At 33.1% G+C, this 61,751-nt stretch overlaps 4 protein-coding genes across 10 annotated transcripts; 1 reads left to right on the plus strand and 3 right to left on the minus strand.

The window, feature by feature from the left end:
* Positions 1–5,369: 5,369 nt before the first annotated feature.
* Positions 5,370–10,530, minus strand: LOC106617262 (zinc finger protein 800). 2 transcript variants are annotated; one of them, XM_014234347.3, is made up of 7 exons: positions 10,030–10,530; positions 9,719–9,929; positions 9,332–9,499; positions 9,105–9,243; positions 8,299–8,434; positions 7,761–8,227; positions 5,370–7,670 (listed from the first exon to the last, which is right to left on the minus strand). In XM_014234347.3, exons 2-7 carry the CDS (start codon positions 9,902–9,904, stop codon positions 5,776–5,778), a joined length of 2,991 nt encoding a protein of 996 aa, XP_014089822.3. In that variant the 5' UTR covers positions 9,905–9,929; positions 10,030–10,530; the 3' UTR covers positions 5,370–5,775. The 2 variants fall into 2 exon arrangements, with proteins under 2 accessions (XP_014089822.3, XP_036217267.2); XM_036361374.2 differs by having other exon boundaries at positions 9,719–10,530.
* Positions 10,531–11,305: 775 nt separating this feature from the next.
* Positions 11,306–54,644, minus strand: Fas1 (fasciclin 1). Of its 6 annotated transcripts, XM_070105891.1 has the most exons (17): positions 54,447–54,644; positions 49,663–49,836; positions 38,851–38,883; positions 32,268–32,397; positions 31,843–32,012; positions 31,006–31,139; positions 30,841–30,937; positions 29,702–29,870; positions 29,437–29,597; positions 20,880–21,031; positions 20,688–20,778; positions 20,181–20,401; positions 19,820–19,982; positions 19,601–19,751; positions 19,381–19,416; positions 18,101–18,226; positions 11,306–15,102 (listed from the first exon to the last, which is right to left on the minus strand). In XM_070105891.1, exons 2-17 carry the CDS (start codon positions 49,789–49,791, stop codon positions 15,098–15,100), a joined length of 1,968 nt encoding a protein of 655 aa, XP_069961992.1. In that variant the 5' UTR covers positions 49,792–49,836; positions 54,447–54,644; the 3' UTR covers positions 11,306–15,097. The 6 variants fall into 6 exon arrangements, with proteins under 6 accessions (XP_069961992.1, XP_069961991.1, XP_069961993.1 ...); XM_070105890.1 differs by having other exon boundaries at positions 11,306–18,226; positions 49,663–49,833; XM_070105892.1 differs by lacking the exon at positions 19,381–19,416.
* Positions 54,645–57,248: 2,604 nt separating this feature from the next.
* On the plus strand, positions 57,249–58,626 carry LSm-4 (Like Sm protein 4). Its single transcript, XM_014234361.3, has 3 exons — positions 57,249–57,677; positions 57,740–57,883; positions 57,949–58,626. The coding sequence occupies exons 1-3, from the start codon at positions 57,373–57,375 to the stop codon at positions 58,124–58,126; spliced, it is 627 nt and encodes a 208-aa protein (XP_014089836.2). The 5' UTR covers positions 57,249–57,372; the 3' UTR covers positions 58,127–58,626.
* Positions 58,489–60,270, minus strand: Galt (Galactose-1-phosphate uridylyltransferase). Its single transcript, XM_036361351.2, has 4 exons — positions 60,109–60,270; positions 59,852–60,021; positions 59,590–59,795; positions 58,489–59,519 (listed from the first exon to the last, which is right to left on the minus strand). Exons 1-4 carry the CDS (start codon positions 60,125–60,127, stop codon positions 58,865–58,867), a joined length of 1,050 nt encoding a protein of 349 aa, XP_036217244.2. The 5' UTR covers positions 60,128–60,270; the 3' UTR covers positions 58,489–58,864.
* Positions 60,271–61,751: the final 1,481 nt, after the last annotated feature.

Below are 61,751 nucleotides of genomic sequence, written 5' to 3' on the forward strand. Positions count from 1 at the left end.
CTCAAACGAGCTGCTTGGCGAGCATAAGCATCCTGCTTGTCGCAATGATCTACACTGTAAGAAATTATAATGTGTAAATTTCGATGAACTGAGCTGGAACTACAAGTAAATATACCTCAGCGCTTTTGACAGATACATTTTCTTATGTCTCATAATTTTCTCAACTTAAAACTCATCAAGATGATAGTTCAAGGAAATTCATTATTGCCTTACGTCCTTGTACACCAAAACATCAACGAGACTAGTGCGTCTCTTGCATCACTGAATAGTTCGACTAAAGATCAAAGGAGAAGAAATGCACGAAAGCATGTTTTCAGGCGTCATTTGGCACTTCGAATGGAAAGTCTTTTCACATAGGGTGCGCCTGAGAGAACTTTGGACAATGCTGTGGCGAGCACAAAATTTGTGCGTTGAAGAACATTTTGAATAACAATAACGAACAATCCGACCCCAAGGATGGTCTCCTAAGCTGTTATTGCTCAAGGGGGCCGTTTGTGGAGTTATACTCGAGCAGATCCACAGAATTGTCTAACCTTCCAAAATGAATTATTAGTCAATGTCTTGCGTATTTATTGAGAGTAAATATTTTCTTTTCTTCCCGTTCAGCATCATTTATTCATACCTTGAGCAATTAGTCGAACTGTAAACGATTATCACTAGATCTTTTTGCTTCTCCTTATATGCTGTCAACGTCCCGTTGAGGCCATTAATTCTCATAATTTACAATTATTTTGACCGAGACTAACAGGAAGACTATTTGCTTAAGCACTTTTGGCATGCTTATAAAACTTAAGCGAGATATTGCATACCTATTTAATTACGTGGGAAAATATTTATAAATTATTTTTAATCCAAAAGGGTCGTGAAATATTGGAAAATCATGTGGTGTACATTCAAAGTTCATACCATCTTATACAACTTAGCACTTCGGAGAGAGTCATCAACCCTGGGATCTAATGGAGATTAAAATGAATGTATAACTACTAAAACATGTGTGTTCGTAATCAAGTTGAGTCCCCAAAACACTTCTGCAAACATTTTCAACGATTCCGCAGTCTGCATTGGTCCAGTACGCGTCAATTTGTTCAGATGGTATTATGAGACTTTTCCTGTTTCCAGCACTCAAATAACCACTCCGATTGAAAGCGACTATATTGAGCTCGTAAAATGGGATGCGCTGAAGAAAACAAACGGCTTTAAGGTCCGGGGAACCACTGTCAACAGGAAATCTTTAGAAATTATATTTATTGAAATTATTTTTTCGTCAGTCTAAGCGTAATTTGATGAAGCGATATTAGTGAATAAAACAAACTAGTAAATTATAAGATTTAACTGCACATAAATAACCCCAAGCGATATACAAGTACATACATATGTAACTTAAAATAAGCTGAAATTTGTTAGAATATATATACAATATATATATATTTTTTTTTATATAACATACATATACTTATGTACTTGTATAAGCACATATGATAGTTATCATATTTTTACTTTATTTACTACCGAAGCTAACGCTATTGTGTTTCACCACCTCTTGAACCCCTTCCTTGAATGTTTATTTTTTTTACTTTTTCTTTGAATTCCTTTCTGCGCTTATTGCGAAACTTTTCATGTTCTATTAAACTATGGCAAAGTTTTCGATTTCGACAAAATCTTGTTGGTAAATTTATTTTGCAGCATTTGTTGTACTTGTAAACGCTCAATCATATTATATGCATCGTATGGGGGTATATACATATATACTATTATATGTGCATTTGTATGTGAAGTTGCATACATATGTGTACGCATATTATATACATAGTTCTGGATGTGTGCATTGCGGATCCTGAAGTAACGGCCGTGAACGACGGTATGTTCCAATTTAATTTTAAAAAGTGGTTTCCAATTACACACCAAATGCACAAGCTCTAGATTACAATTTATTGTAAAGCATTTATATAATATATATATATATTGTATATATATATGCATATGTGAGAAAAGGGTTCCTTTCACGAAATCGCCTTGCCTCCACACGTTTTACTACTCTTTGACACACACATATATCTATGTACATCCTCCCACACGTAGACACAAACTACTTTCGCTTTCATCATACACCAATCCACTAACACTTTATAAGTTGATTATAAAATATTCCGCGCGCTCTTCCACCTTCTGCTCCGCCTTTTATTATTTAATTTTTTTCCCCATTTTATTTTACATTTTCTATAGCATTAGCATGCATCCATGCACACATACAATTTTTGAAAATTATATATTTTTTGCGCATTGATTTTTGGTAGCCATACCTCAGTCGAAGCGTGAGCCTGCTGCCTGAGCAGCTGAGTGGCATTCACACATACACAATCACGCACACCCACACACTCACACACCTCGAACACTGCTGGTGAGCTTACTGGCGATGCTCTGTTTTGTGTTTGGTGCATATCGACCTATCCTGACCCTGACACAGTTTGCATTTTGCCACTGCTTCCTGCAAGAAACGATGGTCAATAAGACGACGTTGACAACAGCGAACGTTGGTGAGTACCAGCTCTACACCAGCGCGAACGGGAAGCAAAAACAAATACCGCAATTGGAACACTTAAATGGATATCAAGCACACACATATTTACACCAGTTGGCTGGCTGGCTTGGCTGTTAACCTGAAAAGTGTTGCATTGATGAGGCCTTGGCGAAGTGGCCTGAAGGCTGTAGGTGCGGCTTCTCACCAGCAGCCACGCAGCAACAGCAATTTCAGTTGCAGCAATGCAAGTTTGCTTCTGGCTGATTACATACTTGTATACAAAAAAACAACTAAATAGCGAAAGTGAAGACAACCAACAAATTTAAGAAAGTTCAATTTTAGTACAAGCTCACCTATTTAAAATATTTATTCCTTAAAGAACTTTCAATTCTTCGGCTTTTTTCAATTTTCAATACCGAGATAAGTGTCCAGTTCTGATTGTTAGAAGACTTCTTCATTTTCTTGTGCCTGCATAGACTTTCTTCAGCCCGAGCCAAGTATGCAGCGGTACTTGGATCCAAGTCGATCTAAATAAACACAGTATTTCTTAAAAATTAAAATTTTTTCTTTGATTTTTGTTTTTTTAATATTATTGTCAAATTGCACGAGTATTTATGGTATGAACAAGGTTTTCATATAAGGTCATCAATCTTTCAAAGGAATGTTAAGGATATCAACAGCTTCAACTTGATAGCAAGTTAAAACTCTACTGGTGTGAGCGTTTAGTGAAGATCCAGAATACGAACCGTTTCGACAGTTTTGTTATTTCTGTGATTTTGGCTAACTTACATCTTTTACTGTTCAAAGTTCAAAGTAGTATGAGAAGAGTGGCTTGTATGAGAATAATATCTTCGTTGCCACCATAAAATATCACAAAGTATATCTGTTGTATATGTGTTGATGATATCAAATCTGATCGCAAAGAATACAAATAATTTATCAATCGTTACAATAACACACAATAATATTGTTTATTGATTATTATACCATGTTCAAGAAAGTCGATGAAAATAATCCCATGTGCATTCCCAAAAAATCTGACTAAAACCTTGTCAACTAACTTTCACCACGCAAACATCAGTCAGAGGACTCAAGCGTGTAATGTACTATCTCCATGTTTTATGTCAGAAATCGGCGCAGAAACGAGTCCTTATTTTATTAGTGGCAGCGTGTCGATTGTGATAGTTGTTCAAAAAAAGTAACCAAACCCATCAGGATTTAAGCTTTTTTATTTGTAACAAGAAAAAACGTTAACTTTGTTTGCACCGAAGTCATAATACCTTTACAAATGCCAAAGATTCCAAAAGATTAAAAGAACTTTATTCCGATCGTTCAGTTGGTTTGGCAGCTATATGCTATAGCAATACTGGACAATTTTTCAGAGATTGCATTACGGGCATGGGTAAATCGACTCAGCTCGTCATGCTGCTATTTATATATGTATATATTTTATAGGATCTCCGACCTTTCCTTCTGTGTGTTACAAACATCGGGGCAAACCTAATATATCCCTGTTAAGAGTACAAAAATTGGGGAATTTTATATCTTACGAGTTCCTCAGAATAAAACAAACTATTTTTACGGTAATCTTTAATATCTTGGGACACATATGCTTCGCATCTGCATCCCATCAGAGAACTTGTATTTTATCAAAATAAATTGTTTTCCATTGTAAACAAAAAGGACTGAGGTAGCGTCGTTTTGGATGAAATATCATGAAACTTTTACAGTATTATAGTTGAGATTAGTCATCTAGACAATGAAAGAGATTTTTCTATAAAATGTTTTAAAATATTTTTATTTATTAAATTAGACCTAGAGCTGAATATCGTAACCAAACAAAGGTCAGACTTGCCGACCTCTTTATATTTAAGGAGATATACCTAGATCATTTGAGAAGGTTCATTACACCCTGAACAGGGTATATTAAGTTTGCCACGAAGTTTGTAATACCCAGAAAGAAACGTCGGAGACCCTATAAAATATATCCAAAGATAATTAGCATAATGAGCTGAGTTTAATTAGGCATGTGCGTCTGTCTGTCTGTATATATACGAACCTATCCTTTCCTCACTAAAAAGCTGCTCATTTGTCGGAAGAGCCGATATCTGACCACTATAGCATATAGCTGCCATATAAACTGAACGATCGGAATAAAATGCTTGCATGGAAAGCCTTTTCATTTGACGAGATATCTTCACGAAATTTGCCATGAGTTATTTCCTAAGACAACATGTAATCTCCGAAGAAATTGTTCAGAGCAAATCACTATAGCATATAGCTGCCATACAAACTGAACGATCAGAATCAAGTGCTTGTAAGGAACCTTTTGTATTTGTGAAGGGTATTATAGCTCAGGTGCAACTGAAGTTAAAGTTTTTCCTTGTTTTAAATTATAACGATTAAGGGAAAAATTATCTCTGAATTAGTGCTTGGACTACACAGAATAGATTGTGACAGCTAAACAGCTCTATAAACAAAGAAAGTCATATATCGAGCTAATTTCCTGATATCACCTTTGTTATTGTTGACACCTTATCCAATATTGAATACTTCTACTACATACATAAATACCTTTATGCTTTCCTACGTTCTTCGCGTATACATAACCGATATGGATCCGGACGTACACATGTATTTTCACTTACTGCAATAACAATAAACGGAGCGAGAATCAAATTATTTGGATACTTTTTTCACACTCACTTAATTCTGCAGGAAATTTAGTATTCTTAAAACCGCTGCTATTCATCTCTATTCTTGTCTCCTTAACCCTCTGTATCTCCTAGTTACTTTTCAAAACAAATAACTAATTACAAATATAACCTCAAATAAAACAACAATGAAAATGTGTGTTTTTACCATTATTTTATTTTATAAGGCTTCTCTCACACGAAATAATGAACAATAATTTCGTTTGAGTGTACAAGGTACATGTATTGTACATTTTTACATTACACTAATACTAATGTAAATGTGTATGTACGACTGCAAACAAAACATACGTAGATATTTGAGACCTCGTACATACATAAAACTGCAATGGAATTTACGAAACAAACCCACTGAAAGAAACTACAAGTAGTAGGCTATTAAGTTGTAAAGCATGAAAATTCATGCATATGTGGGTATATGTATGTGGATGTATAGGTAGGTGGCGGTAATATAGTTAGGTACTACTAAAATTTAATTGATTACACATAATCTAAAGTAGACTAATAAATATAATTATAAAAATTAATTATACATTTTCGTCCTTAGTTCTCCAAGGCTGAGCGCAGTAGACTGTCGCGGTACTTGAACGTGTCGTCTCGCAGGCGATCTAGCATTGATATGCGTTTGCGCGGCGTGGGTGGTGGAGCATTTGCTTTTGGAATAGACGGAGGCGGGGAAATATGCATGCTATTGATGACATTCTCATCACTACACGATGTCTCGCTGGGCGACGATTTGCCATTGGCGTGTTGATGCAGCGAGGAGTCGACTTTTTCCAGTAACCTATTCAATGTGCTGGTATGCAGTGATAATAATGGTTTGATTTTAAAGGATGTTGGCGATGCTTTTGCTACTTTTTCGAGGAATGCGTCATCCAATAGTGTGGACTGTAGACGCGCCGCATCCAATTCGCTGGTCTCGATCACCGGTACTGAATGATTGTCCGCCCTATGTATCGAAATCAAGCGCTGACGCATTTGTGGTCTTTCCGTTGGCAATTCTGGTTGAGTGTCAGATGTCGCCGCACCGCTACTTATCGTGGACGCAGCCAAACGTTGTGCAGCGCCACGTATTTGATCCCAACTGCTTGCGGGACCCAGTAGTGATTCTAAACAATGCGTGGCAGGTTCCATTGTACCGACATTCATTGTATTACGACGCCTAAGGCTACGCATAGTCTCGTTTTGTACATCATTGTTCTCCTTCTTTACTAAACTCGAGAGATCATAAACAAAGTCTTTATTCTCCGGCTTAATACGATTCCGTATGGGACGCCTTGCCGGAGTTTTAACCCCGCCACTCGTGGATGTTTCATGGTGTGATTGCGACCGTTTGACTTTCTGTCGTGTAAGCTTATTTAACGTAACGTTAAGCCCACTAGAGATCGAAAGAGTTTTGTTACGCTTTAAGCGTTTCAAATTTTGATTTGTTTCAATGCTATTTTCAACGACGTCTTCTGTTGACTCATTTATGGCACTGGCATCATCAATGTCTTCATCGAGCACAACAATATCACCCTCAACATCTTCGCGACTATAGTTAACTTCGTGTTCCGAAACGAATTCGATTGACATCGCTTCGGGATCCCCCTTCATTCCGTGAGTATTGCCCAAGTGGTTGACAATGTCGTAGCGCCGAAAGGCGCGATAATCGCACAAAGTACAACCGAAACGCTGAGCCCGATAGTGGAACATAGATATGTGACGACGCAAGTTACTCAGCGCATTGAATTGCTTGTAACATATCTTGCAACGACATAGTAAACGTTTTTCCAATGGTGCTGAACGCACACGCCTGCACGACTTTTTCTCCGCGTCCTCCTCCGCGTTTGCGTCAGGTGAGCTGTCAATGGTTGTGGTTGTGTTAACGGAAGGTTCAACACCAGTTACACTTTGATCTAACGGCAAAGTTTCATTTAGCTTAGTCGGTGTATTTATTTGTACATTATCTTCCAGGTCCACGTCCTCCTTAGCATCGTCAGTACCGGAAGCCGTCGTGTCATCGTGATCAATTGTAACCGTCTGCAAGCCAACACCAAAAGTCTGTCTGCCCAAATTCGCAAACATTTCATTTAAGAGTTCAGTATCAGGATCCTCAGTAACCATAGATGTGATGTTTTGTTGTCGTGTGTCTTTTAATGTTTTCGAACGTTTCGAACATGTATTCATGCCATAAATTGTGCTCTTTTCAATGACGCTATACTTCACCGGACAATGTTGCAGATGTGTCGATAAGGCAGCACGCCGTTCAAACGACTTGCCACAATAGGTGCAAGTGGAGAGCAATTTCTTTGGTTCTAAATCACTGCCGTCGCTGCCAATACTGCTTTCAGATTTAATTTTGGCATGTGTGCGAGATTCTTCATTGCAAGTTTCCTGTTTTATTGGTGAAATCTCTGCAACCTCTGTTGGTACATCGATATCCGCGTCAACTTTATCTGAAAAATGAGATTTAATTGTTAGTGCATTGCGAAATTATATTATTGTGATTAATTTTGTGCAAACTAGTTATTTAAATTTTGACGCACTTGTGAATACTCTTCGATTCTTCAATTTCCTTTTCTTTGCTGTAGCGCTTGTGTTTCCCGATGTACTGCGCTCTAAAGGAACATACTCCTGCTTCACAGTTACAGCATCTTGCATATTCGTTGCACTATTATCCGATAAATTCGCTACATCATGGCCCAGCTCATGCGCTTCCCTGCCATTACAAGCCTCCTCTGTTGTCGCTGCTTGCAATTTGATACGCTTTGTTGCAATGCTGTCAATATTTGCCGAGGCAAGAGTTTTGCTTAATATGTTATGTTTAACTGGACAATGTAATAGATGTGTGGACAGAGCTTCAATGCGTTCAAAAGTTTTTCCGCAGTGCTCACAAGTATGACAATTGTTTGTTGTCAGATGCTGCGCTCTAGTAAGAACTACAGCTTCAGAAAGTGCTGGATTTGGATTGTCCACTTTTTGCTCTGCAAATGAGGTAAACACCATTGATTTTCTGTTGAAAAAATTATTATTATTTTTATTAATATTCAACATAAAGGAGATGTGTAATTAGAAAATACGCACGTGTGATCTTGCGAGAAATGCAATTCAAGTTCTTTGGTGTTTGAAAAATTCAACATACAATGCTCTTGAGGACAGGATAGTATATTTTTTATTTTCTCATTTCCGTTTTTCTCCAGCGCTTGTTTCGAGCAAATTTCTAAAACAAAAAAAATTATTTATTATTCAATCCACGATAAAATCAAATAAAACACACCTATAATATATCATGAAAATAACGATAAGAGTAATTTTTTATAGTTTAATTTGCTGTTTATCACTTTTTTTACTCTATTTTTCGAATAGCAAATAACAAATAATAAATTTTTATCCAATGACTGTCAGACACTTTTTTTTTATTAAATTGAGGCATGAACTGGAGGAAATCGAATCAATTTTTTTAAACTATTATGTAATTTATTAATATATTCGTAATTAAATTTTGTTGACACATTTAAATATTTTTGTTACATTATATTTTTATAAAAAAAATTTATGTGTATATATTAACAAGATCCACACTTTGAAAAATCAAAATCTTGTCGAAGAGCAGAATAATTGCACCTCTTGTTAAAGCTGCTGACATTCTATATATACTTTGCACATTTGTATGCTTACATACTTACACCTGTATTACACACAAATAAAATCACTAATGATTGTACCAATACTACCCCCAGCTAACTTGGGCATACCAATACCATATCATATATACATTACATACATATTTACATATATATAGATTCATATATACATATATATTATATGTACATATATAGGTTATGTTCACAATGTGTATGTATAACTAAGAATATTTGATATAAAATTACCAGATATTTTTTCATCCATAAGTTCATTACTTTCACAATGTGTTCTGGTCTGTTGCACAGCCTCATCAGTTATTTGCAAAACAGATTCACATCTACTATTTATATTACTACAAATTTCTTTGGTCACCATTACATCGCTCTTTAAAAGAAAAGTATATAAAGAAAATAGATTATATGCACATCAACGCCATTTTATAAATAATTAGTACATTGAGCCAGTTACTTACGGCGAATCCATTGTATTTATCGACCTCAGATATGTCACCGTCACAGTGAACTGCGCTACGACAGAATTCTCTTTTATGACCGATGAACTGCGTCAGATTACGGAACATATTGCGACACAATTTGCACTCATATATGAGTCTACATTCCTTCAACAATAATTGTTGCACCTGAAATCCCAAAATCGTGAAATATATATATACATACATAAATATAACATCAATTAGTCGCCTTTCTTATAAAGCAAGATTAGAAAATCATACATGACCTACTTTTATGTAGACATATTTACCCATAAACACACAATATTACACCACCAACACATCTAGCCCTAGTTAATTTGCTCTTAACATAACTTGTCTACACCACAATACCAAATATGATCATACCTCTTCATCACCAGTATCATAGAAATGTTTGGCTTCCTTAAAACTACTTTCAAAGGTCAACTTCGTCTGCGGACGCATCAGATATATATCCTGATATTCGATTGAATGAACCTTAGCTCCAATATCCTCAGAGGCCGCCATTTGTTCCGTATCGGAGCTATAGTAGTCGGACGTGCGCTTTCTCATGTTTCTAGCCAGGTCACGTAGTCCCCTTTAATGATACACACTTTTTTTTACTGCTCTCTGCTACTAACTCTGTTACAGCGCTGCTAACGCTATCAATATTTATTTTTCTCTATTTTTTTCCTTACACAATCGCAACAAGCAAAAACTGAATTCTAAATCACCGCCTTGTATTAATAACACTATCACTATCGACTCCGTCAACAAGCGCCGTTGTAGTAACAAATGCAGTTATGGTACCGCTGCACTGCACCAAAGAATCCACTATGTTTTAGCACACTCCGTATCACTTTGCATTCGCCAATAAAGAGTTGGGAAAATGCATTTTATACCGCCTGCAGCTCACCGCAAAGCAAAATAAATGCACAAACACTCTATTTTCCTCTATCCAGTAGAATTTTCCGATAAATCTCTGACTTTTCTCTCTTTGCTTTACTCAAAGAATGCTAGAGGTGCCAGATCGTAATGGAGTTGTTAAGTTCCACTTTATGTTAGGACTTTCACACACATGATTTTGCTAACAATTATTAACCTTATATAATAAGATTTGCCACGAATCTCAAAACGTTAATACAATTTTTATCATCTAAAATTTTTAGCTAAAATGTGTAATTGTCTCGTATGTGTTTGTAAAGTATTAAAGCATAAATTGAAACGTGTGTACCAGCTGTAGTCAACCATCGGCAAACTTTGTCTTACTCTTTTTGTTTTTACATCTTCTTCGTAAATTTTGTTGTATGCTTCACACCAGGAATGGTGCAAAATCAAACAGTACAAAAATTTGATGTTGCCAGATGTGCTCTAATAAGTTTACACTCTATACATTTTTGTGCTATTATTGGGTATTTCTGATAGAATATTAGCGTTCATCTTTATTACCAAATGAACTAGTGTAATATTTTACATGGATGTGTTTTTAATATATTAGATATTAGTTTGTAAGATCATTTATAAAAGAGAGCTATTTCCGTCTATTTCGAATTTGAACAAATATTTGATAATTGTCATATAAAAATGTGGCTTTTCAAAAATTAAAATCAAATGCAATCCAGTTTTTACTGGACTACGAGGAAAGTGAGTTTCTTCCGAACCTAAATTTTTAAGGGGCATCTCATCTGACAGTCTATAAAAAGGAATTTTTTTAAGGAATAAAAAAAATCTGCATCAATCCTTTCAAAACTTTAAAGATATACACAGTAAAATTCTTAAATAAAAAATAAAGTTTTTTTGTTGTGTTACACGCTTGAAACTAAAACTTACCGATCCAAACAGAATTAAATAGCCTAAATAATAGCCCTTGGCCAGATATAATCTGTGTAACTCAAAAAATAGTATGAGCACCACTAACGAAGACAATTGCTTACCATTACACCAAAAAGGGCAGAAAGAAGAAGAAAACAAATATTGAAGAATTTATAAATTCTTTTATTTATATATATATATATTTGTTCATTTTTAGTCATTTCACAAGCGTGTACACAAATTAGTTGTTTTTGTTTTCATTTCGTCACTTTCGTACCCAGTTGCAATTGTAACATAAAGTTTAAAAAAGAAATACATTTTGCAGGTAATATGTATGTACTTATGTAATGGTAATTAAGCAGCATTCAGTGAAAGTTTCTATTTCTGTTTTTATTTTTTGATTTTTGAAAACTTTGCGTTAAACTTTCTTTGCACATACTAATTAATTTTCAATTTATATATTTTCTTTTAAATATGTTAATCCATAAATATATGCGTATATATTTGTATGTACTGATTCATTATTGTATGTTTCTGTGTATACACACGCATGTGTATTTGTTTATATATATTTATAAATTCCAAATTCATTTAATTTTTATTTACTATCTGCTTACTGAAGGAGGCGCGGGGTGCTACACTGACTGCATAAAGTATAACTACGTGGTACGTACGTATGTATATTCGCTTCAATTTCTTATCATGGATAAATATGTACGTATATGTATTTTTGCACATATTTAAATGTATTATGCATATAATTGAATGTTATTTTAGGCATTGCTCTCAGATAATAGAAATTAAAAATATTTTAATTTCCGGAAATTTTATTTCTAAAGAAATTTTTCTGTTGATTTAGCGAAAAAGTTACCACGCTGGAAAGAAAATCCTTTTTATTTGAAAAATTTAGAAAAGGAATTATATTCTTAATTATAATTTCTTAAATTATAATTTTTGCCGTTTCATTCGAATTAGCTGAATTTTAAAATCAATAATGAACACTGTAACTGTACATAGAATAAAGTCCACTTTGATCAATGAAATTCATAGTGATAAATTTATTCGAATTCTGAAGGGTCTCATGCACAAAACCTTATTTACAGAAGAACAAAAGCAATTATTGCGAAAATTAGTGAATATTTAAAACAATTATGTAAACATTAGACAACTGATTCCGCTGAACTCTCTGGGAACTACTTAACAGCGTACTTATAATGTTAATTTTAACTCTATCCTCTGCTGTTGCTAAGTTAAACTAACGTTTCTTCTTTTATTTAGCATGCTCTGTTAAGTTTAACTTTCTTTTCTTTAGCTATGTTAAACTAACATTTCTTAATTATATTTAACATATGCTCTGTTAAGTTAATATTCCCTGCTGTTGCTATGTTAAAATAATATTTCTTCCATTAGCATACACTCTTTTTAGTTTAATTTTCTCTGCTGTTGTTATGTTAAACTAGCGTTTTAATATTATATTTATTAATGTTAACTAACATTATCCGAACTGGCTGCTCTGTGAATAACATACATACGTTTTTGGTTCTTGATTTATATTTATACGCAAGCTTTATTTGCTTATCTAAATAAACTACTAAAAATATAATTAATTTAATCTTTTTAAATACGCTCTCTCTTAATGTATATGCATTTATTTTGTAAGTATGTATATATTTTCTATACATTTATACATTATGTTTTTTGTATGAAGTAGCACTTGACATGCCCAAGACTTTTTAAAGTTATCATTTTTTTATAGTTTAAATTTAACATTTTTCTGTAAGCTGGCAATACTACAAAGTGTTAGGCATAATTATTGTTTTTTAATTTATTTTTAATAAAATATATATGTATTTGTTATGTTTTAAAATAAAGTTATGTTTACACATGTATTTAAGGTTATGGTTTAGGTAATTAGTTAAATTTTAGTAAGGCACTAGTTACACGTTAATTTTGTTGTTAGATAATAGTTATATAATGAACCGATTTGCTAATGTGTAGAATTGTGCACGCTCGTCAATGCTACATGCATGCACCTTACACACGCTACACAACTACATATACATCCTACGCTTGCATGTGTGTATGTTACAGCTATGGGTCCGGGGAGTCTCAGGTGTGGAAAATGATACATATTTACTTGGTGTGCTTGATTTTTCGCCACATAACGGTATTTTAGGTGTTGTAATTTCTCTCAAACGATATTTTACTTAAATTAAGTAGCTTTTGGGCAATTTTTGTTGTGTATTTGTATACGTTGTGATTGTGTTTGTGTAAAAGAGGCGGGACGTTGTGATGTTTAATATATGTTTTTGAAGTAGATGTTTATGATCTTAACGTGTAACTACTGACTACAGCAATAAGTTTGCATATACATATGTATAATATATTATTGTTGTTATTAATATTTTTTCTTATTTTTTACATTTATCTAATATTTTCAATAAATACTGTAATTAAATTTTGTTAATTTTATATTTGCACCGTTTGAAGTGTGTGAATGCTTGAAGGTCACAAAAGCTTTTTTAAGCGTCAGTGTTATATTCCTCATTCAATTCTATCGGAATACTCGTTTTCATATCATTAGTTTCCGTTAATTTTTATTTAATTACATAAATGTTTTGAACTTCCAATCTAATTTAATATTATTTAAAATGAAAAGAAAAACATTTTAATTGTAAAACAATTTTTTTTTTACTCTTTAAAGTGTTACTTCTCGAGACAAGGCTTAAGTGTAAAGGCAAAAGATTTTAATGCATGCAACTTTAAATAACAATTTACTTGAAATTTTAATGTTTTCAGTAAGACGTTCAATTATAATCTTAAATGCAACTTTGAATACAGCCGACAGGTATTTAAGCTACGTTTCCCATATAAGGTTTCGCGAATTTACGCTATATACGTACATACAATGCTTCCGGTTACATACCATTACCTAAAATACTTGACTCCAAAACTTGAGCTTTTCTAGTTTTTAGAAACCAAACATTTGTTCTACTTAAAGTTGCGCTGTAATCTAAAACCTTAAGGCATATCCAGATAGAATACGCTCACTACCCTCAATAAATCCAATTAATTGCTACTCAGATAACTTTTTTGTCTTCTCTTTGCGCCAAATTGCATGTCCCTTTACTATGTGCTCAGCCTAAGCATCATGTGGCCACAACTGACAGTATTTCTTGCAGTTCGTTTTTGACTTTTGTGTTTGATAATATCTAACCGTCACTGTTTATAGTATATGCATATATTTCTCTCAATATCATACGCTTTCTCGAAGCATATCGAAAAATATGCTTGCTAGATTTATGCCTTACATTTAAATTTTTTTTTAAAATGAGTGCTTTAGAAAATGTGTTTATGCTTTTCTGGTATTAAAATTGTGTATTTCACCATAATCCATAAGCAAGCTCACCACACACTCTAAAAAATACTTTTTCTTTAGCTTACAATGTTTTGCGTCTACTGCGAGCACGAATTGCTTAAATGTTGATTACTCGTATTAACTACCAAAATTAATGAAGTTGATAATTGGTTTTTTATTGCAATTATATACTTTTATTATATAATTAATTTCGTCTTTTTTTAGCTTCATTGAATATATCTGTTTAGTTGTTGTTTTTTTAATTTTTTCAATTTTATGCTTAACTAATTACTTAGTAATTAATTTTTTTTTAATATATTCATCATTTTTTATTTTTTATTTCATTTTAATTTGAACAACGGTAATTTAAACTTCAATTAAATATTTAAATATCATTATTATACATACATACATATGTAGTTGAAGTAGAAGAGTAATTAAAAATCGTAATCACTAACGTAATCAATAAGAATGTTGAACAGTTTCGGAATGTGATCTGATAATTATGGTACACACACATCAAAGCAGATAGTTCTGCGCATTACCTACATAATGTGAGTATGTAGTGTAGTAGTTGAAGGTTGCTAGGTTAATGCCTAACCTATAAATATATAAGGTTTATAGCATATATATAGAAAGTCTTTGTTGTTGTTGTTGATTTTTTGTTTTTGGTTTCTTGTAATGGTTAACTATTAATATTATATTTGCTTTTTTAAATTATAATAATATTAATTTTTTTATTTGACTTTTCATTACAAGATGTGGTTGCAAGTGGAATAGTGGTAGTAATGTATGCTGTTTGATGTTGTTGTTTTAACACTACATACAAATATTTGAACAGACACTATTAGCAGGTGTGCTGCTGCCGTTGAGCTACTGCTAATATATTTTTTAAATAGTTTTATAATAGCTACTGTTTGCGTTTTTTATACTTGCATATGATTTGTTGTTGTTGTTACTGCGTCAATCAACATGTCTACAGGCAAGGCGAGTTTTTACAGTGAAGATTATTGCAGTATGTATGTATGTATGAGAAAATGGTACAATATATGTATGTACATATGTATCTTCGAATGAAATATGAAACATATGAAACACTGTTATAAATCGATGGAAAATATGAAATATTGCAGAAGGAAACAAGGTAAAATACACAATTGGACACAAATTAGTTATTATTCGATAGCATAATTTTCAAAGTTTTTTGTAATCATAAAATGTAATCAAGTAATGATTACAATGTAATCAAATAGTGGTAACAACAATGATTACAATTATCAAATAATGATTACGAGTAATCGAAGTAATGTTAATGAAAAAAAAAATAGAATAACAGTTCTCTACTCAAAGCGGCACGAAATCAGACAAGCATTTACTTAAGTTTGTATTCAATACTTAAGTAGTATTTAGAGATATACTAAATGTTTGTAGTTATTGGTATTATATGATCCTTGGAGCTGCTATTTTATGTACATTAGTATTTATTAAATTTAACGAATTGAAGCAACGGAAATGTTTACTCATTTATTTTTAATTCTTTGCTTATAATTTCATGTAAATGGCAATGACATGAGTCGTTATATAAATATGCGTATAATGAACTATGCATTCCTTTGGCTTAGGCGTTAACCTAAAAATTCGTGTGCCCATTTCTAGAAGCTAATAAAATGCAGACTTCCTTTTCAAATTTCTAGAATTTTGTTTAATGTAATTCGGCAGTTTGGTTTATATATGTATGTATATATTTGATGATTTTTTTTATATTAATTTTTGTGTTGTTACGTCAAATGTTTAGCAGGTTGTGATCGTGATTACTAATGCTTATGCGAAAGCACAATTTTGATTTATGAACAAAATGTTATTGGAAAAACTTTCAATGGATGTAGAAATTAATATTTCTTAATAGCACATGCAAATCTTAATGAAAACTTAATAATATGTTTTAAAAATATCGAAGATTATTTAAAAATATATTTTAATCTAACTTGAACCCGTGAATCAATATGGAATATTATATTTAATGGACGATTTTTTTTATGCAGGTGAAAAACTTTTTTTGTTTTGTCAGGAATATGTTTAAAATAGGCGTACATGTAATAATTGTTTTCAATAAATATTGCTTGTTACTCACTTTCAGATGCAATTTGATACATGTTAGTTTGAATTATCTTATAGTAAAATATTTATTTAAGAATGCTTTTAGTTAGTTGTTATATAATGATATTTACTTTTTTTCAATAAGAAAATTATTATTTTATTCAATAAGAAATTTGTTATATCTTTTAATAAGAAACTATAAAGAAATCTTAGGTGTTTTCGAATATACAAATTAAATTAACTTAAAAGTTACATAAATTCAATAATAGCAAAACTACAAATTTTTATTATTATGTTTTTTTTTTAAATTTTTTTTTATGTTTTATTTTTATTTTAAAGCAACCAATTGAAACTAAAGGCAACTTTTTTACATTTTAAATGTGCGCATACTATTACTTATGCACGCAAGTGACTAAAAATAATAAATACAAAATTTAAATTATTAAAAAATTATAAAATATAAAAATAAAAACAACTGTATGCTCTGTATGAATTACATGTTTAGTAAATATACATAATTACAATATTTAAACTTTAGCTAGCACATACAAGTCAGTTTCATTCAATGCTAATTTACAATGATTTCGCACAACACACAGAAGGTGTTACATACTTATATACGTTCTGTGTGTAAATAAGTAAGATCGGTTAATACTAGTCGGAAAGGAGCAGAAATAAAAAAAAACACTATTAAATACAAATTTAAAAAAAATATATATAAAATTGATGAAGACGGCTGAAAAACTTTTTAGCTGAAAAGCAATATGCACTTTTTTTTCGTTTTTTATTTTGCTTGTGCAAACTTAATGTGTACTTAAATATGTATGTATGTAGGATGTGCTGGTGACATGCCACACAACTATTAATGCAATTCTTTGGTCACAAGTTATTTACATACATGTGAGTTTCGTTTCGTTGTGTGAAGAGAGAAAACTGAAAAAATTTACTTTTAACTCTGCCTTAGCGGTTTTGGTGTTGCCGGACATTCAAAATACACGTATTTTGTATAAAATTGGGCTGCATTCAAAGTTGTAATGTACACGAATGGCTTTTGTTCCATTTTTGCTTGCTGGCAGCCGCAAATAGCGAACGCATTTGGTTTTCTTTTTTTTTTTTTGCTTTTGTTGTTTTCGCCAATATGTGTATGGTACATGCAGCGATGGCATGTGCAACGCGTGAGTCATGTGATCTGTATGTTACATAATGGGGCAGGCAAATATGGTGTTTGGATGTGTGATGCTCGGTTTGCTGGCTATGAACTTTGATTGTATGAGGGTATGTTCACTTTGTTGCATGTTTTGTTTTCTATTTTTTCGATTTGGTTTTTTTTTTGTTTTTGATTATTTTTCATTTAAAATGAGTTTTTGTTTGGTTTTTGTTGTTTTGTTGTTGTAAGTTAATTTATACATAAAATTAATTATTTAAGAAAAGAAATTTCGCTATTGCTATCATGAGGATATTTGAGAAGAGAATGCTCAAGTTAGTGCCTAACGGATAACTACCTCCGTTGACGACGACGTCTCGCTCCTCCAGCATGGGATAGTCGATGACATGTATTATACCGTTGGTGCACTCGACATCCGGTCGATAGACGTTGATCTTCTTGAAATTCCAAGTGATAACATAACCTATAAATAAGAGTGGATTTTGATAAATATAATTTTTTTTATAAAATCATGATGGAAATTAGACGAAATATACTCGTATATAAAAGCTACGTAATGCGTTTGAGTATGTGATATGGATGTTAAGAACAAAAATTATATTGAACGTATTTGTAAACACATTTGGTATAAATTTTTACAATTTCATTTTATAAAGAAATAAAAACAAATAGGAGAGCTAAGTACGCGTGGATATCTTGACTTTATCCGGCTAAGGAAAAGGAGTTATCAATGTTCTATAAATGAGCTGCTGGAATATATAATATCATTTTAAAAAGTATAATAGTAATTTATTAGAATTGTTTAAGAAGATTAAGAGATATATATAAATTTGTTGTGGTCCTCTATATTTGGAAAAGGTCGTATATATTAGGTCCATAACTACATTCGTTCTGTTATTTTTTTTTTCAAAATTTGAACGTTTATTAAAGAAAAACAACTTCTGTAGAATTATTATCCCATCTTCCAGGTGGAACGTGGATTTCACCCCAAAAGAACTCAGCCGGCTTGACCAATGTTTGATACCCTGTTCTGATGTATTCCAGTGGTGGCGTTCTGCATCGACAGGATGGTAGTCAGAAGGGGCAATGTCTGGGCTATACGATTTTTTGCGTTTAGGGTCGTCCTAATAGATCCATTTTTCATTACCAGTCACAACTCGATGCAAAAGCGACTTCTTTTTATAGCGTTCAAGTAGCATTTCTGACATGCAAAATCGTCTTTCAAATTTCTATTTGGAAAATATCGTATATATTACTTTGAAAGTTTTTCTCCTCTGTCAAAAGCGAGTCTGTCAACTTTTCCGAAATTTTTCTTCAAGAAAACAGGTTTTCTACAAGTCTTACCAAGTTCAGAAAAATATTGTTGTGGTTCACTCAGAGACTTTTCTTAAAAATATTAACGCCGAATTAAGTAATTAACGGTACAGAGTACTTAGTACACGAATAATCAACAAAATATAGCTACTTTCAATACTAACGACTATAACTGATGAGTTATGAAGGAAAATCGGTGATGATGTACAACAAAATGTTAAACAAAAAGAGCTATTACTAATTAATGATTGAATTAGATGAGTGAATTTGCAGCGGGTAATTTTTAACGGTCTCACCACTCACCAGTCCACTCATGTGAAGCATATTCATCGTGAAGATCTTCACGTAAGCAAATAAAGCGAAAATATTTTGATTTTGGGAAAATGAAATGAAATATTTTTTTTAATTAATAGTTGGCTGTAAGTTAATAAAACTAGATAAACCTTAAGCTAAAACAAATTTTTCCTCATATTCCTCCCTTGTGCTTTGTTAAAATATTCTTATAATTAATGATTATACTTACGTCCAGCTTCCTCTTCTACTTTAACTTTCAGTGAATCCCTGTAGGTAGGCAGCAAAATGGAGTCGCCAGACGCAGCTGTCATGGCTACCAAGTCGTTCATCGTATACACATTATCGGCAATTACCAAGTGGCGTTCCAATATTGACCTTGACTGTAAGTATTTAAAGGTTTTGATTAGTTTCAACTTATATATTCTATATTGAAAGTTATTGAACGTACATGGTAGGAGAAGTCTTCCATGAAGAGTTTCTTATGTGTTGAAGGGTAGTCCAATTTGGTCTTTTGCCAAGCCTTGTCACGTGGCACAAAGTAGGTGAAGCGACGTTGTGTGTTATTCAGTTGATTATTAAATGCGGAAAATTGACCCAATTTGAAGGTATCGCTGGAAGCAAACAATTTAAATAGGTATTTACAAGTATTTCACCAACACGGTATACTACATACAGTGAAACATTTAAAAAACGGCTTAAGATACACGCTAGACTTAAATTTTACTCGAAGAAAATTGATGTATTTTTAATAATAACAAAATATTTTTCTAAAAAAAATTGTATTTTTCTAAAGCAAATATTTTGTTTACCTCATCATAGGATCCGTTTCGAGTTTTTCGAGTACAGTTGTATATGGAACGCCCAAAACTTTGTCAATAATGTGTACATAACCGTTAGTTTGAGCAACATCCGCTTGTAGTACAGTTGCATTGACGCCACCACCTTCAACAGTTATGATTTCTTCGTCATTTTCTTCTTTAATGTTGAAATACAAAAATGTACGATTGTTAACAGTTGGCACCTGGGCAATCTGCAAAGAAAAGGGGTGTTTAATGAAATTCATAACAAATTTTAAATACTAATTTTTTTATATTATTAATTTAGGGTACCTTCACGAATTTTCAGATATGGTAACATACTTTGTGTTTTTTTTTTTTTTGTGAGGTTTTTATACTTAAACATTCTGCTGATTAGGATAGAGTTGATAATTCGTACTCCCTAAAATGGTCTCTTTGAGGATTTTTTCAATGCTTAGACGATTTTTTTTTATTTTTGCTATAGATTACATATGTACCTACATTATTATATTCACTTACAATGTTTTTGTTCTTTTGGCGTATTCGATCAACATTCAGCTTGTCCTTGATAATGTGCATATTCAGGATATCACGCAATTTCTCACGATTTCTGTAAAATTAAATAAAATTTTATTATATTTCTATTGCTCTTAATACAAATGTATATATATATATATATGTGTGTTTATAATTTAGCGTAGAATATCTCACCTTATTAAGTTTTGCACATCCTTGGCCTCCCAGGCATCATTGCTGGGTGCCAAAATTGTAATTTCTCCCAAGTTGCTAATGTCGGTTAGCACTTCGCCACCGTTATCCATAATAACGTCATAAAATTTGCGCAGAGCACCATTTTCATTATCCTAGACGGTGAAAATATGACATGTATTTGTTTTGTTTATGTAAAAGCAAACACTTTGTATTGAATAGAGTAACTATAAGCATAATAGTTGTATGTACATAATAATACCAATGTGTGCTTTGTCAAATTATGAAGGCTTTAACGCGCCTGCAAACTTTTAGATGAGTTTAACTTATATATATACAGACAAATACTATAAATTCAAAATGATTAATAAAATTGTAATTGTACATTTGTACATACCATAGATGTATATACATAGAACTTTTTTAACATAGAAATACTAATATTAATGGAACATTTAAAAATCCATTTTATAGCAATAATTATATTTAGTTGAAATTGTGAGTAAATACATATTAAGTGAAATTAATAAGAGCGGGAGACAAATACGAGTATGGGAAATTTAAAGCATATCCAATGTCATAGCATAGGAGTACGAGTATTTGGTAATATGAAGGAAGTGAAATGCTAAAATGAACCGCTATAAATATGATTATCTGATATTATAATTATATAAGTAGTATGCATGGGAATGTCTGCTAGTGCGCAGGTGATAGGTAATTAAAATCGCCATGCTGTAGGTCAAGAATAATGACTTAAATGCAGTGTGTTTCGTTCATTAAAAATGTTGCATTGCAGATTTGTTAATGTAAAAAATGCAGTTTTGTTATTTGGTTTTATATTTTCTATAATCATGAATTTTAAAGCGGAATTTCGAAAACCTGACGAAAAGGATTTAGATATGTAATTATTTTTGCAATTTTCTACACCATTGTTATTATAAATATTAAATATATTTGAATCACCAAACCTTGGATGACGGGTATCTGGACAGAAGACAGCGATGTAGCATCATTATGGCGTCAAACAAAAGTACCATCTACAGATGTGATCTTATAGATCTTTCATCTCAACTTATACAGTACTATAGTTTTGTAACTTAAAGGATCTTTCACTTTTATAAAAGAACTGAATAAGATCTGCAACTAGTAAATTATAGTATTTCTTCGCCAATCAGGCAGAACCATTTTACTCAAGAAATGACGGAGAAAACTCTTATATAAGCTCTAATTGAGAATTTTTATCCAAACTCGAGCTTAGGACACATTTTGAGTTAAAGATTTTTTTGTCGAGAAAGTCGAGCTTCCATAACTTCATTCTTTAAAATAGTCAAATGTAGTGCGTATCCTATACGAAACTCTTTAATATGCCACTTATGTATATATGTCCATATGCACCAAAACATTTTATAAACGAAGGATTTTAGACTCAAGTTCTCAAAGAATCTGTGTGTCAAATGAGAAAATTAGTATCATTACAAATCGAACAACGGTTGAATACGTTAGACTATTTACCTAAAAGACATTTTATCGGATTTTGTGACCTTCGTATTCAATCGTTAAGTACAGATATACATATGTACAACCTTTGTAACGCTTGGAACGATAAAGGCGAATGGTCTGTCTCAAATTCTTCAAAGAGAGCAGAATGAACTTTATATGGTATGGTGTAGAAAATAGTAGTAGAAAATTACTTTGATAAATCAAAAATGCACAAGTGTTGGGTTCAGATGTGTCTATGTTTGTTTTATATATGTATACCTTATAGATTAGTTGAGATTTATACAAATCACTTCATAATGCATTATCAGAACAATAAATTTGCACATTTACATATATTATTCAACACATTTTGCAATTTTAAATTTTAAATTTGTTTCCCTTTTTTCAAATAATTTAATACTATTTCAAGCATACAATTTATTTATAGATTTTTTTTGTTTTATTTTGCAAATTTCTTACATACTTACATTCATCAACTACGCGTTTTGCGAATTGTTGTTGTTGTGATAATGAGTTTTGATATTGGTTGTGTTTTTGATTTTTGTGTCAAACGACAGTTAGAACGCAGGCAGAGCAGCGACAGAAACATTTATGTTTTGGTTTAAGGTCGTTGCACACAAAGAGAGAGAGAGAGTTTGAGGATTGCCATCAGCGTACGAGTTGCCGACAACGTCAAGAAAATACACAATCAATTGAAATTCGATTAAAATACTTTGTGATTTGTTTTTTATTTTTCTTTAATATTATTTGTTTTGAGTTTGTTTCTAAGCGATTTGCAATAAATTTATGTATGTATGTATGTTTAAGGATAATAATATGTATTGTTTCGTGCAATGTTGTTGTATTTTGGCACTTGGTTCATGATTCTCTATATGTTTGGTATAATTATGCATAATTTGGAATAGTGTTTTTACTATTTTTTTCTGCAAACAAGGCAAAAGTGCACATTTCGCAAAAGAAAATTCCGATATATTGCAATACATATGTACATACATATGTATATATGTATGTTCGTACATGCAAACGGTTATATGAGAACTGCAGATTTGGAGCATGCTTGGCAATCATTTTCATATGTTCTAAGGCATATTCTTGTTTTGTCATATATAATTTAATTTTATCAATATATGGCATTATTAGGTCATATATAATTCAATTGTTTTTATACAAAAAATTCTTTTACTTAATTGATTGATTGTTTTAGTTGATTGAATTGTGATCTTACAATGGGGAGAAGCATTAAATAGCACTTTTGATCAACAAGTTCCTTTTCTAGATGCTATATTATTTTGGTCATTGTAAGTCTCGAAGCTTGTGTCAGAGTGAGATAACACTACGAATGTTTATTAAAACACTATTTTGGAATATATATATCTAAAATCTAATGTAATCAAATTAATCCGATATGTAAGTGTTTGATTGTTTTATGTTTGAAGCTCTCCGGTGAGTAAAACTAAGATTTTCTAATGATCTTTGAGTATTGAAATATGCAAGTTTTACTGTGAATAATTTCCACTATGGAAATGTTAAATGCGATAACGGACAATGCATACATATTAAAAAAAAGTGACTTCATGTTATACTAAACTATTTTGTATCACTTTATTATATTTTAATTTTCGATATAAGTAATTTTTAAAAACTCCGAGAATGACAATATTTGTTGAGCTGATTTTGGAATAAGGTGATAAAATATCATGCAATAAGTATATATGTTGATAGACACAGCGTTAATTTACGCTGTCGCATGCTGGTCACTCCACTCGCATACCTAGTAGTGCTTTGACCCAAATTTCTGTATGTAAATATGTATGTATGTATTTATTATAAATAAAATCTTAGCATTTGCGTGCAATTTTATTTTTTCTTTCTTTTTTTAATATGATAAGCTGAATCTAAAAACGTATTTTGTGTAGGCTTCGATTGAATGCACCTATTTGGAGGTTTGTAAATAATTATCTTGAACTGTGTCTCTCAAAAGCATGATCTTTCCATTTGTTAAAAAAGGCGACTAAATTTATTATATATTTCTTTTATAACAAATATCCATCTCTGAGACACAACTAACATTTTTTTTAAATGTGATGACTTCAAAACGTTTGTGGAAATCATGCATAATCTCGGCATGCCATTGTCAGTTTTGACATTACCAAACGATTAAGTGTTGACTTGAGACCCGTTCTTAAAAAATTACAAAAGAACTTTCTAAAGGTTATGTTTGAGAGAATCTTATTAAGCTTTACTCTATGTGCGAATCGGTATGCGATTGATTTTTGACATTTTTGTTTCACGTTTCCAAAAGATTTGCTAAAATCGTCCAAAATCTCGTCATCCAGCGTTATTTACTACCATTGTCAAATGGAGGTATTGTAATGGTTATATTATAATTGGAGGATAGTTATTAAATTCGATTGCATTAAACAAGTTTAATTTATGTTTGGGGTAGAAAACCCGTCGACATCAGATATGTATCTGATTATATTTCGTCAAATAAAACGCTTCGAGCAATGCTCGGCGAATCCCTTTAGGCCATAAGAGTTCAGTTTTTTTAGGTAGATAATATCTTTTGCTAATCTTATATAAATCTATAAAGAAGCTACGCCATGAACTTAAAAATTTCGATATTTCCAGTAAATGCGTAGTCTATTGTAATATATATAAAATTGAGTTTAATGATTATCTCGAATATTTATGTCTCATGCGTTGAATTACAACAATATTATTACTGTTTGCTCCCAATTTTTTTTTAAATATTTAATTTTTGCATGCTGTAAAAATTGGAAATGCAGTGTATGCATATATTAAAATCTTATTGCCATTATATGCATTTTACTGCTATGTACCATATGTATGCAAATAATTATATGTTTTATTTAGTATATTTATGTATAAGTTTGAGTATTGTATGTTTAATTTAGTTGTTTGCCTAAATGTTTTAAGATAATTTGCATTTACAAATACATACATGTGTATATATGTATACTGTATGAAGTATTTACCTTAAAGGACTAAAATGTTTGTTTGGTTGAGTGAGTTTCCGCAGCGTTGCACATAATAAAAACGAAAAAATTCACAAATAAAAATCGAAACAAAACAAAACAAAAAACATTCGCAGAGAAGAGTACAAAGAAAATACCAGAGTCAATATTGTTTTCGGCTTTATCACAGCAATTACATCAAACAAATAAGGAACGGAATTTTAATAAAATTTATATGCAAGTTGACTATATAACATTCGTATGAGACATGAAATGTCAATGCTTGATTTGTACTTGTACGGGATTGATATGGAGTCAATTGTTGCTGTTACAATTTACTTAAAAACGAAATGCTTGAATTATTTAATTTCAAGAAAAAATTACGAAAATATGCGTTTTATTGCAAAAATAAAATAATTTGAGTAGAGTGTGTGAAGGCTTCAAGCGTGTAGCCAATTGTAAAGCAAGTAAAAATTGCAGGTGCAAGAAACGGAACTGAAGGTCAAATTTAAATTATTTAAGAAACTAGCTTAAAATAGTATTTTATATTTACTTTATATAAATAATAAATAGTTATTTTTTAGTTGAACACAACGGAAATTCGAAAGTTGTTCCCTTAAAATATTAAGTTTTTTATTTTTATTATTATGAATATGGTAAACAAAGCTATTATCATAAACAGTTGCTAGTTAATTGCTTCATTTCATATTTTTTACATTTAATCATTTTTTTTATGTTAAAAAATATTTATTTGTAAATAATCTTTTAGAATAATTTTTAAGTGGTTTTCAGTCATTAAATTTAATTTTATATCACATTTAATAAATTTTAGAAATAAATAAGTTTTATCTGTTAAAGTTTTGTAATTTTAATTTATGTTAGAAATTTTAATATATATTTTCATGTATATATTATATTATATATTTTATTTTTTTAGTTTTTCGGTTTTACTTCCTAACTTTTATTTGTGTTCTAAAAGTTTGATAAACAACTGAAAATTATGAAATTATTTATAGGCGCATATGTTCTAATGTATAGTATGTAAATTTGTATTCCCCACCATAGTAAAATTAATATTTTTTTTTGAAATTCAAACAAGTTGGTATTATTACGACTCAACGTTGCCGTGATATTCCTTTTAATATTGTACTTAGATTTGATGCAGTAAATTGGTTCAAACAAGGGTCTGATTATGATAAAGAAAACAATATTTTTTGAAGTAAGAAGTATATTTAATTTTGAGTTGCATTGTTAAATATTCTTTAAGGATTAGTAGTAATTAGTATGAGTAATTTCTACGGAAATTGATGCCAACTGCGTTATTTCGGGACATACCATTTACCACATTTGCATATGTGAATATTTTAAAAATAATTCTTCAGTGACCAGTTTTTACAAAGCTAACTAATAATTTTTTAACAATCTATAGTCTATGCACTGAACTTGTGTACTGAAGATGCATATTTTTGGTAAACAGTGTAAGTTGCTGCTAATGTGTATGGATAGTGGGCGTGAATGATATATCAAAGAGCCAGAGAAATGAAATGGGGAGATGGGTAGTAATGGTACATACAGCTTCCATTTTGATAACAAATTAATTTTTATATAAATTTTTTGAATTTGGAATTTTTATTTTTTTTTATTTATATGCATATGTACACAGTTATGTATATGTTAGAATAATTTTATCAATAGGGATGCCAATTATATTGATTAGCATGATATTCTGATTAATTATGCAACTGACTGATATGACTATCCGATGAGGATTTTTGGGTGGTGTGAGTGAACGATGATCTAATTTGTTATTCATAACAAAATTACAACGTTTATTGGTTTTGTATACTTACATCGCACCCAAAATTTTTTTAAAATAAAATTTATATTTTAAAAATTATTTTAAAATAAAATTTTGCTTATGATTTTACATCAAACCGAAAATGAATTACAAAATCGCACATTTGCTAATTCAAGTTCGAGGTAAAATCAGTCTATAGGGTTTTTTGCTATTTAATTAAAAAATGTGTTTTTGTTTGCATTTTGTAATGTTTTTGTTTAAATATTTGAAATGTTTGCTGTTTCGTTATGTTTTTGTTATGCATTTCTCAATGATTAAAAACAAAAAATTAAAACGTACGCTCATTGCAAAATATACATAAAATTACAAATTTTTATAGCGTGTAATTTTTCAATATTAGAAATTTATATGCATTCCCTTTGTTCGTACGAGAAACCTGTTTGAGTTGTAAAAAACGTTTTTCAAATGACTGTAGCAGGTTCAAGTCAGATCAAAGCTGCAAACCGTGCGCCGAGCGGTTAATGTAAAACAATTAGTGCTTGAAGACGAATTGCACTTTTCTAAAAAGCAATTAAAAATAAACAATATTCAAATATTTGGACATTTAAACATTTATATTGATTAAACCAGTCGAGTCGCAATTAATCATTTATTGTATACTACGTTTTTATAAATTAGATACTTATCGGCATTCTTTTCACGTACTGGCAGTATATTTTTAAACGTAAGGTGTAGCTAGAAGAGCTCAAAAAGTAATATTAACGCAATTATGTTTATATAATTCAATTGATTTGTTTTTCATTTTACGCGTTTTATTTACAAATAAGCTATATATATTAGCATATTGAGGTATGTGTCTTTGCTAAAATAATAAATTTAAAAATGCGCCTAATTGTGGGCAACATTTTGTTTATTTATTTTTTCTAATGGAGGAGTATCAATTTTTTTGGAAATTTAATAAACTAGTTCTAATATTTTTTAGGTAAGTAGCATTTTTAGTTTAAGTAACTGTGATTCAATTGTAGTTAAACCATTATACAACAATTCCAAAATTAATTTTTATGTCTTTACTTATCTTGCCCACATTCAATGTAACTAATTACGTAATTTACTTTCTTAATAACACAAAAAAAAATTTCTTTTTCTCATATATGTAAATCTAGCAGTATATTTGTAATAATGCAGGAAGTTTACTCTAACAATAAGAAACTGGGGGACGTCGTGCCGTATGAGCGACATTTACATATTATTTAAATTACTATTTTTAAAACAAATAGGACTCAAAAACTTCCCCAAAAACTCGAGTTTACAGTGTTATTTTTTATCAAAACCAGGGAACAATTTTCATAAATGCTAAAAAGTTATGCTAAGGATAGCTAATTTGTTTAGCTAAGGTCTGAGTTTCTGAGTAGTCTTTAAAGCTTAACACCACCTAATGGCAAATAAACTCGAGTTAGTGACGCATGTACTTTTTCCAAAATAATTGAGAAGTTCCCGTATTTATAAAAATATCTAGCAATTAGTTGGGCATTATTAATGAATTGCTATACTGGTTATATGAAATTATTTGGCTGTAGTTATGCTATATGCATATATTAATTTCAATTTCCTTGATATTCATCAGAATCAGAAAAAGGCATGGGCAGCATCTTATTAAACCATAATTTGTATAATATTTACACATTTCTAAAATTCTGTCGATAAAAAGTTGATTATTTCTACAATTTAGGAAGCATAATTTTTATAAGCAAAGCAAATGTGCAGCAAATTATAAGAATGCAGACAAAGCTTGATAACTTCAATGTTTCGTTTGGAATGTGAGTAGTATTTCAAAAATGTATATATCACTCTTATAAATTTTTTCTGTGTTCACAAGTTATCGAGTTTTGACAGTTTGTAAGTGTTTTTTGTGCTAAGCCACGGGCAGTAAGCAGCGAACGGTTAATTATATCGAGTAAGTTCTTTTGGAAGACATTTTAATCTAATCTGTATCAATTGTAAAAACTTAAACCGTTAAACACCGCTTACTACGCGCACTTGTGCTCTGTTGTTGTAAGTTAAAATACCAACACAAATATAATTGCTAATGTTAGGGGGCGTGTCAAATACTAGTTAAAATGTACATAAACACACACACACACACATACACACTGGTGTACTACAGGAAAATTGTTATTGTATTTCGTCCAGTTTAGTGTCACGGGTCACCTGACAAGCAAACACAAACACACGCAACTGCACGCTCTTACTCATTGAGTGTGTTTATTTGTAATCGAACACCTACCTGTAGAAATTGCGTCACCGTCGAGTCGATTATCATTAGCGGCCGATGTATCAGATGCACCACACCATTTCGCACCGGAATGTTGCCTTTGACAATTTCCGCCAGTACCACACCGGTGGGGTGCTTGGCGTCACCTAAAATAGTATTCGATTTAACGTACACTGGAAGAGAGAGAGGAAGATAAGAAAACGCATTAGTATAACACATACATATACTTGTAGATATGTATGCATGTGTAGTATGTAGTTGCCGTAAATCGACTTACTTTTGCCATCTTTTTGTTTGAAGAAACTAACGGTTACTTTGAGATTGTCCTCGAATGCGGCTGTGGTTTGTGGCACTTCCATTTGTGCGGCTGCCGTAAAAATCACATTGTTAGGTATGACGTGTCCGTCGATGACTTTGTTGTCCACCAGGCTGCTGCGTGTGGTTTGCTATGACAATTAATTGACATTTAATTGATTAGTGGTTGCAATAAGTGCCGCTATTAAATGTCGTCGAGGTATGCTTAGATGTGTTCGTAAACATAAATATAAATATTTTGTATGTATCAAGTTGTAGGGCCCTATAGAAAATGTAGTTTATAGACGTAGTAAAATTTGAGCTTTTTTTCAAAATAACTGTAGTTGTAGTAGTTGCACTAGGATTTTGGAACGGCAGAAGTTGGATTGTGGGGTCTTCAAAGGAGGTATTGCTTAGTTGAACATAACAGATCGAAATTATACTAGTTCTAAAGTACGAAACAAGTTTAAAATGAGGAACAACTATATAATTTTTATTAAGAAATTTCACATTATATCGTTGGAATAAATTAAAAGGTTATATCCCCTTGCAAGTCAGAATTGTTAATGAATTCGTTTATTTTTTTATAGTGTTTTGTTTTGGAATAGGAATTTTATTTAGTTAATAAATAAAGTAACGTATATTTACAGAAATAAATGTACTTTTATAATCGGTTATTCATTTTGCAAAATTTTGGATTCGTTTGATTACGTATTCGAAAAAACTCCAAAAAAGGTGTCTGATTTTCTGCTTAAAATTATAGCAATTCCAAAAATCAAAAACTTTATTACTGGTAATGACCGAAGGACTAGTCAAAATTTGACAAAAAAAAATTTTTTTTAAGAAAAAATTGAAAGAGTAAAGTTTTGGTAGCCGATTAATTCTAACCCTTGTTTCTTAAATATTCTACTAATTTTTCCAACTAGTACATTTCTAAATACTTCTTAAAGTGCACCAAACCTCTTACCAAAGTAACTAGTTGCTCTTACAACATAAGTGTACATATACGGTTTTGTACGTTTATTAAATTTTTGTCGAACGAATGTATTAATATATGTATAATCGCATTTCTCTACACAAATAATTATAAAACACTTATTACATTTCAATTTAGGTGCTTACCTTGAAACCTTCATCGACGGGTATTAAAAATGTGTGTCCACCTGGCGATTGATAGAGATTATCCTTACGCATTAATGTCACTTGCGAGCGATACGATCTGCAGTCATAAGGAAAAGAAAGAATAAATAATATTTGTCACTCTTTCATTTAACGACGTGTTTATACCTCAAGCGATTCTCGCCGATATCTAAAATGTCGGCCTGTTTCATGAATTGATAGGCATCCAAATTGGTGAACTCCATTTTGGCAGTGGGCAGAGCAGTAAGTGGCACCAAGACTTCATCGATAATGTGCATCACCTACAGGAAGAAAGATAGTTTAAATAAATATAGCGCAACGAAAGTCGGTATATAGAACTACCTGATAAAACAAGGAAGGGGTTTGATGCATAAGCCTAGACCTAGTTCTTTAGATCTACGACTTGAGGCACAAATATATCTGCCAATTCGTAAGAGCGTCATTTAGGATTGTACACCACTTTTTTATATTTGCAGAATCGGTTACGAAATGACAAAATCAAAGTTAGTTAACAAATATCTTTATTTGCTATTATACCAGCTCATATCCTTGAATTTTTTTCAAAATACTTTAGTTTAAGGAAGCTGCTTGTTCATTTTTGGGTGATGGATGTCTATCCATTACGACAAATAATTTGGTTACTATTCTAAGGCTATAATCTATAAGGTTCTAAAGCTATGTTGCTACAGGAATTCAAATTATAGAAATTGTTGTCTTACAATATTAATTTTACAACGATAATTTATTTCATTTTGACATCTATTAAGTATAATGGACCGTAACCTCTACTAATAATTTCTTTAAAATTTTATTATATATCGTATGAAAATTTAATTAATAACAAAAAACCATTTTACTTATTTGTTTTTTTTTTTGTGGCATACAAGATTACCAAATAGTGGCAACTTTTGAAAACCGACGAATACAAGTATATATAAAATCTCTGTTTTTTAATAGCATTTTTCCTTGTAAATCATATCTCACCTGACGCATTCCCAGACTATTGGTCATTTCGACCGTCAGCGATGGTATTATTCTAGCGTTATTCACATAAATATCGCCATTGCGATTTTTCGTTATGTACAATGATGGATTGCCACCCATATCCGACGGTATAACCTTTATGAGTTCGTCCTTCGTCATTGGTGTCGTTGCTGTAATTATGAGAAATTATTATGTTAGACATACATATATATTTAAAACAACAATATATAAAGCGATGTATTTATTCGTTAGTTTAAGTAATTTATTTGTCTGGTGTGAAATTTTTTCAACAGCATGGACAACAACAACAAACAATAACAATAGCAACAACAATAGTATAATATAATATGAAAATTGACAATAAAAAGTTGTATTTTTTTATCTTTTTTATCAATTAATTTTGCTGAATACGCATTGTTACTCACTTATGTGATAGAGCACATGTGTGGGTCCATGATGGCGCTGGAATGCAGCATTTGTAGGCACAAACACTGTGCATGGTCGCAGTGTTAAAGTGGAATTCGCAATGATATTTTGCTCTAGTAAACTATAAAACTGCAAAGAATAAAGAGAAGATGAAGAAAATTAACAATTAGTTGTATACACATCAGTACGAATGAGTTATTTACAATTATGTGTGTGTGTATAGTGGATAAATAAATTAACATGTTCTACTAAATGTTATAGATAACTAGGTAGCATATATGTAGTGTGTAGTATAAATTGAAAAGAATAAGGTGAAAATTACGTAATTACTTAGAAATTAATAAATCAAAGTCATATTAGGTACCATAATATAAAAAGAAATATTTAAAATGTTTTCCTCACATTATAAACAGTTTGGTGAAATCAAAAAGTTGTAGAAAAACCCAAATCTAGAACCATCTTAACCATAGGAGCCTATAACAAAAATAGTATGCAATGAACTCTACTTTTTGTGCAAGTGACAAACTAAGCACCATAATTTTGTTCAAAATAAAAAAAGCGAACAGCCTCGGTACATGAAAACCAACTAATGAAAAAGTTGGCCTTATGAAAGCCTATTGAAAACTTACTAAATGCCGTGCTAAATTATGCAAAATCATATATCATCAGACTAGAAAACGATCTTTATAAAATATATTGTTTTGAGACCGCTTGTCAAGGATTTATATAATATTTCCCTTTCTTAAAAATCCTTCATTCCTACATTTACATATTTGTTCACTTTATCCTAACAGCATCTCGTGAAAAACCAAACAGATGAAGATTAATTAATATCTCGACATGTGGCGCTCATCTACCATCTAACGGTATTTTTCAGGAATGCAAGAGAACGATAATAATTTCGTTATAGATGAGTAAATCATAGTTATCACTGAATTTTTCCAAAAATATATCTAATAATTTGATATATGTATATATGTAGGTGTGTCAGGCACAACTATTCTTCTCAAAACTCTGGATTTATAAGAAATTTCAAATAAAAAATACACAAACTAGACTGATAAATTAAACTTAAAAGTTGGAAAATTAAAAGAAGGGTTAACAAAATTTTGGGAAAATATATATGTATAATCTAAATGAGATATCATCGCACATACGGTTACTATAATGATTTCACATGGCATCTAGTTTTAAGAAAACTATTTATTTTGTGTTACCTTTTACCGCTACAGAATATTTAAAAAAAAGATATCCCTTTGCAAATACATGTCAAACTTAGAATTAAACCGTTAGTTCCGCCATTCACATATCTCTGTAGTCAAATAAGAACCACCCGAACTAATATATTTGATTATATAGATATTTCTAACGGCACTCGTGGACTCCCTATGTCATAGCATTAAAAGCTGTTAAAAAAGCCTAAAAACTTTATTCCCATTATTTTTTACAAATTTTTATTTCTTCTGCATATTTCTCCTTTCATTTACCCACAAATACTTTGAATCTCTTCTTGATGTATAAAGTAGAGGGAGAGAGCAGTAAAGTGCATTGTACAAATAAATGTATGGTTATAAAATCACAGCCATCGTGCTATAAACTGCAGCAGATAACTCAAATTGCACTCAATCGAAGCTTTCACATAAAAAAGTATTTGATGGCCTAATTTTATTACAACAACTCGTAAATACAGTGTTACTGACTTAATGGAGCTCTCAAAGTAGTTCACCAGAATGAGTTTCATTGATTATCATTTCTATGCCTTCGCATACATGTATGTGTGTGCATTAGGGTAGTACACCATTGTAGATTAATTTTTAATGGATTGAGGAAGGATACTTTTTGCAATAGAGTGATGGCTCTAAGAATTTTGCTAGGGCTCACTCAGACTCTTTTCTGCCTAAATTGATGAATTGGAGGAGTGCTGGAGGTTGTAGAATCTACACACATATACATATTTATATCTTGAGAATCGCCGGAAATCGTATAAAATATATATATAAATAATATATATTTGTATATACGCGAACTAGTCCCGCAGACACCCTTTTTTTCTACCCCCAAAGTTGCTTATTTGTGAGAACTACAGATATCGGACCACTATTTGATATACCTGCCATACAAACTGATAGATCAAAACAAGTCCTTGCATGGAAAACTTTTTTATTTCACAATATATCTTCACAAAATTTACCACAGATTATTATCAAAGTCAGTGCTACAATCTCCGAACCAATATGCTCAGATCACACCACTCTGAAGGGTATTATAGCTTCATTGCAGTATTTTTTCTTGCTCTAGGTAATCAGCATATACAAATTATAAGACATTATGATAGCAGTAAAGCCACTAGGTGTTTTTAGTCTGGCTTTAGTTGGCGTGCTGTGGTTATGTAGATATGTACTTGTATGTGTATAATATAATATATTTTATATATATATTTATATAACAACTATTAGTATATATTCATACATGTATTCTAACTGGTATCGAAAAAACAAAAAGCGCCGCCACCCTTATATCCTTTGTGTGTGCCTCACTCCAACACTTTGCTTGTACGGTCGCTATGACTACAAAGTGCAAAAAACCAAAAGCGCAAAACAGACACATAACAGTATATGCATGTGTAGATACATTTGCTTGCATAAACCAAAAAGGCGCCCCGTTGTTGCCAAAGTTTATTGAACCAGCCATTACATCACGCTTGCAACAACAACAAATTCAAAAGGAAAAACAAAAACAACACGACAAGCTACAAGCTAAAAGCATTTGCAGAGTTTTCAGCTATAACAACAACTAGATATATGAATTTAGGTAGATAGATGTACATATAATATGTATGTACAATCATAGCGTTATCTTATGTAAGCACCTACATAGCTAAAAATGTGTATATCTATGTACATATATACTATATGTACGTTTGCATTTCACTTGGAGATTTTCAGATTCCGACTTGTTGTTGTAGGTAGCTTATGAAAATGCACTTACATTAAATTTAATATTGTTTGCAAACTGCTATTAGCCAAACAGCGTATTTTATCTGTGTCATTTTACTCATTCAATTACAACTTGTTTGTTTGGAGCGCCTTGTCTGGCGGTCAACGCTGCAAATGCACGAGCATTTCGTGCAACGTGCGGCAGCAAAAACGGCAGACGCCTGGCTTTAGTTGTGCGAGTTGCTGCGTCCAGTTGGCGGTACCATCGGCTGGGCCATCGACCACCGTGACTAATCATTTGCAAACTCGCTGCCACCAGCAGCTTTGTTTTGTTGCCACCTCTGTTCGCCAACTCTCAGCTGCACTCACTACATATTCGTATACATGTTCAGTTGGTTGGTTGGGCCTTGCAAATTTGGCGCCGTTACACAAACTATTTGCGGCCAACACACCTTCGCGCAACCCTCAATAAACCAAATATACGAGACATCCCCTGGCCACGAAGTGTCGTGTCCTTCCGTTTGTCGTGCATTGCACATCCGCTTTATGTTTATGTTTTTGTTGTTTTTGGTTTTAGTATACTACCTCCCTTATTCGCTGCATTTTGCAAAGGAGCTGGAATGCGCGCGTATGTGTGCAGCGACAACACGCACATGGCAACTGTTATTTATTTTAGTTTTTTTTGTTGCGTTTTTTTTTATTGACGTTACAGTTTGGTAGTAGTGCTGCCAATTGGCGCAGAATGTCAAAGCTAAAGTTTGAGTAGAAGAAAACTGAAATTATAACTGCCACCACTAACACAGCCAACGACAAAATGAAAAGTGCAAAGCCTGGAGTAGCAAAATTAATGAATTGTATTTGGTGTCATGGTCCTTGTTGGCAGTTCTTCGACGCTCGTCATTCGCTGTTCGTTGCCTCGCTTAATGTTGTTGTTTTATAATTTGTAGTTGGTGTTATTACTATTGGTTGTCTTCGTGTTGGTTGCTCTTACCTTTACAGTTGAATGCTCTATTTTTTGTGAGGGTAGGTTCAAACTCAATTTTGTGAAAGTCTTTATTTGTTTTAGTACACGAGTTTAAGAACTTGTTTCCGTCTGATTGTGCGCTTGCTCCATCTGTATTATGACTCACTGCTATTTTCTACTCATAAATTCCTGATATATTATTACTAAGTTTGATAGCTTTCTACCATCAACAGGACAATCTTGTGATTTGCATGAAATTTGCACACACAAAATTGGGTTTGATACTAAATTATGGAAAGCCGGTAAAACAGGACTTTGTCTACAAAATGTAATAATATTAATATTTTTAACCATCATTTAAGGTTAAAAAAATTAAGTTAAAAAAAAGAAAAAAAATTTCTGACTGATAGTATGAAAGTAGCCCTGAATAAACACAATTCACAGCTGACTTATGTAGCTTCTTCGAGCTTATGACTAATAACATTTTGTAGAATTATCGAGAGACTCCTGATAATCGAAATTTTCTCCAAATGGGTATTATTTTGCCCAGCGTATATTTCAAAACAGAAATTGAGATAAATCTGTATCTTATTGGATCAAAAGTGCTATTAATAATACTGTAAAAATAATTCAATACTATAATTAGCATGACATTAGAACTAACGGTTGGCTCAAGTGGTTTCATCGTTCTAGTCACTCCTAGTCGAATGACTTAAGGTAGAACACAGCATTTCCAGAGAATATTACAGAAACCTCATGTCACTGTAATTTCGCACATTGACACACGCTACTGAAACAATACAAGTCTTGATATGAAATAGACAATTAATTTCTTCTTCAAGTGTCAATGATACCGAACCACCACTCAAGACCCTCATAGTGTTTATGTTTTTATGTAAAGGTTGAACCGTGATGAACTGATTGCAAAGCGCAACCGAAAGACAACAGTCAGCTGACAAATGGAAGAATTCGACTAACTTATGGTAAAAACTCAATAGCATTTGAGGTAGGTAATTGCGGAAAAACTGCGCTATTTGAAGAATATTTCTTGCAAATTCACCGTTGTGACACGGTCTGTGAATTGTTCCTGCATTTTACACCATATTCTCAGTAAGTTCTTCATGTTCTCAAACCTCAATAAATTAGTTGTTAATATGTATTCGATCAGACAGAGGCTCTTTTTTAAGCAAAAAATAAAAGTCGTGCTACGGATACTGAATTAAAAAGTTAGAAGATCGCTTACTATGACGAAAAGAACGTTTCAACCGACATTATATGGAGAATATATGTACTTTGCTCTGTAAAAAAATAATAGTTAAAGAAATGGTGAAAATTATATTTAACTTTTTTGCATTCCAAGGTTAGAAGAAGAAGTTTGAATCGAACGAGAGGGAGACTTTGAATTACATTTTTATGAAATAAAAACTTATTTAAGAGAAACACATACAATGATTTAATACATATTATTAGGTGTGAAGGTTTTATTTTCCAGTTTTTTTAACTATTTTAGATCTTCTGACTAAAAATACGTAATATAACTTAAAAATTGCTTGGCTCAGTGCAAAAAGCGTGCAGAATAATGATTTAGTTTAACTACTTACATAACAGAATGAGTTCACAAATGAAATACAAGTATATAAAACATGCATAATTCGAGAACGCAATTCAGGTGGCTTTATGTATGTGCATAGGCATATATATGTATTTATGTACGTTTGTATATATACTTTTTTTCAAAGCCAACAAGCAAATGAATTCATGTTCCTACTATGTGTGTATTTGTGTGAAATGAATTAGCGCCCTACATGCTTGAAATTTGCCCAGACACTACCCATGGAAGCCACGCGTGCAGCTACATAACTGTCATTTTCTGAACACTGAACACCTTAGCAATTATAAAATCAATACATCACAACAAAGGAGAGCCGGCACGTTTACTACACACATTATGGTAATGTTTGAAATGATTACGCACACGCATACATACACACATGCACACATCCTTTTGCATATGTTTTTCGGTAGAGGAGGTAATGACAGACGTTCAATCAACATCCTGAGTTGGCGTGTTCGAATACAGTTTAAAACGTGAAATGCTAACAATGACTCGAGATAAGAGCAACCCCCGAAAGAATATTGAAATGCACCCGAATACAGAAAAAAATTGCAGCTGGTATGGAATAAAAAAAAAGGAATAGGAAAACCAATTTTCTAATCATATCTGGAGTGGTTGTATCTCTGGTGTTCATTAAAAAACCAATTTCCGCGCCCTCAGTAGCCACTGGTCATATAGCTCGGACGCTCATATGTGCACATTAGCGCACGATCAACCCTCGGTCAGGACACCGACCATAATGGGCGACTCCTAACGGCGCCATAAAAGCACCGGGCTAATACAAACAGTCGACCGCAAAGCAAAATACGAATAATTCAACCGCAACATAAGTTTACTTAACTTATTATGCACTTATGATTGCATGTGTGTGTGAGTGTGTCTGCATGTGTGCGCACTTAAATGCATGGAACTTACAAAATGCTGCGCGCTACGTAACGCAACCAACCGACTAATTTAACTTAATTCAACTCAACTCAACTAGAAGAACATAACTAAAGGAAAAGGAAATAAAGCGCTACTCAACGCAACGCAACGCAACGAAATGCAACTCTTCAAGGATATCTTACCCTAACAGGTATAAGGCGCCTCAGCGTTGTCGCCTGAAAGAAAAGAGGCGATAAAACAACATTTATATCTCATACACACACACCATACCCAGCATATGTTGTATGTAAGTGTGTGTGTGTAAGTATGCATAAGTGGCTAAATGGGTCTTTGCTGTTTAGGTGAGTGTATGATTGGTTGGAGCTTTACTAAAGGACTAACTAGTGTTATATATTATATATAAGTATGTATACGTTTTGAATTATTAAAGGGAAAATTTATATAAGATTGTTTATCTATGTATTGTAGTATAATGTAAACCAAAATTAAATATTTTCAGGAAAAATAAAGGAATATACAAAGTACATCTATTTTATATATTTTTTAGTTGTTTTCGGGTTCGGGAGCAGAATTGTTACTCTAAAGAGCTTTAGTATAGCTGTATTCAATTTGGCAAATATAAGAGCTAACGAATCGAACAAACAACAGTTAGAGGTGAATAACAAGGGGTTACACAACTACAATGAGAAATTCGTATTCCCCTGCCCGATAGAAGACGTCTAATAGTAGGAAATGTCTGAAGTTGTGATAATTTGAAATAGTAGCGATATTTAACTTGACAAAAATAACCGAACTTTATATTTAAATCATAAACATGCAGCTTTTTCTATTGAAAATTTGCAGATTAAAAAGATCTTTCAAACGCACCTAACTTTATCTAAATCGGATGACAGATGTTAAAGTTGATGATGATTGTATGAGCCGTACTTCAGTTTATATGTGGTTTCCACAATTTAAAAATGAAAAATTTAAATGACGACCAAAAGCCAGATTGTCCAAAAGTTAGTGGTCGCGCTGAATTTGTCGAAAAAGACCGTAAAATTATTGGTATCGATACAAATTTTACTACGAGAAGTGCTTGGCTGAAAGAGTTAATACGAGTCAAAACAAAATTTGGAAAATTTGAGCTGAAGATATTGCTAATAAAAAGATCTGTGCGCGTTTTACTTCACATGAATTAAATGAAAACCAAAAAACAAGTTTTGGATAAAAAACAAAACAGATTTCTCGCAACAACCACTCTCCGTATTCACTTGATCTATCATCATGTGACTATTTTCTATTCCCAAAACTAAAAACTTTTTTGCAGCATTTTAAGATGATATTCCAGCCATTCAAGTAGCCGTAAGTGAGATGCTGAGTAACACTCCTATAAATGACATAAAAAATCTATGCATGCGCTGGTTGTTCGTTCCAAATTTTGTATTGCGTTTAATGGAGCTTGTTTTGAATAAATAATAACTATTAAAGACAATATAATGAGCAATTTATTCTATATCCAAAAAGGTTAGCTATTCACAATCGTACAGGTTTTTTTTTTTTGCCTTGCCGATGTTTATATCGTTTCATTGCGATGATTTGTCGATTATGTTCGAAAAGGTACACGCAGTTAAACGATTCACCTGTCACTGAAAATATCTGTCAAACTTACACCGATTCATGTCAGCACAACGTTCGCTGAGCTAAATGCCCAGAAATCCAGAATGAGGAAGCGTATTGTTTTGGTAACTCTTTTCTAAGCTTGGAATAAAAATTACACATAATTTCCACCAAATACTATTACAGTGAAGTAGCCAGGTCCTTATCGCATTTAAGTATTGCCTCCTATAGACATAGGTGCATCGTCAGACAGCCATTCTAAGTATTTTCTAAATCCATATTATTTCAAATGATTTAAGGCTAGAATGAAATATTATGTATATTAGGAAAACCTAATTCCATTATTCTGACTCAGATTTCTCATACTTATTGATACCTAATATCTGTCCACCTTTTTCTAGATCGATTTCAGTTTCAACTTGAAGTGTTCTGACCCAGGAATAAAATTCCTCAATGTTAATTGCATAAAAAAATTTGAAAAATGGATTACTTCTCTGGTTCTCTTTTGTCGCTTGAAGTGACCCAAGGTACCACAAATTTTAGAGACGATATCTTAAGGACTTGATAAATTCCCAGCAACTTTTTTTGTCCACAAAAGTAAAAATATGATTTTAAATCAAAGAAAGCTGTAAAACCATTTTTTCGAATTAATACTTACTACGTTCACATTATTAATTCCGCCCAAAAAACGGCTTACCAAATGAGTTACTTAAGCCAATGAGCGATAAAAGTACAATCCCCTGTCAAATATATTTACTCGATCCATCATAGTGACTCTTGAATTAGTAGAACAACTTATGTTCATTTCTTGATGGCATTAAAAAATTGTGCAGTAAGGCTAATTTAATTTCTTGATTGTTATTATTTTCATTTCCAAAAATAACAACAACAAAATTTTGTAATAATAAAAATTCTTCATGCGTTAATTTTCGATCAATTAAAAACGCTTTCGATTCATTATAATTAAACATAAGAAAGTATTCCCAACTAAAAAAATTACAACAACAACTACAACAGCAAATACTTGTAACATGCACTTAGCAGAAATATTAGAAATGCAGAAGCTTTGCCTGTCTGATGAAAGTAGTTCTCAATTAGCACTTCCCCAAAAGACGCACAAACACAGACACACATTTATGTATGTTTACATATGATATTCATCATAACTGTGAAAAGTAAAACGGGAACGGACATGGCCTCACACATAAGCGCACAATTACTCACACACATCAACTTATCTACGAAAGTCTCTGCTGTAAGCGGCGAAAAGCGTTTGTGAAGTTCGCTTTTCTTTGCACGTCATGCACATAGACGCTTTGACTCTTGCTTTGATACTCGCATAAATGTAATAAACACCCCCTCATAATAGCCGACACAATCGATGTGGCTACATTAAGGTCATCGTCACGTTGTTGAGCAGTTTAAATCTTAATTAAATTTAATTGAAGTAGTCGCTGGAGCACTTTGCCGCTCCCGAACCACACATATGTACATACATATATACATACGTGCGTGCATACATATTACATGTGCATTTAATCATAGTCATAGATCCTGCATTCATCATTCAGCACGTTCCATAAATGCAGAGTTGGAGGCCAAAAGCGACTGCCCGGTAAACAAAGGCAACAAATGGGATCTAAGTGCCATTAATGTCAATCGCAGCGAAGCGTCCCACATGCGCCACCACTTGTATGCGCACACACATACACATACATACATATATACATGCATGCATATGTATATGTGATTACCAAAACAAACGCACGCCCACACAAGCGCAGAGGCGGCGCATTTATATGCAACATGCATGCTTTCTCACATACATACAAACAAACATACGCATGCATGGAAACATATGCATTTTGATGTAAATGCATAATTTGCTGCTGGAAGAATACATCAACGGCGTCTGAGAATGCAAAATGCCAATACTGACAAGTGGCCGCCGCAGAAAGCCGGCGCTGGCGGAGCATTTCTTTCAACACACTTTTTAGAGACTGCGGCCGGTGGGCTGAGCTTGACTGCATGTGCATGGTTACACACCCATTTAGTGGACATAGTTAGTTATATAAGTATACCTATATATATGTATGCGAAGCCAATGTACAATTATATCCAGGGTGTATACATATAATCATACCGACTTGTAAGATTCTGACAGGAAGACGGGTCAGCGCTTTAAATTCAGAGGTCAATTACTATGCAGAAATTATGACATTAAATTAAGCAATTTGTTAAAAATAAAATGGAAGTGCAGAAAGCGAGACCTCATATTCAATTAAAGAAATTGCAGTGCATTCGCCAATATATTGTATGGTATATATACACTAGTAGATCCGGCCACGCGTTGCTGCGTCTATGGTATACATTAAATACTTTTATACTAAATACAGTGTGAAAATATTACTTATGAATAAGGTCGTAAGTGTTATAGCCAGTATAAGAATTTAAGGGATTGTACTTGAGATTTAATTTTGAAAATGATTGATGATTTGTCAAGTGAAGAAATAATGATAATGATTAATTTTACAAAAAATCATAAATAATTATTATTTTTGAGCAAAAAAAAAAGTATTACTTTTGTATCATTATCGGTGAAGAAAATTATAAAAATTAGAATTTATGAGATATCAACAATCCTATCTTTTAAAATGGATCAAACTGGATACAGTGTGCTAAATATTGCTAGAATCGGTTCAGTTTACATATATGTAGATATCTGAGTTGCATTGAAAACTATGCATCGAATTTAAATTTTAAAGCTCTAGAGCTTAGAGTGTGGACCACAAAGTTAGTTTTCAACGTGGGCAGCTTTATTTCGATAGTGTCGTGTATGGCGATCGTATCTTCGAAAAAAGTTAATGAGTACTAGCTATTATTGTTTTACTGAAGCTTTAAGAACTGTCGAATCAAAGATTCGATGAAAGCTGCCAGTGTTCTAATCTAATGGAAGCTCTGAGTAAAGCTTAACTTATAGATTTTCTTATAACAATGAAATGTTCAACAGAAGTCAAAACAATTTCTAATTTTAATAGATATAGTAGCAAAATATTCTAGAACATCACCGTTGAAGTGAAAGTACTTTGCTAGGCTTAGGAACTTTTTTTTTAAACAAATAAAGGTCAAATAAGGGTACTGGGGCACAAATACAAATAGAAAGTAGGATAGGTAGAGAGATAATAAATTATATTTCATAAAATATTATAATATTTGGGGCTCACAGAGCGCAACAACTTTACCCAGTTTTCCAAGACCTCATATTACTTAATGTTACTTTACTAAGAAGACGTTCTTAGTTAGTCTATTATTTATAGAACAGGTGTTTTCCGGAAGTCCATAAATATTTACACGTCAAATCCGAGATGGTCAAATGAATTCGTCGAGAGGGATCATTATCGAATATGATGACTAAAGACAGAATATCTAGTGCTACAAATTCATTATTTGAACTGTAATGGCTTGTTTGGTTAATAACTCGACTCGACGATTTCCATTTTAACATAAAAAATTTTAACAATTTGTCTGTTAGAGTTTCGGTTTACCAAATGTTATCTTTCTAACACCATATAGCAAATCTAACTGATACAATGCGTGATATAAATTCAAGTAATATATTGGCAAAATATTTGATATAATTTGACGAGAACTTATAGATAGCAGAAATCGTGAAAATATTTTAATTCAGAATAAATGAGTTATATATTTATAACATTAATTATGAATGTAAGCTCTCAAAATCTATTAAGCGTAACGGGACTCATTTCTTGTATATATGTACATAATTTTGAATAAAACAATCCAATATAAACTACCCCTAATATATTCAAATAGTACAAATAATGAAATTTTTATTTTTATACCCTGAACAGAGTAATTTAAGTTTGCACGAAGTTTATAACACCCAGAAGGAAACGTCGGAGACGATATAAAATATGTATATGTTATAAATGATCAGCGTGACGAATAGAGTAGATATAGCCATGTCCGTCTGAAATTTTGCACACGATTTTTGCATTTAAAGAAACTGTTCATTTGTAGGAACCGCCGATATCGGACTACCATAGCATATAGTCACCATAGAAATTCTTCACGAAATTCAGCATGCATTATTATCTAAAACAATTTCAGAAGCAGCACATAGCTGCCATACAAACGGAACGACAAAACTCAAGTCCCCGTATGAAAAACTATTTTTTATATCTAAACATATCTTTACGAAATTTTACATGGACTATATTTCAAAGTAACGATACAATCTCTGAAGAAATTGTTCAGATCGGACCACTAAAGCATATAGCTGCCCTACCAATCGTTTGATCAAAATCAAATTTTGTAAGGAAAACTTGAACTGTGAGCTTCGGTGCAGGCGAATTGTTGTTTTTACTATTATAGCGGCATAAAACAGTCCTAAAATAAATTTAGAGAAATTTTACTCAGGGGACAGCCCGTTTCGCACGATATAATACAATATAAAACCGGACGTGTGATTAGTAAAATCAGAATCAGAAAATGCTTTATAAGAAACTTGTTAGAGGAAAGTTAAAACAAGTCGGTACCGAAAAAAACAGATTTACTCAAAAAACATCAATTACGGTAATTATTATGCCTTCTGAACTTGGTTGTCAACATACTTTCTACGTATGCACATACATATGTACATACATAAAATACATACTTTACATACAAGTTTTTTTTTTGTATTGTATGTTGTCTATTGCTAACAAACTGCATATTTTGGTTTCTTGCATCTAGATATGTATGTATGTATTTTATGTTGGTGTGTGTGTTGATACGAGCATAAGCATTTAAATGTTCGAGCGCATTGCAAACATTAACGATGACTTTCAACTACAAAATTTCTTTTATTTCACGTTGTTTATTTACCTTGTGTGCCCATTTCCCAGTTAAGCTTTTTTCACTTGACACACACACACTTGCACATATGTGTAAATAGTTTACGTAAGTTGTGTTGTTTTTTCGCAAGCTCATTTATACATACAATGTATGTACATATGTAGCTGCATTTATATAAGCATATGCAGACATATGTATATATGTACTAATGTTGACTTGCTGTTTTCTTTTGTTTCGCTGTAACCTAAAATAACAAAAACAACAAGACGAACACGTTTGCAATTGGAAAAGTCTGCTGTTAGCCACCTGGTTACCCTTTGTCACTTATTTTAATGAACAATAAAAAAAAAGAGTCGAGTCGAGTCGAGTCGCTTTGTACGCGTTGTTGTTGGCAGTTGTTTTACGTGGAGCAGCGAGTTTTGGTTACTGGAAATTTTGGCATTACTTGCCTAACAGAGCGCGACGCTTTTCGGCGCGTTACAATGACTGAAGTTCAAAGCAAGCCTGAGGTAATACTAATCATACCAAATACAATAAGTATGTAAATGAGTTGAACTATTGTATGGTTTATATGTATGTGTGTAAATGTGTTTATATGTGTGTGACGATGGGTATTAATATGTGAAATGTTATGGTAGCATGAACAGCTGGTGTGCAGCTCGCAGAGGTCTGCTGGAAAGCGCTAACACTATGACCAACCACAACAACAATAACAAATGTACGCAAGCTGGCCAAGAGAATGCCAAGAATGCTGTCGACAAATACACACACAGGCATACTTATATGCTTAATAACTATCTGCCATCCATACAATGTGGAACTATGGCCGAGCCAACAATGAACGAGGCGCAAATGAGTTCATTGCGCCTACTCTACCACGCTTGTAAACTATTTACACACACACGCATACATACATTTATATACAATGTCTACATGTTATTTTGTACTATTTTTACAGCTCTTGGCTAAAAGAAAGTGTGATATGTGTGCAAACTCTAATCACACACACACATTTGTAGATGTGTGCTGAAAAACGACATTCAAAATCGCTGCCATCATTGCTGCAGAATGGTTTTCTTACACTCCAATTGGTTAAACGCATTTGCCTAGGCGCACAGCGTTTACATGCATAATTATGCATGTGTGTTAATGCGCCTTGCCGCATCCAAGTCTTCGACACAGTCTTTAGTGCGCAAGTACCCGCACACTGCCATGAATAATTAGTTGAAGATACGAGTACACGCGCAGTCGTGCATGCGTAGAAACGTCTGCTGAATAATGATTGCTGGATCATTGGGGAAACCGAAAACTCCTGCTTTGAATATTTACACATAATATGTATGTTTTTTATTTAAGTTTTCATTTATAATAAATGAATAAGTCAATCACTGTGTGACTCACCATACGTCATACACACCAATTGGTGTCGATATCAAAACTTTTGGAAAGGTTTTTCAACGGGCAGTCCGATAATAGTAATGCATTTATAAGAAGTGAAGCCTCCGGGTATTTATGTCGAAATAGAACGATAGATGAATGTTATCAGGACATTAGTTGATGATAGTAATCGATTCTTTTTTGATATTAAAAATGCTCTAATATCAATATTTTATAAAAATCTGAGAGAAATATTAGCTGTATTCGATTCGAGAAGCGTTGGAGAGTGGCAAATCGATCGAATAGACTATAATAGATGTTCAAACAAGCTGACTAGTTATACTACTTCAATGAGGTATACACATACTCGATAACTTTATTGTTCCTTTTCCATCTACATTTTTTGAAAAAAAAAAACAGCACGCAAGGATAAGGTGCAGAGAAATGGTCTGAAAGACAGCCTATATTTCCTTAGACTCACTTCACAAACAACTAGACTATGTGGGGCTTCAAAATAAAGAACAGAAGGACCGCTTACAAAGCCACTAGATCATATAAAAAAACACGTGTCTACAGTGGTTTTGTTGTTCTAGATATAGGATAGATTTTGGAAATATAAGTGTCGAGAACATATATTTTATTTCAAAAAATGTCTTTTAAGATGTTTTCTTTTACAATGTTTTAGTTAACAACACCCATCAACCTTGATACCTTTCATCCATCACTTTTACTTTTACATCACTATACGTTCTTAAATTATCCAAACATGTATCCAGGTTCTTGCAGATATAGTCGAACTTGATACTCATATTTGCTCCTAGAGACTGAAAGTTTTGTCAGCATACCATATTTTGCACAATTTCATCACAATCTTTATGATTACCTAGGAAATTTTTTACTATCAATACAAAACTTTCCTATACCTAACATTCCGGAACATGCATAACATTGATAATATCTGTATCTTTCATTAATTGTTGTATTAAATATTCCACTCCATCTAAACTTTGGAAATTTTCTGCAAATTTAATTAAAACAATATCCTGCCAGGAACAACACTTTGCTAAATTGCTTATTATTATCATTCCTAACTTGATCACGTATTAAATCACTGAGTTCATTTAGAAAAAAATATTTTGTCGTATTTTTCTTCTACCTCTATAATAATTTAGCCTGCTTTTAGCAGATTGTTATAAATTGCATTTTAAGAAAATAAAATAATAAATACAACAAATTTAAAAAGATATATGTATATATAGGCGGTAAATCAAAAAGAGTTTCATTTGTCGAAATCCCTTATATGATATTATTTTCCAATTAATGGAGTTAACCTGTTCGTTCCTTTATCTGGTCAGATTTTCTAAAAAATTCTTGGAAATATTACGTAATTTTTAAAATATTTTGTGCTTTCTATAGTACGATGAAAGCACTAATAACCATTAAATGCTGAACTTTTCTAACAATGTAATTAATATCATCTTTTTATTATAAGCTAATCAAGTTTTACTACATATGTATGTACGATAATAGACTACTACAACTACTTGTATTTCACAGCACGTTCCGATTACTTGAGAAGCAACAGGTTAACAGCATCCATATCATTTTGCCGCCAATTGCTCTGAGGAATTTTCGAGTTTCTAATAGGTTAATCTAGTAACGGTGTGTATAGAAAATATATATGCAGCTATAAATATATTATATATACATAGGTATAAAGCACATATAGGGAAGCACACATATGGCATATAAAACGGATTATACAAAAACCCCAAAGCACGCACAGGTGACGTAAACTTTAATCTGCACCGCATGTCGCACGGATATCGCCAAACGTCAAAACGGCTAAGAAGGAAAAGCTAAAAAAATTCACACGACCAAAGGGTGAAGCGAAAAGCGAAGGAAAGTGAAATTGTAAAAAATATCGATTACTCACACAGGATGCAAATACATACTTACTTATGTACATATATACGCGCAGAAATATATGTACATATTTTCAGTTTTTTTAAGGTGAGTTGAGGGGCGCCAGCTTTGCCTGCGCTAAAACGGAAGCAGTCGGACACAAGCACAACAACAAAACAAGGCCAACCGACAGCAGCGCAATAAATTAAGGCGACTGTTTTGTGTAACTATCGATTTTTTATGCATGTAAAGCTGACAAACCAGCACACACACACAAGTATATGGGAAATTTGTACCTCTAGCGATGTAAAGTAAAACCACACTTTGACGCAAGGCTAATTCCCAACGGCGCGTTTTGCATTTCTAGCGTTTTTTCGCGCCACAAAACCTTTTCCGCGCAACACAAAACGGGAGAGGTCAAGGACGCTCTGCTCGCAGTTGCACAATTCGTTAACGAACAAAAAATTAAACACGATGTGTTCATCTAGTCGTGCGTCGCGCTGCCTGAATGCTGCAGTGACTTGTGAATGAGCAGCTGTTGCCGTACTTTTCCGAATTCCAACAGTACATGTACATGTATACAGCGTCCCGAGCAGGTAGGCGGCATTTCAAGGGCAACAACAACGACATTGGAGCGCTATGACGCGATGTCAACTTGGAAAGTGTGTATGTGTGTGTGTGTGTGTATATGTCTGCACACAAAAATGACATAGGAATTAGGTCAGGGAATTGACGCCAATTGCAACAAAACGGCTGGAGGACACTTTTCTATATGTGGATGTATGCACTTTTTTGTACAACACTAGCAACTAAGAACAATTATATATGTATAAGGGCTAATAAATGCTAAGAAAATAAAAGAATGTTTGAAGCAGCAGGTCTATGATGCCTATGCCTCAAATAAAAGTTTTTAAGTACATACATGTATGAGTAAATAGAGCTAAGGATGTATGTACAAGTATGTATATATATATATGTATGCTGCTTTAAGCACACCGTCGAAAAGTCAAAGGTGGAGGACAACGACAACAAGCTAATGGGGAAGAGCAACAGCAAGGACAACCTAAGAGGGTTAAAACAGAAATTCTCTGTAACAACAACAACAACAATAGCATTAATGCTAGCACTAACAACAATAAAAACGTAGAAATAAAAGAAACGATACAAGTAAATACAATTTATAAATATAAATGGATAAAAAAAATTGTTGAAAACTGATACATTAAGAAAATATCTGTGTTGAGTTGTTGACTTACCTGCGACAGATCGGAATCATCGCGGAGTTTTTCCACGATGCTAGCGCTGGCGCGCAACGGCGACATGGCCACGCAGAGCCAAGCGAGCAGCGCGGCCTGCAGCGTGCACCTGCGGAACGCTAATGGCATTTTCACACTTGTTTTTTGTTTGTTTTGTTTTCTAGACTTAGACTACTGCACACACACATACATAAATATAAAATAGATGTATATGTACGTATAATGTGGGCAGTAATTTCAGCGGCGTTGACAGCGTTTTCGTGTTTTGATTGATGTTGGCGTTTGTCAGCAATTTGGCATTTGTCAGCAAGTTGACGAGTTTGAAATACAACGAAAAGAAGCTCTTTATTAGATTAATATATGCATATTGACACGGACAGTTATACAGTTATATGTATGCACATGAGCCAGTAGCAACAAAATTTTACAAATTTATGTTATTGAGCATGTCGCCGATATTCACGTTTATGCTTTTCATATGCAATTTATATAACTTTTTTCGTTGTATAATCGTAGACAGAAACATACATTCACACACTTGTACAGATACACAGAAAAGTTTTACGTCTTCGGGGGAGGCAAAGCGAAATTATCGCATTCATTGAAACATGTTTACTACAAATGCAGTCACGATAAAATTCGACAATTGCCAATAAAGGCACTCGATTCGTCTGCCAGTTTGTGCAATCAGTTTACCAATCACTTACATAAGCATCCGAGGGTGCATGAGGCAGAGCATACAGTGTGGCATGAACGAGTGAAAAGTAGTTAAACGTTTTTTTGAGAATTGTGCTGTAATTTTGCTGCTCAATAGAACTTTTTATTACAATTACATATGTAGGGCTTTCGGGAGAAGAACAAAAATGAAATTTTTCGCTTATTTAAGAAGTTCGATGAGAATTGAGTATTGGATGAGTCACAAGCCATCTCTTGTTTTTATTTCTCAAATTCTGAAGTTATTTACAACTTTGCAGTTCTTCGCAGTTTAAATTAAAATATTTGTATTTTCGGATTATATTATATTTTATTAGGTTCAACTAGTACATGATGTGCCATGATGTGTGTAACTAAATATATGAAAAAATCACGCTAAACTTCTTTTTTGAATAAATTCAGGATCCTTAATTTATAGCATAACCGCTATTTATAGAGATCGCTTGTTTGATCCAATCCGATAACGATTAAATTTCTAATTTTTTGCTTATATTATTATTATTACAAAAAGTAGAAAACTTAACTTTAGGTAGAACAGACCTTCACGGCTACATAAATTTACAAGAAGCTGAAAGTTAGGGAATGTATTCAAAACATATTAAAAATAATATACTAAAAATACTCATGGTTCCGATATGTGGAAAAAATACTCGAGGGCAAAGGTTAGATTTTTTTTGCGATTTTCAATGAAATGGTGAGTTGTATCAAAACATTACTTTGGACAAAAATTGTAGAGCATAAAATTATCTACAAAAATGAGATATATAATATATCGAAGTTTTCAGATTGTTGTAAATTTATGTAAATTTTGTAACTTCACTTTTATTTTCTGTTTAATTTGGAATTTAAATGTTAATATTTTATTATGAAATCAAAATATCAATATCAAATTTTACGTGACCCTTAATGCAATATACGAGTAATTAAATGTCACGTTCTGCGTGTTTTTGAAAAAGAATGCCGTTAGACAATTAAAAAATTACAAAGCGAATATATAGAACAAGTTTCGTGGAAATATTTCAACTATCTCTCCATACAAATCGTATGTAAACATCTTTAAAGAATTTGTATATTTTGTATTTCGCACACTTAGGTTATGTGTCTGCTATGATTTCGTTAGCTAAACAGGGTATAATATCATCATATTATATATAAAAACGTGACTTATGGTCGAAATTTTGGTGGAAGGAAGTGCAATTAATAATTTCACTGGATATAATCTAGCTCTTATTGCGTAATAACTTAATTTCCATACAAAATATATTTGACCGATTCGTTATTGAGCACGCTTGTAAGAATCTCGAAAATATGAATTGAAATAATGAATGTTCTATAATTACGAAAATTATATATAATTCCTCAAAAAACCGTATTATTCAATATGTGTTCCGACAAAAATGATAGTTATATAATAATATATTTATGGCTAACCGCAATACTGAATCACAAATTATAAACAGTAAGCTCATTTTAAAAAATATAGCTTCTTGTTAATTGTAAGCTTCTAAAAACAGTTGTTTATCAGGCGGTTGACTCATACTACTGTTTCTCACAGTTATTATGTCAGCTTTTTAGAACGAATTTGTTTTTAAGAATAAAAATTTAGCAATAACATTGAAATAAGTTAGTAATCATTTTTTAACTCGCAAGTGCCAAAACTGATTTTTTAAAATCGCTTAATTTTGCGAAGAGCTCTGGCATAACGTCATTTCTCTCGGAGCTGCCAATTTTCCCACTGTTGTTATATAATATTATACCTATTCAACGGCCATGAGGTAATGAGAACAATTTTTATACCAGAAACGGGATATATAAGTTTGCCACAAAGTTTGTAATACCCAAAAAGAAACTTCGGAGACCTTATAATACATATATACATAAATGATCAGCGTGACCAGAACAGACGTGAACGACTCCCTTAATTTTTGATGTATCGATATGAAATGTTGCTCACGTCCTTGTCTCCCTAAAGAAGTTGGTCATTTGTTGGAATCGCCGATATCAGACCACTATAGCACTTTTACTGTATTATTTTGTTTGAAAAATTACCTTCATAAAATTTGGTACAGATTATTGTCCAGGGCAACGCTATCATCTTCGAACATATTATTCAGATCGGCTATAATTGCCTAGAACTGCCATACAAACTGACCGATCAATATCAAGATAAAGATTTTTTTATATTCTTTTATGATAAAAGAAATGCAACTGTGAAGAGTATATAGCTGCGGTGCAGCAGAAGATGACGTATTTTCTTGTTGATATCTCCTGCATGTAGATTTACAAGTTTAAATATGTTTACTTATACTGAAAAAGGGTGTGGCCAAATGTTATCTTACATAATTCAAGAAAATATGACACAACAAGAAAATACTTTTTTGCTCGAAATTTTTGCTGCTAACAGACACTGTGTGTTATTGCTTAAACAAGACAGACTCGACTATTGAGCGGCCTGAAATTGCTCGCAACGGAAGCGATAACAGCAGTGGTCGAAACCCAAAACAGTTGAATGCATAGTAACACTCCTTGGGTGGCATACACTCAGCCCACGACGAGTGAGGGTATTGGCAAATTGTTGTTGCTGCTTTTTGTGACTATTGACATTTGTGCCAATCAAATAAGCAAGTGGAGCGCATAAAGCTATTAAGGATAAGAAAAGCTATTAAGAATGGTGTGAGTAGATGAAATATGCGCTTCGACATATGTATGCTAGATAATATAATAAGCGCGTGGAAGGCAGCCTAAGCGTTTATGGTCAACAGGCGGACAAGCAACCCTGATAACCAGTAGCTGCTGTAGCTGTCAGTTGCAGTTGTAAGCAGTGAATTTGCGCTCATTATGCAAGGGACGCGTGCAACAAGGCGATAACAGCCGATAAACGTGATTGTGGACGTAAATGCTTGCCCTCTCCCTTCGTCCTCAATCTTCCACTTTTACTACTTATTCTTCGCATTAGCTTTCTTTTAGTGCTTGGGCGCCCTTCAGAGCAGAAACGCATCCCTTAAAACTTTCATTCAAGGATTTACTTTTTTGCACACTACAATTATACCGTTATGTCACTAACGTCATAGGCGCATATCCTTGCTTGTGCAAAGCACACACATACACATATTTGCTCATGTGTGTTTTTACATGCGAAAGGACGTTTTGTTGGCTCTTTACACTTTGCTAGGGCTTCCTTCTCCCGCTGCGTGAAGTGGTTTACTAATTCGCTCAAATTGTATAAAATTCTTTGTAATTGGTGTTTCAAAAAAATTCACTTAAATATTGCACCACCAAAGCGCTATAATAGCGTACAACAAAAATGTAATTATGCAATTGTTGTTGTTGCTCCTCTTGCTGGCTTTGTACACGCTGTAGCACAAGCGCAACTTCTTCGACTGCTGGTCGAGTCTGCACTTCCAGTACCTGATGTTTTCATTATTGTGCTGTGTGCTTCTCTCTACATTCGTGCAAACGCACACAGGCAAATAATTGTATGTATGTTTGTGCACATCTTACAGCAGCAACTGCTTATGTGCAGCATACATTTTGAGTTAAAAAATCCAAAAAAAAATTAAAATAAAATAAATATTATAAAACAAAAAATTAAGTGGCACATTCTTCAAATGCTCACATACGCTTTCCACACCATCATGCTTTTGCCACAACGACTTGTCCACGCTGAAGACACATTTGGCAGCTTGTCACACGCTCATTAAAGCTCTGTTTTCGCTGTCGTTAAATATTTTATGGTGAGCTTGAAATTTTTTCGACATATACAAGTGTTTTCGCCAACAATTGTATTTAACTTTTGAAAAATAAAAAACGTTTAGAACTTTGCAGCACCAGCACACATACCCACACACACACGCATCAAATACAAAATCAATAACTGAGTAATAATATGACAGCCGAGGCTTTGGTGTGTGGCAGCAGCATCGCGAAAGGTGTGCTTGGCGCGGTCGGGATGTTGGAGGCCGACTTTTTTTTGGTGATTTCCAATTAACCGTTGCACAAACAGACCAAGACCAAGTGTTCAACACACACGCACACACACACTGTTATTAACGTTGATATGTCATACGTACGTATAATTACTAAAACACTGACACTTTGTAGCACACCCTCAAGTCGAGGCTAAGGCTAAACCTGTACTACAAACACAATAATAACAACAAGAAAAACACACACACGAAACAAGTTTTTATTGGCAGTAAAGAGTGTTTAAACAACGGCAGCGACAACGACACGACCAACACAACGGTTCACCAAGAACTGACTGAGACCGATTGCTGCGATGAGCCAACAAGCTGAGCGGCGTTCTGTGCCACTGCCATGCACTCGTGGAGCAGAGCAGACTCGCTGGCATGCATGTGCATATGTATGTTATAACTGGCGAATACAATTATGGCTCTTTTCTTATTGAATTGGATAATAAACGACACGACACGGCGGCGCGCGCATACTCTCGCAGAGCCGCATGTTTTGGCGGCTGGTGGGCTGGTAGCAAGAGCGGAACATAACAGCAACACTACTGGTCGCCGGTGGCAGCGGCAAGTGGTGTGGTTGCTCGGTCGGCTGGCCACAAGCACGAACAAAACGGCCACCTTGGCCAAAGCAGCAACGTTGGCTAGGTGTAGCGTTTGGGCTTGTCTCAGCCCAATGCCAATACAGAGAACTAACCAAATTGCTCGCAAACATATGTACATACACACATACATTTATACAACATATGTAGATGTGCAGTAATTAAGGAGATGCTCGCAAACTAACAAAGTCAAACAATATTGTGTGTGTATGTGTGTTTCATACAGCTCAAGAGAGCATTTTTATATGAAGTAGAATGGAACAGCATTTTGAGAGCTCAAACATGAAATTATGAAAATTGGGGGAGAAATTGTCACCAATATACATACACTCATACATTCATACATGCAGTTGTATGCTGCAATTGATCAAGTCATGTTGGCGATTTTTCTGCCTAAAAATAACTGCTTGTTCGCAAAACCATTTGCATCTGCACATAGGTACATATCCTTGTATCTAAATTGCATATGAATGTATGTATGCACGTTCCACCATAAAGTACGTAAATAAAGTGCCCTCGTCTTTCAATTGCATAAATGATATTGAACTTGGCACGTAAAAAAGCAGCGAATGCGATTCCGAAACGCTGCACTATTTAACGGTCGCTGGGTGTTCGAGCAGAAACGTCGATTTTTATTTGTTTCTCTTGCAGTGAACTGTCGAAGGGTTGGCGCTGCAGCGACGAACAGCCACGATCACTTGTGTGAGTTAGTTTAGAGTGAAAGTGCTGGTAGTAAAAAAGGGTCACACCCAGTTTAGTGCAGTTCGAAGTTACGTAAACATACATACTAACATACATATGCCAACGGTTAGTTTTTTAAAATATATATGTATACATATAGGTATATGTATATGTGCATATGCATTTATATATGGTACATATATGTATGCATTACAAAAACTAACTGTTAGCACTCTGGGATCAGCTGTCTCCTTACATAGTCATGCAAAGTGTTTCGGAGTGTGGGCTTCCTACGAGTATATAGAAATGTTCGAATCTTTTTAACATATTTCACTATATGTACTTATATGTTTTCTATATGATTTCTCCATGGTCATAACTCAAATAGTTTTTATTCATCTCAAGGTGACCGGATATAAATTCAGATCCGTTACGCTTACTTAGACCAAACTGAAAACGGCAAGGTACAAGTTCTTGTTGACTTTTCTCCCTGTTATACCATGGATATATTAAGTTTGCCACGAAGCTTGTCACATTCAGATGGGATATTCGGAGACCTTATAATGTATATAAAAGGCACAGAAAATTCAAATTTAATGAACATTTCTTCTTTTCTTCTCTTCTTTTACATTTATTTTTTGAAGATTATGTCTTTCAAATGTTGGCCGTGGCCACGTCTCAGATTGTGCATCTGTTGAGTCCAATTTTCGATGACTCATTCGAGCATTTCGACTGGTAACTGGCGAATGACACGCATGATGTTTTGCTCCAAGGCCTGAATTGAAACGGAATTGTCCGCTTACACTTTAGACTTTACATATCGCCACAGGAAAAAGTCTAACGCTGTGATATCACACGATCTTGGTGACCAAACCGGGCCAAAACGTGAAATTATCGACCAACCGAAGTGTTTTCTCAATAAATCCATTGATTGAGGCGATGAGTGGCAAGTGGCTCCGTCTTATAGAAACCAAATGTCGCCGAGATCACGATCTTCAATTTCAGGCATCAAATAGTCGGTTATCATGGCGCGATAACGGTCGCCATTGACGGTTACGTTCTCACTGGCATAATTTTTGAAGAAATATGGACCGATGATTCCACCGGCCCGAAATTCGGCATAGATTATTATTCACGGCAACGTTACAATCTCTGAACATTTTATTCAGGTCGGACTACTATATTACTGCCATGCAAACTGACAAAATCAAGATAAAGATCTTTTTATACCCTCTTATTCTATCATAAATTAGGGTATATAGCTTCGGTGCAGCCGAAGTTAACGTTATTTCTTATTTTGATTAATACCAACCTCTTTAATTGTTGTACTTCGGTCTTTTAATCTAGAGTCCGCATTCAATATGCCATTCCCTCTAAGTCCAAAAATTTTTCTCCAAAGCAAAAAAAAAGGTAAACAATAATAATAATAATTAAAGTTATAAATCTCTTATTTTGTTTTAATAGATCACATTAAATTTCATTTCCAAGCTATGTAAAATTTGTTGCGACATAGTGCATAATTCGTATTATAAGTAATATTGTATTTGGGCCTTAACTAATTGGCTTGTGTCTAAAAAAATGTAAACGCAGAGAACGTATATTATACGATATCATATACGTTCTCTGCTACGCCTATGAAACAGCTGTTTAATATACAAAACAAAAGTCGGAAGAAAATACAAATAAAATCGGAGAAACTCTGCTAGATTTTCTAATTTTACTAATAAAGCGATACGTCCTGAAAAATGTCCTCGAATTTTAGATATACCATGGTGCGAACCGTACGTCCTTATGTCAAATATTTTCCGCAATTAACGAAACCAGTACTTCGGGTTCTTATAAAAGTTTCTGTTCACTATCTGGAGAGTTCGAAATGTTCACCGGAAGAATTAGACTTGGAGTTGACTAAACTTACGCATTCTGGCCAAGACATTCCAGACAACTTTTGTGAATTATTCGCAGCCGTGTTGCAAATTATGCAAATATTTTTGCGTACGCCAAAGGGTATTGTTAAAGACCACGAACTAAGAGACTGCCTCAAGGAACTGAGGTAAGTATTTTTTGCGAAAAAATTTAGTGCGTCCTATTAAACTATACAATAAATATATGTAGATTTACTGATGAATGCATTGAAGACTTAAGTAAAGTACTGTATAACCATCGTGCCTCCTTAACGAAGAATTTCATTGAGGCCAAGACAACACGTTCCAAACCGAAGAACCTGCAATGGCGCATTAACATATCATTAGGAGAGGGGTATGTGTAATGTTTTAACTCATTAAATTTTATATACATATATATATATTTTCTATTTGTGACAGCACATGTAACGGCAGTATCAATGCGCCAACTATCATATTGCATTTTCAATTACCCGATGGTCGTTACCGTACACTGGAATTTCCACTGTCAATGTTTCATCAATTGCGTTATAATGTTGCTCTGCTACTTAGTGAAATGCAAGCTCTTGAAAGTCGCGCTGTCATGAAGAAATTTTAAGTTCAAGATAAATAATCTATGTGGAACTTTGATTTTGAAATTTGAAAGCTCCTTTAGGCAAATGGGCCATTTATAACATTGGATCTTGACTAAATATATTGGAACAAGAATATATTATACCTATGGAATTAACTCACCTTCGCATTGATGTGTGTGTGGATTGACATTAAAAGCGAAGCATTTTATCTGTCTGATATTTGTTGCGTTATTTACCAATGTATTACAAAAGTATTTAATGTAGCTTTGTTAGTAAAGGTGTTCATTGTAATGTTATTAATGTATTATAGAAGTTGCGGCGATTATTGTTATAGCAATAGGTGTCTACGTGATTAGCAAGTAATACAAGAACAGAGTTGTGCAAATAATGTTTTCAATAATATATTCATAGCAAAGACAGACTTTTAGATAGTAGATTAAATTAAATTTACATTATACACGCATATTGATGTGCATATGTGCTTTCTATGTATGTAACAATAAATATTCATTATATTAACAAATTGCCAATCAATTACTTTTACTATTTTTTTCTTTGGTTCAATCATAGAGCATTGATACATTTAACTTTTTCTCGCTATTTATCTACAATTTTCTAAACCCTTTAGCTTTAAGGACTTTCATTTTATAGTATACATATATTATGTGATATGTGAGGTTCCTATAAATTTGGTAATTTGCTGACATTCGTTCCCCATTATATACATATATTTATCTATTTATACACTTTTATTTCTTTGATTAATTTTCCGAGTAATGTCGAACGCCATCAATTTCACGTAGACGTTGAGCTGCTTGCTCTGGTGTCAAATCGCGTTGCGCCTCATTTAATAACTCAAATCCAACCATGAATTTACGCACAGAGGCAGACCGCAATAGAGGGGGGTAGTAAAGTGCGTGAAGTGTCCAATGAGATGTGTCAGCGCCGCTGGCTTCACCAGTTGGTGCTCCATGAAAACCCATTGAATATGGAAAGGAGCACTGGAATAAGTTATCATATTTGGTTGTTAATTCCTTCATAACTTTCGCCAAATTCTCTCGCTGCGTTGCAGTTACATCGCTTATGCGTTTGTTGTCATTTCTTGATATAAGTAGAGTCTCAAAGGGCCAAGCAGCCCAGAAAGGTACCACAACTAACCAATCTTGATTTTCGACAACAATACGCTCCTTACGTTCTAGCTCACGTTTCACATAATCTGCCAGCAATGGTCGGCCGTTCTTGGTGTAGTAATTGCGCAAACGTTCGTCTTTAATTTGTGGCTCGGTGGGCAGAAATGAGCAGCACCATATTTGGCAGTGTGGATGTGGATTCGAACAACCCATAGCAGCACCCTTATTCTCAAACACCTGTACCCAGAGAAATTTTTTACTTAATTCATTGAACTGCTTGATCCATCTGTGTTGATTAAAAATTCACGTATGGATTAATGGATTTATAATTGGCTCATGTGAAGTAGAACACGCACTCATCTATAACGGCAGTTATTTCCGCGACGGTCATCTGTGGTAGTGTTACATTCGATTTGGGATGGAAGCACATAACTCGGCAAGTACCTCTAGCCTCCGACACTTGAAATAGGGGATCATCTGACAGTGGTGGTACCGGATTGTTCTCCATCAAAGCCGGAAAATCATTTGTAAAAACAAATGTTCCTGTATACACCGGATTCACCTGCATGCAAATATGTGTATATGAAATTGTACATTAGTTTGTTTTCCATAACATACGGTTCCATTTGGTCGCGCCACACCTGGACTAAGTGGGTTAGTGGGATCAAACTCGGGTATGTTGCTTTTCAGTGGCGCCTCCTGTTGCCCAGTCCATGGTCTCAGCATGCGATGTGGACTCACCAGCACCCAATGACCAGTTAATGGGTTGAATCGTCGATGGGGATGCTCTATACGTAATTGAAATGTGAAAAATACATACCTTCATATGTACATATGGACGTATTTCTGTGCGAATAAATACAAAAAAAGCTTACCAGATGCTACGAATTGCATTTTATTGCAAGTGTGATTTGATTATTTTACGCAAAAACAAAACAGACTGACTCTCAAACCTATCACGGTGCGTACTTAGTTCAGACTGAAATTCCACCACTTGACTACACATCAGGCGATCACTCGCTCGCTTCTACGACAATGTCAAGTGTAATGAGTATAAATAAACAAATTGCTCTTTGTCTTATCAGCTCTGATTATAATCAACTTACAAACTCACCTACGAGCACAAGTACATACATACTTATGTTCTTACGTAGAATCCTATGTACTAAGTATATGTTTTTCATATACCATACATAGTTTAAAAAAAAAATCGATTATATTAGCTAAATGTAGGTTATTTGTTACATCCAAATGTTAGTCCAAAAAATTTAAGAAGCATACCTAATGTGAAAAACAAAAGCAGGTGACTTTTCGGAATTTAAAAAAGACTACCACTTGTTTTATAATTGTAAGGGTATGTTTATACATATTTTAAGAATATACAGTAAAATATTTAAGGAAAAAATTTAATCATTATTAATTTTCGAGTTAAACGCTATCTCTGACGGCGCTAAAAAGAATTCTCTAAAGAACACATTGTCCACACAATGACCTACGGTCAGAAAACCAAAAATTTACAAAAAGATAGAATTTGACCAAAAATTTTGGTTGTTTTCGGCCTGCCAAAATTCGATTTTTGATCAGATCAATAAACATGTGTTGGTCATTGTTTGGAGAACTCATATGAAGACATTTCTCGCCAAATTTGTCAAAAAATATTTCAAATATTAATTTAAAATTTTATTATGGTATTTTTAAAGTCACATACTATCGAAATATGCAAAAAAAAAGAAATATATATTTTTCCAAATTTCACATTTACCTTTATTTAAAATTTTATACACCTTAACATCACTTCTCATAAGTTTATAGAAGAAGCAAAAAACGATATAAAATAGAAACTGCTCATATTAAAACAAAATTTTAGTTTTGGTTATAACTAGGATTTATTATATTTAGTTGCTGAAGTATATAATACGATCTGGTGAATGGTATACATAAACAAGTAAGGAAGTGCTAAGTTCGGATGTAACCGAACATTTTATACTCTCGCAAAGCAAATGGTATACTCGTTTGAGATTTCTTTGTGGATTGACCGATATTTTCGGTAGAAGGTCAACTATAGGCACTGGGGTCCACATATTCAGTACTTAGGGGCTTGAACAGTTTTGGTTCGATTTAGACTTTTTTTTGGTCACAAGGTGGCATACTTTAAACGTATTATTCACGCAAAGTTTTACCCCGATATAATCATTCTTGCTTGATTTGCATACTGGAAAGTGAAAAAATCAGATGAAATTTAAAATGGTGTTATATGGAAAATAGGCGTTGTTGTAGTCCGATTTCGCCCATTTTCGCACTATAATATAGAAATATTAAAATAATGTTGTATACCGAATTTGGTTGAAATCGGTTAAGCAGTCCCACTGACTAATTTTGAACGCGGTTCCTATAAAGTCATCTCATGCCATCCCAGAGACAAAAATTAATGTCTCTAGCGTGTTTAGTGCTTGGTTTATCGCGCTTTTAGTATTTTTAACAGTACCGTTATATGGGGAGTGGGCGGGGTTGTCACCCG

Source organism: Bactrocera oleae, chromosome 2, assembly GCF_042242935.1.
Source record: "Bactrocera oleae isolate idBacOlea1 chromosome 2, idBacOlea1, whole genome shotgun sequence".
Classification (NCBI taxonomy): domain Eukaryota; kingdom Metazoa; phylum Arthropoda; class Insecta; order Diptera; family Tephritidae; genus Bactrocera; species Bactrocera oleae.

Excerpts from the sequence above, each read along its gene's own strand:
- LOC106617262 (XM_014234347.3), bottom strand. The coding sequence starts at position 9,904 with ATGAGAAAGCGCACGTCCGACTACTATAGCTCCGATACGGAACAAATG. Across the intron at positions 9,500-9,718 it reads ATGATACTGGTGATGAAGAG|GTGCAACAATTATTGTTGAA; the intron begins GTATGATCATAT and ends TTGGGATTTCAG. Across the intron at positions 8,228-8,298 it reads CATTTCTCGCAAGATCACAC|AAAATCAATGGTGTTTACCT; the intron begins GTGCGTATTTTC and ends TTTTTTCAACAG.
- Fas1 (XM_070105890.1), bottom strand. The coding sequence starts at position 49,791 with ATGCCATTAGCGTTCCGCAGGTGCACGCTGCAGGCCGCGCTGCTCGCT. Across the intron at positions 32,013-32,267 it reads ACATGTGCTCTATCACATAA|CAACGACACCAATGACGAAG; the intron begins GTGAGTAACAAT and ends TCATAATTACAG. Across the intron at positions 21,032-29,436 it reads CGGTGACGCAATTTCTACAG|GATAATGAAAATGGTGCTCT; the intron begins GTAGGTGTTCGA and ends TTCACCGTCTAG.
- LSm-4 (XM_014234361.3), top strand. The coding sequence starts at position 57,373 with ATGTCCTCGAATTTTAGATATACCATGGTGCGAACCGTACGTCCTTAT. Across the intron at positions 57,678-57,739 it reads GACTGCCTCAAGGAACTGAG|ATTTACTGATGAATGCATTG; the intron begins GTAAGTATTTTT and ends AAATATATGTAG. Across the intron at positions 57,884-57,948 it reads AACATATCATTAGGAGAGGG|CACATGTAACGGCAGTATCA; the intron begins GTATGTGTAATG and ends TATTTGTGACAG.
- Galt (XM_036361351.2), bottom strand. Across the intron at positions 59,796-59,851 it reads TGGCGCGACCAAATGGAACC|GTGAATCCGGTGTATACAGG; the intron begins GTATGTTATGGA and ends ATTTGCATGCAG. Across the intron at positions 59,520-59,589 it reads ATAACTGCCGTTATAGATGA|ATGGATCAAGCAGTTCAATG; the intron begins GTGCGTGTTCTA and ends TAATCAACACAG.